Raw genomic sequence first — 52,025 nt, 5'->3', positions numbered from 1 at the left:
TCATTTTATAAAAAGCTACATTGGGGAGGAGAAGCAGAGAAGGCCTGGTTTATAAACAAGGCCTGGGGCTAGAGTTTGCCCAGTGTCTGGGGACGGCCACCAGGTAATGGGGTAACAGGCCACAGTATCTGGCCAGTGGTTATTGCAATGCCATTCCCATCAAGTTCAGCTACCTAAAATTCCCCCCAGAATTATTAAGTCAATATACACACTAGATAAAGTACAGGTCCACATTGATAGCGAGTGCTGGGTGAGATCTCCTCATACAGTGAATGAATACATTATCTGTTTCTATGCATATGTAAAGAGCTATAGTTCATTTCAATATGTGTATGTAGACATTTCACTGTTAGTCCACACCTGTTGTTAACGAAGCATGTGACGAATAACATTTGATTGATATGAAGTGAAACATTACGACACTGAGCAGAAATCCCTTTGATTAGAAAAGGGCATTTTTCCGATATTGGCCTAGCACAGTTGGATGACCTGTTTATATTTGTATATATTAGAACAGTGTCCTGGCTATACTGACTATAATGTATTAGAACAGTATCCTGGCTATACTGACTATAATGTATTAGAACAGTATCCTGGCTATAATGACTATAATGTATAAGAACAGTAGCCTGGCCTGATGCCTGGGCACACCCTGTGTTTGTATTTTGATGAATTGTGACCTGAGAAGTTTACTGACTCACATGTTATATTTTACTAGTGAGGTTTCGCCCTCTCTCTCACTCTCTCTGACATACAGTCCAGTATAGTACAGTACAGTACAGTAAGCTGCTACAACAGATCCAAGAAAGCTTTAATCCAACCTGCTGAAGCCTTCTAACAGGCCTGATTTGTTCAGGGCTACAAGTAAACAGTACTGGTTCACTTGCAACAATGAAAAGGAGCCCTTGGAATGCAGTGAAGACAAAAGGGACAGTGATATGGTCCTTTGACCTTGTTCTGGAAGAAGAAAAGCCTTGACTTGACATGTCCCGATCCTGAATCATCAGGAATTGTTTTACAACCATGTTGTATTTACTTACATGTAGCCTACTGTGCAAAAGGCCACAAAGGAGGAGGAGGTTTTCCGTAGCCTGGTCACAGATATTTTTGTGCTGTTTTGCTAACCCTTTTGGTCAGTGTCACACCAAAAAATAGCCTAAACAGATGTGGGACTAGGCTAGGTTCTAGGCCAGGTTCCAGGAGTTCCAGGCTAGGTTTCAGGCTAGGTGTCACGAATCCCGCCGAAGATGGTGCCTCTTCCTGTTCGGGCGGCGCTCGGCGGTCGTCGTTGCCGGCCTACTGGCTGCCATCGATTCCCTTTTTTGTTTCTGTTAGTTTGGTCTGATTGGTTACACCTGTTTTGAGTTTAGTTTTGTTTGTGGGCTGTTTAAGGGCACTAGGCCCGCCGGGCTTGTTTTCTGTTCACGGTGTTGGATTATTTGTGGATTCTATTTTTCCAGACAGTTTAGTCCTGTTTGTTTGGACTGGGTATTTTATGTGCCCTTGTGTTTGGCATGTCCGTTTTCACTGTCTTTGGAATAAAGATCCACGTTCTGAACTACCTGCTCTCTGCGCCTGACTCCTCCACCCACTACTCCTAGAAGCCGTTAAACTAGATTCTAGGCCAGGTTCCAGGAGTTCCAGGCTAGGTTCCAGGAGTTCCAGGCTAGGTTCCAGGCTAGGTTACCTGTGCTTGCTGGGGGATGGTCAGGTATTGTTCTTCCATTTTGAGAGCAGCGTTTGGACAGTGAAGGAGCATGGTTTATTTAGTGTGTTGATTAGACTTAATTGACATTCATTTGACTGAGTCACTGATTGGATAAATAGAGAAATGTTGAGGATTGTGGAAAACTTTTTCTCAGATCTATGGGCCAATATAAACGTAATCCAACACTTCATACATACAAAGACATCTAAACATCTAAACATAACCTAAGCATTGTGTATTTGTTTACTTCTGTAAACATATGATCATACATTGAGAATCCCAAACAGAAGATGGCAGACTGAATGGTCTAAACTGAAATGGAAAATCAAGGTCACACAATTAGAGATTTTTTTAGAAGGCATTTCCACCATAAAAATGCAACCAACTAATCTACAATGTTTAGTTGGTCCATGTTTTCCATAACAATCATGTTGCTTGATTTTAATGCAATCCCAAAAATCAGAGAATTTGAAACAGTCCCAACATGCTTTCAGTGTATGCTTGGTCTGCAGAGAACCTTTCCTGCCAGAGCATCTCAGGGGATGGAAATGTTTACCAAATTACCGTACATAAATCCTTACATGGAAACATCCCCAGTCCCGAATGGAAAAAGATTGTCTTGTGTGTGCGTGTGCGTGCGTGTGTGTTACCTAGCAACAAGACGAACGGTACAGGCTTAAATGAGAGAAACCACTTGGTTTTGGACATTTGGTATAAAAGGTGGAAACTTAAAGGATCCCCGCAAAGGCAGTATTAGCAGGCCTATATGTAAAAAGCAGGCCTATTTGTAAAAATGCTTACTTTACTTAATTACTCACAATTACAGATTTGTTAAACGTCTTTAGTAGGCTAAACGATACTATTTTGCCTGCCTAGTTACATCTAGCTACTTCTTGCAGTGTTGAAAACTGTGTATTGTCCTTCCACTCCATTGTAAAGATAACATCCAGAACATTTTAAAAGGGCGATAAGGCATACCAGAAAGATGTGCTGAGTGTTCTCAGAATGCACTTAATAAAGATTAACAAATGAGCAAATTGGAAATGCTCCATTGCGTTGTCACTGTCATAAAGTAAATATTGTTGATCCCCTATGATTTGATCCTGCTTCTTGAGGTAGGGAGCCATCTAGTGGTGGCTATGGCCAAGAAATGAGAGAATCTGAAATCTGAATCATATTTTGAACATGCACACTCGTTTTTTTGTTGTTGAGATGTCTCGCTCATTTATAACATTTCAATATCCATTGATTGGCACAAGTTACAAAAACGCCTGTTTCAGCCTTTTGAAATTTGGTTTCTCCGGGCCACTGTATATTTTTTTTTCTCGAAACTTCCTCACGTGACATCAGTCCAAGTGAAGATGTCAACATCGACAACCGAGTACACTTGAAGTTATTTGACTGATGTTTTTGTCGTATTGCTGGAAATCGGAAGGGAATGTCGATGTTGACCACTGCTTGACTGTCACATAAGATAGTTAAGGTATGTTGTTGTCTCAATAAATAGTCTGGAATGCTATCCAAGACAAGCTACAACAGCTAGCTTGAGATAGATTTGTGTTGGCTTTGTGAGTAGCCCAGTTTAACGTTCACAAACAACTGCAGGTCCTGCATTGCAAAGTACTCTACATAGCTAACTAACAAGCTAGCTGGTATTTAACCAGTATCCTACAAGTTAGCGTCCATCATCTCTATACTGTAAGTTGAGAACGTATTTTTAATTGATCAATTTCTGCTATTGTTTGGGTTGTTTGCACGTGTCACATTTCCCCAGAATCATCTGTCTCGGTCTTCTCGTCTATTTTTATGGTGCATTGTTTACCTGCAGGATGGCTGGATGTCACAGTGGCCAATCCACCCTTGTCAACAGCTTGGCCACTCTGCTTCGGAATCATGGTGTAGTAACATCACCACCTACATATTCTAGATATAGCCCCTGTTATCCCAGACTTGCTAATCTGTTCTTTTGACGTTGTTAGAAATGATTAGGGCCTCATAGCTATACTGTAGCTACATGCTTCATATATTTTATGTTGCATTATAACTGCTGGTTTTAAGTGGTGTGTTAACATAGTCTCTCCTCTCTCCAGGTGCATCTGTACTGGACGGCAGCAGTACCCTGACTCTACAGGCAGACTCTCTGCAGCACTTAGGTCGTCTGTTTGAGCAGTACCTCCTCTCCAGGACTCACCAACATGGCTTCCTGGCTCTGCCCTCACACCCTGCTGACACCACCTCCCTACTGCAGCTCCAGTTCCTGTTCGACATGCTGCAGAAGACTGTCTCCCTCAAGGTGTGTGTGTCCTGCTCCATTTGTGAACAGTTGCTCAGCACTTCATAAACATAAATGCTCTAAGTAAAACTGAATTAAGTGGACATCTGAGGGAATTTCATTGAGCCACTAGGTGGCGCTATATCACTCTATATAATGTTCTTTGGCCTTTGGTTTTTCATTCCTAGCTCATCAATCCACCAGGGTCGAGGCTTCAGTCAGTGGTCAAGATCTTTCCTTTCAAGTCTCTCAAGTCCTTAGAGGTATGGGAGGAAAATGTGTGTGCTTCTCCTTTGTAACAAAACAGTATACATGTTGTATATAGATGAATCTGGCTTACTCTGGGCCTGTTGTTCTGTCTCCCAGTTGAAGCGTATCCCCCCTCACTGTCTGGAGGACCTGAGGGGAGTCTACTCTCAGTTAGAGGTCTTCACCTGCTCCAAGAGCCTCAGTTCCCTGGAGGTAACACACACACACTTCACTGTTTTCTCTTTCTGAATAACAGACCCCTTTGTGTTGGAGTTTGAGCCAGTGTTATTGTTACAGGAGCTACTGTCTCTGTGTGGAGGAGACCTCAGCTCTGCACTGCCCTGGCTGGAGCTGCACACCCTCAACTTCAGCTACAATGCTATAGTCTGCCTGGATGAGTCACTGGTAAGACATGCTCCTGCTCTCTGGTTTATTTATTCACTGACTTTCACATTTGTTTTTAATGTGAATATTTTTTTTGGGCCATGTTTTAATGTGAGTCACTCTGCCTTTTTTAGAGTTTACTGAATGTTCTGAAGTCTCTGGATCTTAGTCACAATAAAATCCAGGAGTGTGCTGACTTTCTCAAGGTATTTGTGGATAGGTTTTGTGTCTGTGTGTTGAGAGGGGTCAGAGTTGGAGACATGCAGTAAGTTACTGCACTGGACTATCTCCATATCTACTGTCTCTCTCCTCCTCCTCTCTCAGCCTCTGAGTGAGCTAGAGCACCTCAACCTGGGCTTTAACAATCTCCAGAGAGCACCAATGCTGGGCTTGAGCTCCAGAGCCAAACTCCTCACTCTCATCCTCAGAAACAACGAGCTGGAGACCATCAACGGTACTGTAACACCTCTGATAGCATGACCAGATGGTGTCTATAATGAATGATAGTAGTGGTGGTTTCTCTACGGAAAACGGGATATATATTTTTTTTTACCACAGCCCTAATATTGATATTATCGCTAAACGTATGCCAAAAAGCATCAATACCAAATAGTTAGCAATAGTATTCCATCTGCAAACTCCCTCAAGACTACTTGTTATGCATGACCCCTTGAACTGACCTCTATCAGTATTGGAACAGCGAGGGACTTCAGACAATCAAAGCCTTGTACAAGACAAGGACATCAGCCAATCAAAGCCTTGGATCTGTTTACAGCCTTGTGTCCACAAACAGTTGGGGGCTATAGATAAACAGGAAGCTAGGAATATATTAATATACTGGCATACTCCAGTGTTTGTTTGCCAGTACTGCCTATCTGCCCATCTCTCTCCCCCAACCGACTCCCTATTGTTCAGTGTACTCTCTAAGTCTCTGTTAGTCTTGGATGGCTGACTCTGCCCCCGTCTCGGTATGGGATGCCTAGATGTCTGATTTGTGTGTGTGACTGTGACCCTATGCAGGAGTGGAGCAGTTGTCATCCCTACAGCACCTGGACTTGGCTTACAACCTGCTACTGGATCACTCCCAGCTGGCTCCTCTGTCTATGCTTCACAGTCTCAACATGGTGAAGGAGAGAGAGAACTTAGAAGTGTGCTTATCAGTAGTTTACTGTGTGACAGCCTCAGTGTTATCCCAGACCCGCTGACCTGTAGCCTCAGTGTTATCCCAGACCCGCTGACCTGTAGCCTCAGTGTTATCCCAGACCCGCTGACCTGTAGCCTCAGTGTTATCCCAGACTCGCTGACCTGTAGCCTCAGTGTTATCCCAGACCCGCTGACCTGTAGCCTCAGTGTTATCCCAGACCCGCTGACCTGTAGCCTCAGTGTTATCCCAGACTCGCTGACCTGTAGCCTCAGTGTTATCCCAGACCCGCTGACCTGTAGCCTCAGTGTTATCCCAGACTCGCTGACCTGTAGCCTCAGTGTTATCCCAGACCCGCTGACCTGTAGCCTCAGTGTTATCCCAGACCCGCTGACCTGTAGCCTCAGTGTTATCCCAGACTCGCTGACCTGTAGCCTCAGTGTTATCCCAGACCCGCTGACCTGTAGCCTCAGTGTTATCCCAGACTCGCTGACCTGTAGCCTCAGTGTTATCCCAGACCCGCTGACATGTAGCCTCTGTCTCTTCTTAGCTGAATCTTAAGGGCAACCCACTGTTCTTCCAGAAGACTCACAGAACCCGCACTGTCTGCCACCTCTCCCCCAAGGCTGCCTACCTCAGAGTGAGTGAGAGGGGGAGGGAGTGAGGGAGAAAAATCGGAAAGCTGAATTTGGACCCAGTCATTTTTTTCATGATTCTGTCTCTTCCTCGAGTTTAATATATTGTCTCCCCCTCACTCACCTCTAGCTCAGACTGGACAGCAGCCCTCTCTCCTCCTCAGAGTTGTCAGTGAGTAGGCCACTCCTGTGGGTCAGCAGGCATATACTCAACACTTCTCTAGTCTTGTTGGGTCACTTGTTGATGTGCACTTTAAGTTCATTTGTGGGATTCGCCACTTTTGTACCAGATAGTCTTAACATGGGACCCCCCACCTTCAGGTGCTACCCAAACCGGGACAGCTGATTGGGCAGCTCCAGTCCCAGGCCTCACCCTTGATCACCAGGGCTCCAGAGCGGGGTAACCAGGAAGTAGTGTCCAGCGGGGGCGGGGAGTTGAGTGACAGCCTGTCGGTCAGCGAGGTGGGAGTGACACGACAATGCAAGAAGAAAGCTAAAGTAAGTCTGCTACATAGCTCACTGAGAGGCTGTACTCTGTGTACCTCTTAAAACCCTGACCAGCTAGAAGAAATACATGTTAATAGTTTTAACTAACCCTCTGATAGGATAAAGATCCTACGGGGTAAGGGGGCTAGGGGGTAGCTACGGGGTAAGGGGGCTAGGAGGTACCTACGGGGTAAGGGGGCTAGGAGGTACCTACGGGGTAAGGGGGCTAGGAGGTACCTACGGGGTAAGGGGGCTAGGAGGTACCTACGGGGTAAGGGGGCTAGGGGGTACCTACGGGGCTAGGGGGTACCTACGGGGTAAGGGGGCTAGGGGGTACCTACGGGGTAAGGGGGCTAGGGGGTGTCTACGGGTTAAGGGGCCTAGGGGGTGTCTACGGGGTAAGGGGGCTAGGGGCTGTCTACGGGGTAAGGGGGCTAGGGGGTACCTACGGGGCTAGGGGGTACCTATGGGGGCTAGGAGGTACCTACGGGGTAAGGGGGCTAGGGGGTGTCTACAGGGCTAGGGGGTACCTACGGGGTAAGGGGGCTAGGGGGTACCTACGGGGTAAGGGGGCTAGGGGGTGTCTACGGGGTAAGGGGGCTAGGGACTGTCTACGGGGTAAGGGGGCTAGGGGTTTCCTACGGGGCTAGGGGTACCTACGGGGTTAGGGGGTACCTACGGGGTAAGGGGGCTAGGGGGTGTCTACGGGGCTAGGGGGTGTCTACGGGGTAAGGGGGCTAGGGGTACCTACGGGGTAAGGGGGCTAGGGGGTACCTACGGGGTAAGGGGGATAGGGGGTACCTACGGGGTAAGGGGGATAGGGGGTACCTACGGGGTAAGGGGGATAGGGGGTGTCTACGGGGTAAGGGGGCTAGGTGGGTACCTACGGGGTAAGGGGGATAGGGGGTACCTACGGGGTAAGGGGGATAGGGGGTACCTACGGGGTAAGGGGGATAGGGGGTGTCTACGGGGTAAGGTCCATTTGGAATGAACAAATCAATACAGGCAGAGGAGAAGGAACATGTTTCTGGAATGTTGTGTGTATAATATATATATCCATCTGTGTTGTTTCAGAGTAAGGTGAGGGTGAGACGGGCTAGCATCTCAGAGCCCAGTGACTATGACTATGAACCCAGACCACAGTCCTCTATACAAGGTAAAAATGTACTTATATATATATGTGTGTGTGTGTGTGTGTGTGTGTGTGTGTGTGTGTGTGTGTGTGTGACCTCCTCTCTCTCCCCTCAGACATCGTTCTCCCTCACCAGAAGGAGATTGAACGCATGGACAGTTTCAGGGACCAACTGGGTGAGGATTGGCTGTGCTACCAGCATCACCTAGAGGGGGCGCCAATCACCACCCTAGACAATGCGGACAGGCCAGCTCCTCCACACCTCAACAACAGTCTCTGTGCCACCCCCTCCCCAACCAACAACAGCCCCATCCAGGCAAGCCCCGCCACCTTTAAGCCCCCTTCTCCAGAGCTGGAAGTCCCGGAGGTTCTACCCCCACCGCTGCTCTCGTCTGAGCCCAAGGAGGAGGCCTCAGACTGGGATGCAGATCTGGAGACAGAGTCCACCCTCCAGTGGCCTGACCACAGCCTCGGGCACACAGAGTCCACCCTGGAGACTACTATGGCAGAGGGACTGGTTCAGGGGTTAGAGGAGCCACCGGTGACATCCATGGACACCAGAGAAGAAGAGGAGGAGGACTTGGGAGGTAGGAGCACTTCAGAACTAGCAGTAGCACACCTGATTGAAGTAGACAACTTATCATCCAGCCTCAACTAGTCCAACCAGCTGTGCTAGAGCGGGAATACAACCAAAATGTGCAAAGACTGGGGGGTTCCAAAGAAACTGATTGGGCAACGCTGAGCCAACCTTTGACCTCTCTTTCGTCTCTCTCTAGTTGACCTGTGTCACCCCCTGCTTGTGGGAGTACTATCATCATCTGAAGAGGAGGAGGAGGAGGATGGACTGAGGACGAAGAACAGGGCCCAGTGTCCTGTGTTCCTCAGGGTCAAGCCAAGACACGTCCTGGAGGTGGACATGAGCAGGGGTCAGTTGCAGGCCCGGCTAGAGTTGGACAGTCTGGGGAGGTTCACCATGTCCCAGGTCACCTGGACTGAGAGGGTGAGGAGCGGGAGGGATGATGGGGAGGGAGGGAGGAAAGAGAGGGAGGGATGGATGGAAGGAGAGGAAAGGTGAGTAGGGATGGTGGTGGAGGGAGGCATGGTTGGGGAGGGGAATTATGCCGAGAGGAAGGGGGGTGATTTATTTATTTTATTTTTGTTGTTGCCTGAAATGATGAAAGAAGTATATGTTTTGTATTTGTTCTAAAGATAGTTCTCTCTCTAGGAGGTGGAGCGAACTCTTCCTGCTGTAGAGCTTCACTTCCGTTACATCAGCAGAGAGAGGAGGAGGAGACGCTATGTTATGCTGGATGATGACCCCCAGGAGGCACTGCAGGTAACACAATAGGGATGTGACAAATGGAAAATGTTCTTACCGGTTAAACAGACATTTTTTAAAGTCAGTTTTCCATTTTAAACTCCATCATGAATTCACAATGCAGCTACTCTGCTGCTAGCAACGCTTTGGGTCTCCCGGTACGTCCCTTTCAGATGGTTAAGCATTGCACCTGTACTATCATTACTGCACCTCAACTCCACCTCTCAAAGTCTGCATTTCCTTCTCATTTAACTTCTGAAAGTATTGCCATACAGGACTACGCTGCTGTCGCTTGTCTTTCTCTGCCATTTTGCGAAATGTTAACGATGATGACGCAGTGTTGGAGAGTGTCGACTCCAATAAAATTGATACCTCGACTCCTTGCACGTCGACTCCCGGTGTTGACTCCCATTTCTGAGTTTGAAGATTGTCTCCTAAGATTCAGTATTCTTGGAACAGGAGAGACTGATAAGTTGGCGTACTTCTGAGAACACAAACACTCACATCTTTCATAGCGAGGGACAGACGGAGAGAGAGGAGAGGGGCACAGTATTTGTAGGTCGGCCACCAGGCAGACTGAGTCAGAACCGTGCGCTAGGCCTATCTGCAATCAAAAACAGCATTCTATTGCGAGATACTGTGTCTCGCAATTACTTGGCTTGCAACTTGCATCAATGAATGGGTCAATGAATGGGTTAGGATGTTCTACTGGTTGCAGACCGGAGACTGATCACACACATCATTACCGAAGAGAAAGATCAGGGGTGTAGTAATTTGTCCAAACAGTTGTAAAACGTCCACAAGGCTGTGGTCAGTATTCCATGGACGTTGCCATCAGTCCTACAGGTCAAGCCTTGCTCATTATGCCCAATGAGATCTTTCTTGTTGTTTGTGTGTTTTTTTATGTAAGCAGCCATTGGAATGTTCTGTTTTCTGAATGTTCTGTTTTCTTGTTTGGACTTGCATGTGGGTACAATACAAATTTGAAGTAGCCTGTCATCATACAACTGTTCATTCGGAAAATACAAGGACCGTTATTAAAGTTTCAAAGAATGTCTTGGAGAATACATGATTGTAAATACGGCGGGTGTTGTTGCTAGGCACTGACAGAGGTCCTGTCGCGGGTGGTGGAGGAGAATGAGCGGCGGGTCATGGAGGGTCGTCCCAGCTGTGTCTGCCTGCAGTGTCTCCGCTGTGGGTCAGAGTTCACACAGCGGGGAGGGAAGGAGCAGGAGGACAGAGGGAGATTGAGAGGATGGACAGGACTGGAAGAGCAGGAGGAGAAGAAGAAGAACAAGTGCAGAGAAGATGGATTGGGTGAGAGAGGCACACTCGTACAGTAACACACATGCACGCATGCTAGGGACCGGCACAGTTATTTAAATATTACAATATCCAAACCGATGTCAGTTATTTATTTTATTTTACCTTTATTTAACTAGGCAAGTCAGTTAAGAACAAATTATTATGTTCAATGATGGCCTAGGAACAGTGGGTTAACTGCCTTGTTCAGGGGCAGAACGACAGATTTGTACCTTGTCTGCTCTGGGATTCGAACTTGCAACCTTTCGGTTACTAGCCCAACGCTAGGCTACCTGCTGCCCCAATGGGTTAGTATTCCATTTTTTTTCTTCTCTCTCCCTCTGTGCAAAACACACACACACAGACCAGCACATATACACACACACAGACCAACACACACAGACCATCCACACACCATCACACTCACCCCACACACAGACCATCCACACACAGACCACCCCACACACAGACCATCACACTCACACCACACACAGACCATCACATGCACACACCACACACAGACCATCACATGCCCATTATTTTGGTTACCATGGCTAGAAGAAGATATCCGAGTGACTTTGAAAGCGGTGTCTCAAAGGAGCACAGGGGGTTTAAAGGGTGGGTGTGTGTCTGTCACCAAATCTCAACCCAATTGAAAACGTACGTAGGGCAGGACGATTTATATTGAATGAATTTGATTAATTCAAATGTATGTTTTCACAGGATATTCCAAATGCCTGTATTGCAAGAATCAAGTTTTTATTTGAGTTTTTATGAGCGGTTTATGTCTGCTTGTTCTCGTGTATTTTTGGTCTTGTCTCCTTCGCTCCTCTGTGCTGTGTTCACCTTCCTATTTACACCAGAGATCTATATATCATGACAAGATGCTTATGTCTCCACCCTAACAATTCAGAGTCCTTATCCAAAATTTGGGGAGGCAGGCGACAAGCTTCAGTCCAAAATAAGGCCATGGAAACACAATTTTAGCGAGAGTGAAACCTCTGTTTACACACACCAAGCCCCTCTCCCCTCCCCCAACAACAAAGATGAGATCACTTCCTCCTCTGATAAGCAGTTACAACTCGCTATTTGCGTTTGAGGCTTAGTCTAACATAATGTGTTATGTGGAAACCGAAAACACATTGAGACATTATTTTACTGTAACAGAGAAGTTAACCTGTCTCAACTCCTCAAATTGTGTGCAGAGCAGACACTATTAAAACAAGAGTATCGATGAACATTGATTCTGGAACATGGTCAGTTTGGTACCATGTTCCGCTAGCAGCATTTTATTCAAAGATCGTTATACATGCTGTCTAGTCTGTTTTATACATGCTGTCTAGTCTGTTTTATACATGCTGTCTAGTCTGTTTTATACATGCTGTCTAGTCTTTTATAAATGAGCAATAAGCATAAAGCACAATTATTTAAGCAATTGGCAACTCGTTCTTATTCTGAGAAATAAGATGGGCCACTTGATTTCAACATCTGAACAAAGTGGACAGGCTAGCATGCTGTTCAAACAGTTGGAGATGGACAGAAGGGTGTTTTTATAACAATTCAACTGTTCTACCTTGTTGGCTAGCAAATAAACTCAGCAAAAAAAGAACCATACCTTTTTCAGGACCCTGTCTTTCAAAGATAATTTGCAAAAAAAACGAAATAGCTTCACAGATCTTCATTGTAAAGGGTTTAAACACTGTTTTTCATGCTTATGGTTCAATGAACCATAAACAATTAATGAACATGCACCTGTGGAACGGTCGTTAAGACACTAACACCTTACAGACGGTAGGCAATTAAGGTCACAGTTATGAAAACTTAGGACACTAAAGAAGCCTTTCTACTGACTCTGAAAAACACCAAAAGAAAGATGCCCAGGGTCCCTGCTCATCTGCGTGAACGTGCCTTAGGCATGCTGCAAGGAGGCATGAGAACTGCAGATGTGGCCCGGGCAATAAATTGCAATGTCTGTACTGTGAGACGCCTAAGACGGCGCTACAGGGAGACAGGACGGACAGCTGATCGTCCTCGCAGTGGCAGACCACGTGTAACAACACCTGCACAGGATCGGTACATCCGAATATCACACCTACGGGACAGGTACAGGATGGCAACAACAACTGCCGAGTTACACCAGGAACGCACAATCCCTCCATCAGTGCTCAGACTGTCCGCAATAGGTTAAGAGAGGCTGGACTGAGGGCTTGAAGGCCTGTTGTAAAGGCAGGTCATCACCAGACATCACCAGCAACTACGTCGCCTATGTGCACAAACCCACCGTCGTTGGACCAGACAGGACTGGAAAAAGGTGCTCTTCACTGACGAGTCATGGTTTTTGTCTCACCAGGGCTGATGGTCAGATTCACGTGTATCGTCGAAGGAACGAGCATTACACCGAGGCCTGTACTCTGCAGCGGGATCGTTTTGGAGGTGGAGGGTCCGTCATGGTCTGGGGCGGTGTGTCACAGCATCATCGGACTGCGCTTGTTGTCATCGCAAGCAATCAAATCAAATTGTATTTGTCACATACACATGGTTAGCAGATGTTAATGTGAGTGTAGCGAAATGCTTGTGCTTCTAGTTCCGACAATGCAGTAATAACCAACGAGTCATCTAACTAACAATTCCAAAACTACTACCTTATACACACAAGTGTAAAGGGATAAAGAATATGTACATAAAGATATATGAATGAGTGATGGTACAGAGCGGCATAGGCAAGATGCAGTAGATGGTATCGAGTACAGTATATACATATGAGTATGTAAACAAAGAGTCATAGTTTAAAGTGGCTAGTGATACATGTATTACATAAAGATGCAGTAGATGATATAGAGTACAGTATATACGTATACATATGAGATAAATAATGTAGGGTATGTAAACATTATATTAAGTAGCATTGTTTAAAGTGGCTAGTGATATATTTTTTACATCAATTCCCATTATTAAAGTGCCTGGAGTTGAGTCAGTGTGTTGGCAGCAGCCACTCAATGTTAGTGGTGGCTGTTTAACAGTCTGATGGCCTTGAGATAGAAGCTGGTTTTCAGTCTCTCGGTCCCAGCTTTGATGCACCTGTACTGACCTCGCCTTCTGGATGATAGCGGGGTGAACAGGCAGTGGCTCGGGTGGTTGATGTCCTTGATGATCTTTATGGCCTTCCTGTAACATCGGGTGGTGTAGGTGTCCTGGAGGGAAGGTAGTTTGCCCCCGGTGATGCGTTGTGCAGACCTCACTACCCTCTGGAGAGCCTTACGGTTGTGGGCGGAGCAGTTGCCGTACCAGGCGATGATACAGCCCGTCAGGATGCTCTCGATTGTGCATCTGTAGAAGTTTGTGAGTGCTTTTGGTGACAAGCCGAATTTCTTCAGCCTCCTGAGGTTGAAGAGGCGCTGCTGTGCCTTCTTCACGATGCTGTCTGTGTGGGTGGACCAATTCAGTTTCTGTGATGTGTACGCCGAGGAACTTAAAAGTTGCTACCCTCTCCACTACTGTTCCATCGATGTGGATAGGGGGGTGTTCCCTCTGCTGTTTCCTGAAGTCCACAATCATCTCCTTAGTTTTGTTGACGTTGAGTGTGAGGTTATTTTCCTGACACCACACTCCGAGGGCCCTCACCTCCTCCCTGTAGGCCGTCTCGTCGTTGTTGGTAATCAAGCCTACCACTTGTGTCCGCAAACTTGATGATTGAGTTGGAGGCGTGCGTGGCCACGCAGTCGTGGGTGAGCAGGGAGTACAGGAGAGGGCTCAGAACGCACCCTTGTGGGGCCCCAGTGTTGAGGATCAGCGGGGTGGAGATGTTGTTACCTACCCTCACCACCTGGGGGCGGCCCGTCAGGAAGTCCAGTACCCAGTTGCACAGAGCGGTGTCGAGACCCAGGGTCTCGAGCTTGATGACGAGTTTGGAGGGTACTATGGTGTTAAATGCCGAGCTGTAGTCGATGAACAGCATTCTCACATAGGTATTCCTCTTGTCCAGATGGGTTAGGGCAGTGTGCAGTGTGGTTGAGATTGCATCATCTGTGGACCTATTTGGCCGGTAAGCAAATTGGAGTGGGTCTAGGGTGTCATGTAGGGTGGAGGTGATATGGTCCTTGACTAGTCTCTCAAAGCATTTCATGATGACGGAAGTGAGTGCTACGGGGCGGTAGTCATTTAGCTCAGTTACCTTAGCTTTCTTGGGAACAGGAACAATGGTGGCCCTCTTGAAGCATGTGGGAACAGCAGACTGGGATCGGGATTGATTGAATATGTCCGTAAACACACCAGCCAGCTAGTCTGCGCATCTCAACTCTGTGCATTACAGGGAAGACATCCTCCTCCATCATGTGGTACCCTTCTTGCAGGCTCATCCTGACATGACCCTCCAGCATGATAATGCCACCACGCACAGAATGAGCAGTATGGCTGATCTCCTGCAAGACAGGAATGTCAGTGTTCTGCCATGGCCAGCGAAGAGCCCGGATCTCAATCCTATTGAGCACGTCTGGGACCTGTTGGATCGGAGAAAAATCCTTGAATGAGTAGGTGTGTCCAAACTTTTGACTGGTACTGTAAGTCTTCAGGCCCTTTACTCAGTACTTTGTTGAAGCACCTTTGGCAGAGATTACAGCATCGCGTCTTCTTAGATATGACGCTAGAAGCATGCCACACCATTCAGAGACTTGTCCCGAAGCCACTCTTGTGTTGCCTTGGCTGTGTGCTTAGGGTCATTGTCCTGTTGGAAGTTGAAACTTCGCCCCAGTCTGAGGTCGTGAATGCTCTGGAGCAGGTTTTCTTCAAGGATATCTCTGTACTTTTGCTCCGTTCATCTTTTCCTCAATCCTGACTAGTTTCCCAGTCCCTGCTGCTGAAAAACATTCCCACAGCATGATGCTGCCCACCACCATGCTTCACCATAGGGATGGTGCCAGGTTTCCTCCAGATGTGACGCTTGGCATTCCCGGCCAAAGAGTTCACTCTTGGTTTCATCAGACCAGAGAATATTGTTCTCATGGTCTGAGAGTCCTTTAGGTGCCTTTTGGTCAGCTCCAAGCGGGCTGCCTTTTACTAAGGAGTGGCTCCTGTCTGGCCACTCTACCATTAAGGCCTGATTGGTGGAGTGCTGCAGAGATGGTTGTCCACACACTGGAACTGTAACAATCGGGTTCTTGGTCACCTCCCTGACCAAGGCTCTTCTCCCCTGATTGCTCAGTTTGGCCGGGTGGCCAGCTCTAGGAAGAGTCTTGGTGGTTCCAAACTTCTTTCATTTAAGAATAATGGAGGCCACTGTGTTCTTGGGGACCTTCAATGCTACAGAAATGTTTTGGTACCCTTGCCCAGATCTGTGCCTTAACACAATCCTGTCTCGGAGCTCTACGGACAATTCCTTCGACCTCATGGCTTGGTTTTTTCTCTGACATGCACTGTCAACTGTGGGACCTTATATCAATTGAATTTACCACAGGTGGACTCCAAGTTGTAGAAACATCTCAATGATGATCAATGGAAAGAAACAAGATGCATCTGAGCTAATTTATGTTAACAAGGTATTTCTGTTTTTTAGGCACTGTATTAGACCTGTGTTCATTTTCTGTAATGCCTGCCACAAGAAGTTAGTCATTATTAGTGAATGTGCGTTATGCTTAGTTCTGGTAAACATTTTAACAAATAGGACATGATGTGGGTCTTGGTTGTGGAAGGCTTATATTTAGCCTAGGTATAATTTCACCTGAATTCATTTGATTATTACTGACTGTTTGAAATTCAGTGTATTTGACCTTTTTAATTGTACAACAAAAAAAATCTTAATTAGAGAATATCGATTAAAAAGTCAAGCTGTATATCGTTAAATCAGCCCATGAGTTTGAAAATATTGAGGTGATTCGTAGGCCATATCGCCCATCCCTACACTTATCGGAGATTCTGGACCGGCGTCTGAGACAGTGTTTTTCTACCACCATCAACAACACTAAATGATGGAATGTCTCATGGATGAATGGTGTCGCATCCCACTAATAGATTATCCCTCTAATAGACACTTGTAGAATCTATGCCCAGGCGCATTGAAGCTCTTTTTGCACATCATGGTGGCCCAACGCCATATTCAGACACTTTATGTTGGCGTGTCCTTTTATTTTGCTCATGTTCAGTCATCTCCATCTCTCTGATAGAGATCTCCAGGTCTGATCTTAAGGACAGGGCTCTACTGGCAGCGTGCAGGATCACCTTATCTTCCTGCCCTGACAGACGTCACACAGATGTGGGCGGAGGTCCGATTACAAGTCGTTCTAAAGCCTCTTGAAGTTACTATGGCAACAGACATAACGGCTATGGTCCAAGCGACCACATTTTTTCCTTATAAATTGGCTGTCAAAACTTTGTTGAAAGTGATTGTGAGGTTCTTCTATCTATCAACTATTTTAATCAACTCTCTTTCTAAAGTACTAATTTACCAGAACAAATCACTCACACGCCAAATGTAGCTTTTCATTCCTGTTTGTCATTTAACGCTTGACTGCTGATCCCACAGACGACTAACTAACCGCTTTAATTAGCGGAGACAGATCGCTTGAAGCACTTGGTATCAGCTTAGCTCTCCTCTCCTGGTCCTCAACAACCCAGACCTGAAATGACTACATGCTCTGACATGCCCAGAGCTCAGGGAGATTTCTACAGTTTTTGACAGTTGTAACTTGTAGTTGGAATGTAGTTAGTCATATTCCTTTTATATGCTGAGTACGACATCTACACCAAGGGAATGCTGAAGTATCTAGTCATTATCTCTGTTTTTAAAGAGCAGATTATGGACAGAATTTTGCCTTTTTATAACAAGTCTTTTTGTGTACAGAAATGAAACCATTACAGCATACACTAATTTACCAATACGTACGAATTCACACTTGAAACCATGTATTTATTTTCTGTTCATTGTCAATTTACACAACGTCTTCAGGAAGTACCGTCATCTGTCCTGAGTGTGGTAGTGATCATGTGGTCCAGCTGGCTGGCCAGTCAGCTCCCTCCACCAGTACGCCCGTCCATGGTTCCCCATGCCAAGACGGGACTGACCGACACTTTACCTTCAACCACAGAGATACACCTCTACCCAATCACCCTGGTAACAAGGTTTGAGATTTTATAGTCTTTATGATTTATTTAAATATGTTGTTGTATGATGAACATGTTTTTAAAGTCTAGGGTAGTGGTTCCCAAACGTTTTATAGTCCCGTACTACTTCAAACATTCAACCTCCAGCTGCGTACCCCCTCTAGCACCAGGGTCAGTGCACTCTCAAATATTTTTTTTTTTTGCAATCATTGTAAGCCTGCAACACACACGCTATACGATACATTTAGAAAACATAAGAATGAGTGAGTTTTTGTTACAACCCGGCTCGTGGGAAGTGAAAAGAGCTCTTATAGGACCAGGATGATGATGATGATAATAAAAAGTAATTTTGCTCTTTATTTAGCCATCTTACATAACCTTATTTGTTTATTGAAAATTGTGAAGAACTCACCACAGGTTAATGAGAAGGGTGTGCTTGACAGGATGCACACAACTCTGCTATTTTGGGTTGTATTGAAGAGAGTCTTGTCTTAAATCATTTTCCACACACAGTCTATGCCTGTGTAGTTTTCATGTTTGTGGGGGCTGAGAATCCACTCTCGCATAGGTACTTCGTTGCAAAGGGCATCGGTGTCTTAACAGTGCGATTTGCCAAGGCAGGATACTCTGAGCGCAGCCCAATCCAGAAATCTGGCTAAATTACATTTTCACAGAACCGCTTGTTGCAATTTTGACGAGGCTCTCTTGTTCAGATATCGGTAAGTGGACTGGAGGCAGGGCATGAAAAGGATAATGAATCCAGTTGTTTGTGTCATCTGTTTCAGGAAAGTACCTGCATAATTGCGCACCCAACTTGCTTAGGTGCTTCACAATATCACATTTGACATTGTCCGTAAGCTTGAGTTCATTTGCACGTAAAAAATCATACAATGGTGGAAAGACCTGTGTGTTGTCCTTGTTAATGCAGACAGAGAAGAGCTCCAACTTCTTAATCATAGCCACAATTATGTCATTGAATATAGTTGTGGAGAGTCCCTGTAATCCCAGATTCAGATCATTCATGCGAGAAAAAACATCACCCAGATAGGCCAGTCGTGTGAGAAACTCCTCATCATGCAAGTGGTCAGACAAGTGAAAATTATGGTCAGTAAAGAACTTTAAGCTGGTCTCTCAATTATTATTATTTTTTTTTAAACGTGTCAATACTTTGCCCCATGATAACCAGCACACCAGTATGTTGTAAAAGCGGTACAAGGTCACTGCCCATATCATTGCATAATGCAGAAAATATTCCCTTGGCAGCAAGAGCCTCTCGGTGGATGCTGCAGTGTACCCAAGTAGCATCGGAAGCTGCAGTGTACCCAAGTAGCATCGGAAGCTGCAGTGTACCCAAGTAGCATCGGAAGCAACTGCTTGCACGTGCATGTCTTCCTTAATTGACCCCCCACAAACGTAACAGGTCGGAGAAGCTGTGCCAGGTCCGCCACGTCTGTTGACTCATCCAGCTGTAATGCATAGAATTCACTGGCTTGTTTGTGAAGCAGTAATTGTTTCACAACATCTCCTACCATGTCACTGATGTATCGTGAAACAGTGTTGTTTGATGAAGACATTGGCTCTAGTTTTTTGGGACTTTTCCCCCAGCAATATCCGCGGCAGCAGGAAGAATTAAGTCCTCCACAATAATATGGGTCTTGCCTGTCCTAGTCACTCGGTAGCTCAGCATATAAGACGCTTCTAGCCCCTTCTTATTAATGGTATCTGTTGCTTTTACTAATCATACGTCTTAATTCTCGCTCAAACTCCTGTGGCTTATTTTTCAAATAGGCATGTTCTGTTTCTAAATGTCTGCGTGAGATTGACGGTTTCATCGAGTTGTGAGATAGTACTTTTGCACATATAATACACTGTGGCTGAGGAAAGGCACTACTCCCAATACAAGTGAACCCCAAATCAATGTAGTTCATTATATTTGCGCCTCTTCGATGGTCCAACATCCCTGTTTGTTGTTCGGTGCTTTCCCGAGTAAGGGGTCAGTAGCTCTTCGGCTGCATCAGATTCACAACTGTCAGTATCCATGCTACCTGGGCTAACAACAAATGTAGAATTACTGATTCCAGCATTGGATGTGCTCGTGGAAGCAGAACAACTTGTCGTCGACTGGTGCAGGTGTAGTACTGGTGGTAGTAGCCGTACTACCAGTGGAGCTGATATGTGTCTCTATGGACGCGGGCCTTACTTTTTTTAACCACCACCAGCAAACGGAATGAGCAGCAGCTACGTTTTGGCTACATACGGACCGTTAGTGGAATTCCCGTGAGAGAGTAACTGTGATTGGATGTTAATTATTTGACTAGGCTACCTGTATTTGACGATTTGTTATCTCGCTGAACATGAGATCGTTACATTTTTTGGCAGTGAAACGAGGCTACTCGGGCGAGGGGGGGAACTCACCCAAATGTATAGCCCTGTTGAAAAATCTAAATGGACTGTTTGAAAATGTTTTTAAAAATGTGAATCACATTTTTATTTGGCGTACCCCTGACGGCATTGCGCGTACCCCAGTTTGATTACCCTAGACCAAGTATTCCCAGTCAGTTTGATTACCCTGGACCAAGTATTCCCAGTCAGTTTGATTACCCTGGACCAAGTATTCCCAGTCAGTTTGATTACCCTGGACCAAGTATTCCCAGTCAGTTTGATTACCCTAGACCAAGTATTCCCAGACAGTTTGATTACCCTGGACCAAGTATTCCCAGTCAGTTTGATTACCCTGGACCAAGTATTCCCAGTCAGTTTGATTACCCTGGACCAAGTATTCCCAGTCAGTTTGATTACCCTGGACCAAGTATTCCCAGTCAGTTTGATTACCCTGGACCAAGTATTCCCAGTCAGTTTGATTACCCTGGACCAAGTATTCCCAGTCAGTTTGATTACCCTGGACCAAGTATTCCCAGTCAGTTTGATTACCCTAGACCAAGTATTCCCAGTCAGTTTGATTACCCTGGACCAAGTATTCCCAGTCAGTTTGATTACCCTGGACCAAGTATTCCCAGTCAGTTTGATTACCCTGGACCAAGTATTCCCAGTCAGTTTGATTACCCTGGACCAAGTATTCCCAGTCAGTTTGATTACCCTAGACCAAGTATTCCCAGTCAGTTTGATTACCCTGGACCAAGTATTCCCAGTCAGTTTGATTACCCTGGACCAAGTATTCCCAGTCAGTTTGATTACCCTAGACCAAGTATTCCCAGTCAGTTTGATTACCCTAGACCAAGTATTCCCAGTCAGTTTGATTACCCTGGACCAAGTATTCCCAGTCAGTTTGCTTACCCTGGACCAAGTATTCCCAGTCAGCTTTCAGGCCCTGCCGTAGTGTCAATAAATCTCCAATATTCCCCCTCCCTCTGTTTTTAGGACCCCACCATGGAAGGTCCTTCCTCTGCCAGGGTCAGCCACTTCGGCAGCCCTGCCATGAAGGCCTCACCCCAGGACACTATCCGCACCAGCATCTCCATGGAGGACCCCACCTCCTTCTTCTCAGCCAAGGGAAGCTCCTTCTCCTTGGGGGAGACCTGGGAGGACCAGAGCTGTGACCGGAGCCTGTCCCAACCTGCCAGCTTCTACAGTACAGAGGGCCAGAGTAAAGGAGGTATAGCAGGGAGCTACAGCTATACTGTTAGTGCTACCTCACCTGGACCCCAGGATCAGCATGCAGAACAAGCCAGTCCAGGTGGTCATAATATATAATTTTGAATACTTCTGCAATAACCAATGTTATTGCTAAGATATAACATCTGTGTATTGTGATGGGGAAAGGCATGAACAAAATAACATTGTTTGATTGGGTCCTTTGGTTTTTATCAGCCATCAGATGTAATCATAAAATGGATATTATCCTTAAATAAAAGTGATGACATGACCTGGATTTGATCCTTTTATTTAAAGATTTTTCATCAAATGGCCCCCTTTTTTCCCTTTATGTTAGTCGGTCCAGCACCATCCTCAGACAATTGCTTTCATTTTTGGTGTAATTCACATTTCTGGAAAAGGTTTAAAATAAAGGTTCAAATCCAGGTCATGGTAGATGATAGTCCAAAACACAGGTTATAGGAGACAAGGAGGAAATGCATATTTAGATTTTGCAAGAACGAGTATAACACAACAATCCATAGGAGGTTATTTGACATTGGTGACAGTCTTCCAGGCTGGCCCCTTGGGTCTCTGTCTGTGGGTCTTACAGTAAGATCTCATATGGTTTAGTAAGACCGTTACTATTAGAACTGATGGGAGAGGAAGGAATGCTTTAGCCTCCACAGAGAAGACAATGGAATGGAGAGAGGAGAGGGGGTATAAATGCTGTATATACACAGTATAATAGACCTTTATATTTCCCTCTGGTATACTGTAACAGACAGATGCTGAATGACTGACAACATGGAATCCTTGTTTAAAAACCACACGCCACTGCAGAGACCCATCCCAAAGCACTTCATCAGCCGCTGAGCTGACGCTAATTTGAGACAACTTCTGAGAGGATGAAGACGCATCTATTTTGTTGAACAAGTCCTTTAGTCTAACACCAGTTTACTACATATCGATGAAAAACAACTCTGATCTGATTTCCATGTATTTGGGACACATTGATCTGAATATCGCTCATCAAAAAGGAAATGTTAGATGCGTTGAGATGAACTGAGTGGAAAGACTCAGGTGTAAATGCAACATTTGAATACTCTTGTTTTAGCTATAGACACTTCCGCTCAGTGATATATGTAGCATTGGACCAGATTCAGAGAGGCCTAGTGAATGATGGCCACAAAGTCAATAGGCCAGTTTCCTGGCAGTTAGTTACTATCTATGCTAAGCTAACTGCTTTACCTTTTGTGTCGGTTATGCTTAGCTAACTGCTGTCACTGTGTGTTGGTTCTGATAAGCTAACTGGTGTCCCTGTGTGTTGGTTATGATAAGCTAACTGCTGTCCCAGTGTGTTGGTTATAAATGTTACCCTAACACTATTCTGACCTGTGTCTGTAGGCCAGTTGGACCTTCTCTCAGAGGACTATGAGGCGGTGGACCATCGGCTGAAGCTCTTCCTAGATGTGGAGGTGTTTGAAGAGGAAGAGGAGCTCCACTCCTTTCTCAAGGTTAGCAGAACCAATGTTCTGACAACGGTTAACAGTTCAGTGACCTGGCTGATTCCGGTCACAGCAGTTCTGCTCAGAAGTTCCATGAACTGCTAACCCAGCCAAAACCGGTCGACTCCAGCTCTTGTGATCTGCTCCTGGCTGCTTTTGTGCCCCTAGCTGTTCTCTGGCTGTCCTGTTCACCCCCCCTCCCCCCTATCTCTTCATCGCCACCCCCACCCACCACACCATGACCTTGGATGAGCTCCTCCATGTGTAATGCATGCTGGGAGCCCTGTGGAGCGGAGGGGTATTGGTTTACTGCTCAGGACACCTGGACAAGGAGCCAAGAGGACACAAGCAACCCCAGCAGGAGACAGAGGATCCAGCTCATAACATGCTCATTCATCTGATGTTTATTTATCTTGTCACTTGTGCTTCTCTCCCTTCTGGCTCTCTTTCAACAGCTCAACTGTTTTATTTTTGGGCCTACACAGTATTCAATGAAGATTGATGTGACTTTGTTGCTAGACCTTACACTTTGGGTGTTTTTTAAACAGGAACTGATCTGTTCTTATACAGTCTGTTTAAGAAGAGCTCTGAATGCAGTCATCATTTTCCTCAGGGAAAGTTATTTGCAGCAGTAAAGTGTTGTGGAATCTTTAACGTGTGTACATCTTATCTTTGTTGTAGGTGTCGACCGTGAAGTTTGGTGATCCGGTGGAGTTCCCCTCATTCCTGGTGGTGTCTGATCAACGCATCTACTTCCTGGAAGTGACATCCGACATGGAGTAAGTTAACCACCTGACCTGTCACACTGAAGAGCATCACACAAGAGAAGGCTGGAATGAAAATAAACATTCAAGTACCCATTCTGTGGTCACAGTGCTTGTCATAAAGGTATTGTCTGTAGAGGCATTTGGTCTGTAGACTACAGTTTATTCTATAAAGCTATATATGACATTTATGGGGACAGAAGCAACAGGTGTGGTAGGGAGCAGACCAACCCTATAGGATCACCACAGCTTTATGTAACCCACCACATCCCAATACTAACAGACTTTCTGGGCCACATCTTCAAACCCATTACAGCCTTGGTGTAGGGCCACCACAAAGACATCTTCCCAGCCACTGCTCCCATGTCCTATATCAGTGGCTCCACGGTCCCTCTGATATAGTGCGAACACTATATGAAGGACTTTGTAAGCCCTGTATCAATGGCTTTTTTTTTCTCATCAAAAGCATGTTGGCTTGCCTCCACTTCCTCCCAGGAGTGTGAGCAGTACGGTGTTGGACAGGCCTGAGTCTCATGCTGCGACGGTCCCTATAAAGTTACTGGGATTCTGACCCCAGAAGGCCACACCCCCGCTATCCTGAGCACGCCCTGGAAGTTGTGTAACGGCCAAGTTTGGTTGCGCAACAGTGATATTCTTATGATGACCTTTCGTGACTTGGTTGTCTGTGGCTGTCTGACAAATTGCAGAAACAAACAATGCTCAAACAAAAACATATACACCTTAAATGTGAGTAGACTCAAGGAAACAAAGGTAATAGGCTGGGATAACAGGCTGGGATACATGCAGGTAAAATAATACTTTCACACTTTCCCATCTTCATTTTTCTTTTCCTTGCAGAGGGCAGCCTTGTGATTGGCTGCAGAAGAGGGACAGCCGTGGAATCACAGAACTGAGTTACCTGGAGGTGGGACTGGGCTCCCAGAGTATCCACATGGAGTTTGAGGACGGGCCTGTGGCCTACACCCTGCTAGTACGGGACAGCGTGCGTTGCAAACGCTTCTTCAGTCTCTTCACAGGCAAGACACAGCCCCCCCCCCACACACACACACACACACACACACACACACTGCACATGTGTTGCATGCATCTGTATCTCATGAATTAAGGGCCTTCCTCCTGGGGATATTAGAGTGGAGCGTACTCGTTCTTAGGACAATATGTCCCTCTCTTGCTCTCTCTCCCTCTCTCGCTCTCTCCATCCGCTCTCATCCTCTCTCTCTCTCGTCCCTCTCAGTATGTTGATCACATGCTCCTCTGCTCACAGTGACTACACCCTGCCTAGCCTGTCAGCAAGGCAAGACCAGAGGCAGAGAGAGAGGAAAGCTGAGTTTTATTAGATCAACACTCCCCTCTCTGACTCTCACAACTACTCCTCACTACTTCACTAGAGCACTCTTTTAATGGAGTCCCTTTGGTAGCAAGGGGAAGCACCATGGCCAAACGGTCTTCAGCTAAGGCTCTGTGGACCTGAGTCTGTCCTGTCTTATCTATGGGGACTCCATGTTTTCATTCAGTCGTATCAATAATCCAGTCATTATTTGACCGTTTTCCAGATCGGCTCTTTAGCTAATCTGGTACGGTCCAGATGTTGTCAGATTTTTATTTGGAATTCCCTCTGCCGCTGAAAGTGATGGTATGGTCCAGATGTCCTCATATTCTTATTCGGAATTCCCTCTGCCTTTGAAAGTGAGGGTCCAGAATCGAAGATTCATTTCTGGCCTCAAAGGGGTTCATATTGTCAGTGAGTCTATGTTGTGTAGAGTCATTGTACATCCTAGAGCATAATAGACTTCATTAGAGTTCTCTTCTTCTCTTCCAAGTCTATGCTCTAGGTTGCCTAGAGGTGGTCCTTTTCTTGTACTGTGAGGCCTGTTGGAAAAATTGTTTCGGAGGTTATGTCCTTGTCTGGATTCGTCAAAGATGATTTTTCTCCTTCCTCTCAATGACTGAGGATGGGTCCAGCTTTTCAGTCACTGGGACCACATAGCCGGCTAGGCCAGTCCAATTCTGGGCTTGGACTCTGTATTGCAAAGCTGAACGGCCCCATAGAGAGAGGCTGTCACAGGGCTCTGCTATAGCCTGCCAGTTGGATCATCTCCTATACGTCTTAAAATATCCTCTGTTGTGTTCCTGAGGAAGGAGGATGAGGAACAGGAGAGTTGAGCCTGGTTGTAGGCCTGGTTCTGAGGTATGTGCTACAGACAGACATGGCTGGTCCTGTCCAGTTGGCAGAGGGAGAGAGTGGGTGGGAGATAAATAACTAGGTGCCTTTTCAGTGCTCCACTCATTGGTATGAGGCTTTGGCACAATCCTTCCTCTCTGGCCTTCACTCCTATTCTGCCCCGCTCTTCCTCCCCTTGAGGAAACTGGAACTATTTATTATGTGCCTGAAAACTCGGTCCAGAGCTCTGATATTGCCCCCATAACAGCTGTTACAATATTTGTCTCAGGGAAAGGACCAAAGGATACCTTTACTATAACAAAAGCAGTTTTCAGACGGGGCTGGCATTCCCAGAACAGATGTGGTCATGCCTGGCTTGGTCGTTGGTGAGGGCTACAAACATGGAGAAGGATAGGGTCTGGAACTATGAGGAAACTCTCATGTGGTTTTACTACCCCAAGGAGAAGAAGCTAGTAGGGACAGATCTGTCCACTGCTCACTGGGTTTGAAAATGTTTTATTGAAATTAGGAAGAAGTCTTAACTTGATATTCCGGAGGAGTCAGTACAGGTCACCAAGTCAATCAAAGACTTGTCTGAACAATGTCTCGACCTTTGCTAATTGAAATGCCCTTATTGCCCCGTACAGACCTACAGTGGGTAAGAATATGTGGTCGGTCTGGTAAGTAGTTTGGTGAGGTTTGCGATGCTCGTAAATGGTCATGGAAGGAGTGTTTTGGTTTGGTTGTGTGGGTTGGATCCAGACACTGCATTCCTGGTAACGGAAAACTGTTCCTGTCTCCTTCACTAACTATCAAGTTAAGGGGTAGTGCTCTCAAATTACAAACGGACCTCATCTATGGATACCAGGGAACATAATCAACATTTTATGATTTGTTTTCTTATCAGCAACAGCAATTAGCATCTTGAGTGATATCTTGAGTGATATACAGAAATCTCATAATTAAAATTCCTCAAACATACATGTATATTATACTGTTTTAAAGGTAATCATCTTGTTAATCCCACCACAGTGTCCGATTTTCAAATAGGCTTTACAGCGAAAGCACCACAAACGATTATGTTTGGTCACCACCAAGCCACAGAAAAACACAGCAATTTTTCCAGCCAGAAAGAGGAGTCACAAAAGGCACAAATAGAGAGAAAATGAATCACTAATCTTCCAGTGATTTTGCATAGCCACATCTATTCCACAGAAATACTCATCATAAATGTTGATGATAATGCCTCCCAGAGTTGTGTCAAGTTGGCTGGATGTCCGTTGAGCGTGAAAAACCCTGCAGCATTGCAGTTATTGACACACTCAAACCGGTCCTCCAGGCACCTACTACCATCCCTGTTCAAAGACACTTCAATCTTTTGTCTTGCCCGTTCACCCTCTGAATGGCACACAGACACAATCCATGTATCAAGCCTTCTTTAACATGTCTCCTCCCCTTCATCTACACTGATTTGAAGTGAATTTAACAAGTGACATCAGTAAGGGATCATAGCTTTCGCCTGGATTCACCTGGTCAGTCTAGGACATGGAAAGAGCAGGTGTTCCTAATGTTTTGTACACTCAGTGTACACCGTCAGGAGAATGCACAAGGGTATGTTTAGACTAAGAGGGCGATGTTTTGACTCCTGCACGTGCAGCTTAAAGATGGCAGAAGTAGGTATTGCTCACAAGATATTATTCTCTGGGACAATAAAACAAAATAGGACCTAACTTGCCCTGTTCTGTCCCACCTTGTCCTGTCCTGTCCCACCTTGCCCTGTCCTGCAAGCTCCACCTTGTCCTCTGCTCCAAAAGGAATTTAGTGTTATTGAGTTGAGGCTAAATCTCTGCATTGCTTCACCTTGAATAATGTCCTGAATAGAGGTGTGTGTGTGTGTGGTCTCCTATTGGTTCACTAGAACCCACCAGAAGATAAGCGGTTAAAGGGGAGCTCAAAGAGAGACAACAATACCTTCCCTTTAATGGTTGTCCTTTTTAATCCAGCACCATGCTTCGTCCCGTAGGCTTCACTTTAGATGTTCGTCCTGGTCTGGAATGGTAGTGTGGCAGATCAGTTTCCTCCGGAAAGAAACAATGGCAAAAGAATTGAGGTTGGATCTTATACAGGCATTGGGTGCCAGAATAGGCCACTGGTGCCACGCAATGTATTTATTTCTCATCCCTGTTGTTGTTGAACTTGGACATGGATAGGGGCAGGGTGTTCCTACTCTGTTTTTCTTCATATTTGTTATTTCACTCTTTTCAGTGTGTCTCCCTTTTAAACTCAACTTCCCTTTAAATTCCACCTATTTAACCTTGGCATTTGCCTGTGGCCCTGTGTTCCCCTATTGTTAACACCCCTCAGGGAAGTATTTTGTCGCTGTGAGTGTGACCTAGCACATTGTACTACTGTACCTTTTCCAACCTGTGTTTTTCACCTGCTGCCATGGAGATGTAATTCTAGATCTGAAATCAGAGACCTATCAGCTTTCTAGTATTAACCCACCACAGACTGTAATAGTCTAACATTAGCTCTGTCTATTGTTCCTAGGGCTGCAAAGCTACAGGTAGCTTACCAAAGTTACCGGAATCTTCAGTAATTTTGGTAATTTAACAGAATCTATGGCAATCTTTCATAACCTTGGTAATTTATACTAGAATAAATTTTTTTTAATAAATAATGTTTTAATAGTATTCATTTTTTATATAAAAAAAACAGTTTATATTAGATAGACTATATGGTTCAAGAGAAAATAGCCTAATTAATGAAAAAAGCATCTGATCAACAATGCCATTATTTTCAGTTAACTCTTCCAACTATTGACTTTTTTCACAGCTGCCACCAGTTTGACGCTGAGATATTGGCAACAAATACATAGTCAAATAAGTGTGTAAAAAATGTCAAATAATATATCAAATATATTTCATGCTGAAATCCTCATATTAAACAATGGTATTCACTAAGTTTATGGTTATATTTAAGATAATGTTTTCAGCTTTGTCATTCAATTATTTTTGTGAAAATCATCTTATTAAATGAGTTCATATATTTTACATGTGACAAGGCCACACAGAGGGCCAGTGATGATTAGACACCTGTCACATCTGAAGTACCCAAAAGGACCACGAGATGTATTGTGATAGAGTACATAAAATCCTTGAAAGATACCAAAATTCTTTCCAAGTTTCCAGTAAGATACCCTCCCTTTGCAACCCGAATTGTCTCTAGTCCTCATCTGATCTCCTTGGGTGTGACTCTCTTACTCTCTGGCTGTATTTATGTAACAGTATAACCCTGTTACATTTACACAGGCAGCCAATTCTGATCTCTCTTTCATTTTTTTCAACATTTTTTATATTTCACCTTTTATTTAACCAGATAGGCCAGTTGAGAACAAGTTCTCATTTACAACCGCGACCTGGCCAAGATAGAGCAGTGTGACAAAACAACATCACAGAGTTACACATGGGATAAACAAACGTACAGTCAATAACACAATAGAAAAATCTGTATACAGTGTGTGCAAATGAAGTAAGGCAATAAATAGGCCAATAATGGCGAAGTAATTACAATGTAGCAATTTACACTGGAGTGATATGTGCAGATGTGCAAGTAGAAAAACTGGTGTGTAAAAGAGCAGAAAAACAAAAACAAATATGGGATGAGGTAGGTAGTTGGTTGGATGGGCTATTTACAGATGGGCTGTGTACAGCTGCAGTGATCGGTAAGCTGCTCTGACAGCTGACACTGAAAATTAGTGACGGAGATATAAATCTCCAACTTTAGTGGGTGTTGGCTTTGGGGATGAACAGTGAAATATACCTGCTGGAGCGCGTGCTACGGGTGGGTGTTGCTATGGTGACCAGTGAGCTGAGATAAGGCGGAGCTTTGCTAGGTAAAGACTTATAGATGACCAGGAGCCAGTGGGTTTAGCGGCAAATATGTAGCGAGGACCAGCCAATGAGAGCATAGAGGTCACAGAGGAGGGTAGTATATGGGGCATTGGTGACAAAGCAGATGGCACTGTGATAGACGACATCCAGTTTGCTGAGTAGAGTGTTGGAGGCTATTTTGTAAATGCCATCGCCGAAGTCAATGATCGGTAGGATAGTCAGTTTTACGAGGGTATGTTTGGCAGCATGAGTGAAGGAGGCGTTGTTGCGAAATAGGAAGCCAATTCTAGATTTAACTTTGGATTGGAGATGCTTAATGTGAGTCTGGAAGGAGAGTTCACTGTCTAACCAAACACCTAGGTATTTGTAGTTGTTTGTAGTTGTCCACATATTGTCCACAAGTCAGAGTAGTGATGCTAGTCGGACAGGCGGGCGGGTGCGGGCAGCGATCGTTTGAAGAGCATGCATTTCGTTTTACGAGTATTTAAGAGCAGTTGGAGGCCACAGAAGGAGTGTTGTATGTCATCGAAGCTCATTTGGAGGTCAGTTAACACAGTGTCAAAAGAAGGGCCAGATGCATTTATTTTAATTGTATTTTATTTCACCTTTATGTAACCAGGTAGGCAAGTTGAGAACAAGTTCTCATTTACAATTGCGACCTGGCCAAGATAAAGCAAAGCAGTTCGACAGATACAACGACACAGAGTTACACATGGAGTAAAACAAACATACAGTCAATAATACAGTATAAACAAGTCTATATACAATGTGAGCAAATGAGGTGAGAAGGGAGGTAAAGGCAAAAAAGGCCATGGTGGCAAAGTAAATACAATATAGCAAGTAAAACACTGGAATGGTAGTTTTGCAATGGAAGAATGTACAAAATAGAAATAAAAAATAATGGGGTGCAAAGGAGCAAAATAAATCAATTAATTAAATACAGTTGGGAAAGAGGTAGTTGTTTGGGCTAAATTATAGGTGGGCTATGTACAGGTGCAGTAATCTGTGAGCTGCTCTGACAGTTGGTGCTTAAAGCTAGTGAGGGAGATAAGTGTTTCCAGTTTCAGAGATTTTTGTAGTTCGTTCCAGTCATTGGCAGCAGAGAACTGGAAGGAGAGGCGGCCAAAGAAAGAATTGGTTTTGGGGGTGACTAGAGAGATATATATAGATATATATATATATATGCCTGCTGGAGCGCGTGCCACAGGTGGGAGATGCTATGGTGACCAGCGAGCTGAGATAAGGGGGGACTTTACCTAGCAGGGTCTTGTAGATGACATGGAGCCAGTGGGTTTGGCGACGAGTATGAAGCGAGGGCCAGCCAACGAGAGCGTACAGGTCGCAAGGGTGGGTAGTATATGGGGCTTTGGTAACAAAACGGATTGCACTGTGATAGACTGCATCCAATTTGTTGAGTAGGGTATTGGAGGCTATTTTGTAAATGACATCGCCAAAGTCGAGGATTGGTAGGATGGTCAGTTTTACAAGGGTATGTTTGGCAGCATGAGTGAAGGATGCTTTGTTGCGAAATAGGAACCCAATTCTAGATTTAACTTTGGATTGGATATGTTTGATATGGGTCTGGAAGGAGAGTTTACAGTCTAACCAGACACCTAAGTATTTGTAGTTGTCCACATATTCTAAGTCAGAGCCGTCCAGAGTAGTGATGTTGGACAGGCGGGTAGGTGCAGGTAGCGATCGGTTGAAGAGCATGCATTTAGTTTTACTTGTATTTAAGAGCAATTGGAGGCCACGGAAGGAGAGTTGTATGGCATTGAAGCTTGCCTGGAGGGTTGTTAACACAGTGTCCAAAGAAGGGCCAGAAGAATACAGAATGGTGTCGTCTGCGTAGAGGTGGATCAGAGACTCACCAGCAGCAAGAGCGACCTCATTGAGAGAAGAGAGTCGGTCCAAGAATTGAACCCTGTGGCACCCCCATAGAGACTGCCAGAGGTCCGGACAGCAGACCCTCCGATTTGACACACTGAACTCTATCAGAGAAGTAGTTGGTGAACCAGGCGAGGCAATAATTTGAGAAACCAAGGCTGTCGAGTCTGCCGATGAGGATGTGGTGATTGACAGAGTCGAAAGCCTTGGCCAGATCAATGAATATGGCTGCACAGTAATGTTTCTTATCGATGGCGGTTAAGATATCGTTTAGGACCTTGAGCGTGGCTGAGGTGCACCCATGACCAGCTCTGAAACCAGATTGCATAGCAGAGAAGGTATGGTGAGATTCGAAATGGTCGGTAATCTGTTTGTTGACTTGGCTTTCGAAGACCTTAGAAAGGCATGGCAGGATAGATATAGGTCTGTAGCAGTTTGGGTCAAGAGTGTCCCCCCCTTTGAAGAGGGGGATGACCGCAGCTGCTTTCCAATCTTTGAGAATCTCAGACGACACGAAAGAGAGGTTGAACAGGCTAGTAATAGGGGTGGCAACAATTTCGGCAGATCATTTTAGAAAGAAAGGGTCCAGATTGTCTAGCCCGGATGATTTATAGGGGTCCAGATTTTGCAGCTCTTTCAGAACATCAGCTGAACGGATTTGGGAGAAGGAGAAATGGGGAAGGCTTGGGCAAGTTGTTGTTGGGGGTGCAGTGCTGTTGACCGGGGTAGGAGTAGCCAGGTGGAAAGCATGGCCAGCCGTAGAAAAATGTTTATTGAAATTCTCAATTATGGTGGATTTATCAGTGGTGACAGTGTTTCCTATCTTCAGTGCAGTGGGCAGCTGGGAGGCGGTGTTCTTATTCTCCATGGACTTTACAGTCTCCCAGAACCTTTTTGAGTTAGTGTTGCAGGAAGCAAATTTCTGCTTGAAAAAGCTAGCCTAGGCTTCTCTAACTGCCTGTGTATAATGGTTTCTAGCTTCCCTGAACAGCTGCATATCACGGGGGCTGTTCGATGCTAATGCAGAACGCCATAGGATGTTTTTGTGTTGGTTAAGGGCAGTCAGGTCTGGGGAGAACCAAGGGCTATATCTGTTCCTGCATACAGAATGGTGTCGTCTGCATAGAGGTGGATCAAAGCGACATCATTGATATATACAGAGGAAAGAGTCGGCCCCAGAGTTGAACCCTGTGGCACCCCCATAGAGACTGCCAGAGGTCCGGACAACAGGTCCTCAGATTTGACACACTGAACTCTATCTGAGAAGTAGTTAGTGAACCAGGCGAGGCAGTCATTATAGAAACCAAGGCTGTTGAGTCTGCCGATAAGAATACGGTGATTGACTGAGTCAAAAGCCTTGGCCAGGTGGATGAAGACGGCTGCACAATTGTTCTTTTGACCAATCACATCAGAGCATTTTCAGAGCTGATCTGATTGGTCAAAATACCAATTAGTGGAAAAAAATATCAGAATTGGGCTGCAGGTGTAAACCCAGCCCATGTCCTGTGTGATTTCCAGTAGGTTACATACAGTTACATACAGTGTAGAGTTCGAAGTGAGGTGTTCTGTCTGTGTAAGCTCTGATTTTACTTTCAATCAATCAATCAACATATTTATCGTCCCAGTTCATTGAAATTTAATTGTGCTGATGTTCCAATACACTGCATGGAAAAACCATAAAACATTAATTAACTCTATTTAAAGGGATACTTTGGATTTTTGGCAACTTCTCCAGAGTCAGATGAACTTGTCTATACCATTTTTATGTCTCTGTGTCCAGTATGAAGGAAGTTAGTTAGTTTCAACAGCATATGCTAAGTAACGTTAGCGCAATGACTGGAAGTCTATGGATATCTGCTAGCATGTTACCTCCAGTCATTCTGCTAACGCTAGTTAGCAACTTCCTTCAAACTGCACACAGAGACATAAAAATGCTATCCACGAGTTCATCTGACTTCATTACTAAAATCTCAAAGTATCACTTTAAAAATAGTTGAGAGAACCATTGATTGCGACGCATCATTAAACTTAATTTGTATCTCCTATTCTTTTTCCCCTTGCTCCACTCTCTCTCTCCCTCAGGAGTGGTGCGTGAGTTGGCTACCAAGTCAGACAGCAAGCTTAAGTCTATCTCCACCACCAGGCTCAACCCACAGCATCATCTCTGGTACGAACTGCCCAGATTTATGTTATAATTGCCCTGAATGACTTGCATGTGTCCTGGATATGTTGTCATATCCTCACCATCTCCACTCGATGGTATTGAGCCAAGCCATAGGCCCATCTGTCTCTTACCCCCACTGTGACAGTGACAAGGCTGTGGTAACTTCTGTCTGGTGTTACTAAACCTCCACATTGTCGAAAATTGGGCTCTAAATTAGTGGCTAAGCCACATTCTAATGTCTTACATGTGTTTGCCTCAAGATGCTAAGAAAGCGCTAACGATGCATTACCTTTTAACAAGAGAGCTGATCCTGCAGTGCCATGTCCTTAGGGGCTTCATCCCAATACTGTGAAGTGGCTTCCTCCCCTATGATTTTCTTGTGTCCTTGCTCACCTGAAAGGAGCCTTCCCTTGTTTCTGTGGTAATGATGGAACACGCTGTACATTCACTGAGATAATTCATGGCTCAGTTATTATACTGCCTTTTTTTTGTGTAGCTGAAAACCACAACTACTCAGGGAACAGACTCACTGTTAGAACAGGACCGTAGGATGACTCAGGACTGTTTAATTGTTTATCATGCCTACCATTTCTGTGTAGCTTTTATAATCACACTATCGTGGATATAGTTGGAATAGCTATTAAAACATGGTCATTTTAAAGTCAACAACAGACTTAGAAACCACAAAATACTACACAGAATTAGTATTACCTCTGTCTGCTCATTTTCGAAAACAAATTCACCCAGGGGGCTATTTTGAAACCATAGACCAAAGTCGTCTTTATGTGTCTGTGATACAGATATGTCTATTTTTCCTGATTCATATCTCCACACTTTTGAGATCTGCCCCGTCTCAAAAGCACTTAGATTCAGAGTCTGATGTGGTGTATGGGCCTGATGTACAATGTGACGTTGTGAATATTAACCTGGTTGTCTCTTATGTAAGCCTTTCCTCTGTCTCCCCAGGCCCCTTGTGTGTGAAGACATGCAGACTGATGTGGAGGATGGCCAGCTACAGTTCTTCTACCTCCTGTCCTTTCTACATCAAGGTACATTAGAAGTGTGTGTATGTATACTGAACAAAAATATAAGCACAACATGTAAAATGTTGGTCCCATGTTTCATAAGATGAAAAAAAAGAACCCAGACATTTTCGATATGCACAAAAAGCTTATTTCTCTCATTTTGTGCACAAATGTTTTTGCATCCCTGTTAGTGAGCATTAATTTGCCAAGATAATCCATCTACCTGATAGGTGTGGCATATCAAGAAGCTGATTAATTAAAACTTCTTAGGGCTAGGCCCCTTTTTCTCCACTTCCTGTCTAAATGACGTGCCCAAAGTAAACTGCCTGTTGCTCAGGCCATGAAGCCAGGATATGCATATGATTGGTACCATTGGAAAGAAACGTTGAAGTTTGTAGAAATGTTAAAATAATGTAGGAGAATATAACACAATAGATATGGTACAAGAAAATACAAAAAAAACAACCAGATTTTTTTTTTTATATAGACTATGCTCTTACAATGGCAAGTATAAGGGTATACTCAATTCTAGTCTATGTTCAAGGTTTCAGGCTTGTAACTTCCAAAACGAATAAGAAATATTAGTTTTAGTATAGGGACACAGTCTTGGAAATTCGTGTTTGCGGGTGCCGTGAAGATGAGACGCACCTGCTAAAATTGGTTTCCTATTGAACATACTTCTTTCCTTAAGAAATATTATAGTTTGATTATATTTTAGGGTATCTGAGGAGTAAATAGAAACTAATTTAGAGATTTTCGGATTCCTTTCTCTGCATGTTGAACGAGTGGATTACTCAAATCGATGGCGCCAACTAAACAGACTTTTTGGGATATAAAGAAGGATTTTATCTAACAAAACAACACTACATGTTATAGCTGGGTATGACAAATCAGAGGAACATTTTCAAAAAGTAAGTGAATATTTCATCGCTATTTGTGAATTTATGAAACCTGTGCTTCAAACAATTGCATGGCATGCTTTCGCCGTAATAGCTACTGTAAATCGGACTTGTGCAGTTTTATCACACAACACAATCCCACAGGAATTCATGCTTTCGAACCAATATATTTATTTTTATTTTACCTTTATTTAACCAGGCAAGTCAGTTAAGAACAAATTCTTATTTTCAATGACGGCCTAGGAACAGTGGGTTAACTGCCTGTTCAGGGGCAGAACGACAGATTTGTACCTTGTCAGCTCGGGGGTTTGAACTTGCAACCTTCCGGTTACTAGTCTAATGCTCTAACCACTAGGCTACCCTGCCGCCCCAATATAAGACACTTGTATGTACCTAAATGTTTAATATCCATAATTTGTATGATATTTATTTGAATTACGCGCCCTCCAGTTTCACCGGAAGTTGTCCAGCTAGCGGGATGCGTAGCCCTAAGAAGTAGCGTGCTCACTACACATGTGCAACTTGTGCTGGGGACAATTAAAGGTCACTTCTAAAAATGTGCAGTTTTATCACACAACACAATCCCATAGATGTCTCATGTTTTGAGGGAGCGTGCAATTGGCATGCTGGCTGCAGGAATGGCCACCAGAGCTGTTGCAGGAGAATTTAATGGTCATTTTTGTACCATAAACTGCCTCCAACGTCATTTTAGAGAATTTGTCAGTACGTCCAACCGGCCTCATAACGGCAGACCACGTGTAACCATGCCAGCCCAGGACCTCCACATCTGGCTTCTTCGCCTGGTGATCGTCTGAGACCAGCCACCCGGACAGCTGATGAAACTGAGGAGTATTTCTGTCTGTAATAAAGCCCCCAGTGGGTGGGCCTGGCTCCCCAGTGGGTGGGTCTAAGCCCTCCCAGGCCCACACATGGCTGCGCCCCTGCTCAGTCATGTAAAATCCATAGATTAGGGCCTAATTTATTTATTTCAATTGACTGATTCTGTTTTTGAACTGTAACCCAGTAAAATCATTAAAATTGTTTTAATTTTGCGTTTATATTTTTATCTAGTGTATGTATGCATGTGCGTGCAATGCATAATTCTTAATGTTTCTCTGTGTAATTGAGTGTCTCTCCCTGCCTGTGGGTGCAGACTTTGCATCTGTAGCCAAGCATGGCTGCAGGCTATGGGCTGTGCAGGTGGAAAGAATGTTAACTACTGTAATTGTAACATGCACTGACCTGCCTCTGCTGAAGTTTTAAACTGGGTTTAAACTTCAGGAGGATGGAGGATTCGTTTTAAACGGGGTTTAAACATCAGGAAGATGAGGAATCGAATTGGAAATATATCCATTGACATAGGAAAGTGTCCACCCATTTGTGTCCAGCTACTTTATATCCCTGGACTTCAGTGGACTGGTGTGGGGAGAATGAGGGAGGACTATTACGTATATCACTTCCTACCCAGTCCTCCCACTGTCTCTCCCTGTTGGAGATCATGGTAGTCTAGTCAGACCCAGTGTTGCATGACTCTCTCTCCCTGTAGGAGATCACTGTAGTCTAGTCAGACCCAGTGTTGCATGACTCTCTCTCCCTGTAGGAGATCACTGTAGTCTAGTCAGACCCAGTGTTGCATGACTCTCTCTCCCTGTAGGAGATCACTGTAGTCTAGTCAGACCCAGTGTTGCATGACTCTCTCTCCCTGTAGGAGATCACTGTAGTCTAGTCAGACCCAGTGTTGCATGACTCTCTCTCCCTGTAGGAGATCACTGTAGTCTAGTCAGACCCAGTGTTGCATGACTCTCTCTCCCTGTAGTGTTGCAGATCACTGTTGCAGTTTAGTCAGACCCAGTGTTGCATGACTCTCTCTCCCTGTAGGAGATCACTGTAGTTTAGTCAGACCCAGTGTTGCATGACTCTCTCTCCCTGTAGGAGATCACTGTAGTCTAGTCAGACCCAGTGTTGCATGACTCTCTCTCCCTGTAGGAGATCACTGTAGTTTAGTCAGACCCAGTGTTGCATGACTCTCTCTCCCTGTAGGAGATCACTGTAGTTTAGTCAGACCCAGTGTTGCATGACTCTCTCTCCCTGTAGGAGATCACTGTAGTTTAGTCAGACCCAGTGTTGCATGACTCTCTCTCCCTGTAGGAGATCACTGTAGTCTAGCCAGACCCAGTGTTGCATGACTCTCTCTCCCTGTAGGAGATCACTGTAGTTTAGTCAGACCCAGTGTTGCATGACTCTCTCTCCCTGTAGGAGATCACTGTAGTCAGACCCAGTGTTGCAGTCAGACCCAGTGTTGCATGACTCTCTCTCCCTGTAGGAGATCACTGTAGTTTAGTCAGACCCAGTGTTGCAGGAGATCACTGTAGTCTAGTCAGACTGTTGCATGACTCTCTCCCTGTAGGAGATCACTGTAGTCTAGTCAGACCCAGTGTTGCATGACTCTCTCTCCCTGTAGGAGATCACTGTAGTCTAGTCAGACCCAGTGTTGCATGACTTTCTCTCCCTGTAGGAGATCACTGTAGTCTAGTCAGACCCAGTGTTGCATGACTCTCTCTCCCTGTAGGAGATCACTGTAGTCTAGTCAGACCCAGTGTTGCATGACTCTCTCTCCCTGTAGGAGATCACTGTAGTCTAGTCAGACCCAGTGTTGCATGACTCTCTCTCTCTCTCTCCCTGTAGTCTAACTTTAAGCGTCAGCTGTCAGAGAAGCTTACCGATCGCTGCAGCTGTACACAGCCCATCTGTAAATAGCCCATCCAACCAACTACCTACCTCATCCCCATATTTATTTTTGTTTTTCTGCTCTTTTGCACACCAGTTTTTCTACTTGCACATCCTCATCTGCACATATCACTCCAGTGTAAATCACTACATTGTAATTACTTCGCCAATATTGGCCTATTTATTGCCTTACTTCATTTGCACACACTGTATACAGATTTTTCTATTGTGTTATTGACTGTACAATTGTTTATCCCATGTGTAACTCTGTGTTGTTTTTGTCGCACTGCTTTACTTTATCTTGGCCAGGTCCCAGTTGTAAATGAGAACCTGTTCTCAACTGGCCTACCTGGTGAAAAAATAATAATATATCAAATCTAGTCAGATCCAGTTTTGCAGGACTCTTATTTATCCCCCTATATCCCTGGTGATTGACTGTCGACTGATCAAAGCTGGACAGTTCCTTCCTGGTTTAATGGAGTAGATCAACACTGAGAGGAGGAGATGAAGAAGAGGAGAGGGGGAGAGAGAGGCAGCTGTTTCCCGGTGGGGGTGCTAAGGAGATGAGAGCTTTGTCTTATCTCACCACAGTACCGGCGTCCCACTGATATGGCTCTTCCCGTGACTTCTTTGGAACTGGGGGGCAGTGTTGAGTAGCTTGGATGAATAAGGTGCCCAGAGTAAACTGCCTGCTACTCAGGCCCAGTTGCTAATATATGCATATCATCAGTGGATTTGGATAGAAAACTCTCTGAAGTTTCTAAAACTATTTGAATGATGTCTGTGAGTATAACATAACTCATATGGCAGGCAAAAGCCTGAGAAAAAAATCCAACCAGGAATTTGGAAATCTGAGGTTTGTAGTTTTTCAAGTCATTGCCTATCGAATATACGGTGTCTATGGGGTCATATTGCACTTCCTAAGGCTTCCAATAGATGTCAACCTTGTTTGATGCGTCTACTGTGAAGGAGGGGGGAATGGGAGCTGAATGAGTCAGAGGTCTGCCAGCGTGTCATGAGCTGACCACGCGCGTTCACGTGAGAGTTAGCTTGCCGTTCCAATGTATTTCTACAGACAAAGGAATTTTCCAGTTGAAACATTATTGAAGATTTATGATAAAACAAACATCCTAAAGATTGATTCTATACTTCGTTTGACATGTGTCTATGGACTGTAACGGAACTTTTTTACCTTTCGCCTGAATTTGGATTACTGTGCCAAACGCGTGAACAAAAAGGTATTTGGACATAAACTTTATCGAACACATCAAACATTTATTGTGGAACTGGGATTCCTGGGAGTGCATTCTGATGAAGATCATCAAAGGTATGTGAATATTTATAATGCTATTTCTGACTTTGTTGACTCCACAACATGGCGGATATCTGTATGGCTTGTTTTGGCCTCTGAGCGCTGTACTCAGATTATTGCATGGTGTGCTTTTTCGGTAATGTTTATTTGAAATCTGACACAGCAGTTGCATTAAGGAGAAGTGGATCTAAAATTCCATGCAATACACTTATCTTTTAACAATGTTTATTATGAGTATTTCTGTAAATTGATGTGGCTCTCTGCAAAATCACCGGATGTTTTGGAGCTACTGAACGTAACGCGCCAATGTAAACTGAGATTTTTGGATATAAATATGAACTTTATCAAACAAAACATACATGTATTGTGTAACATGAAGTCCTATGAGTGCCATCTGATGAAGATCATCAAAGGTTAGTGATTAATTTTAGCTCTTTCTGCTTTTTGTGGCTCCTCTCTTTGGCTGGAAAAATGTCTGGGTTTTTCTGTGACTAGGTGCTGACCTACAATAATCGTTCGGTGTGCTTTCGTCGTAAAGTATTTTTGAAATCAGACACTGTGGCTGGATTTACAACAAGTTTATATTTAAAATGGCGTGAAATACTTGTATATCTGAGGAATTTTAATTATGGGATATCTGTTGTTTTGAATTTGGCGCCCTGCACTTGTTGAGGTGGGACGCTACCTTCCCAAATATCCCAGAGAGGTTAACCAGACGGTAAAACACTTTGAGACCTGCCATAAGACCCCCTGTTAGATACATACAATACAAGCGAAACTATTTAGATGCAAGTATATGATTATAATCTGTACGGGGGGGGGGTTAAACATTTATCCAAATGCATATTTTCTGTGTGTTATATTCGTTCTCTCTGCCAGAAGACTGTGTGACCCCTCTGACAGTGCTGGCCACCCGGGAAACCCTGTACCTGCTCAACGAAGACCACCAATGGAGCAAGAGCTTGCCCCACCCATCAGCCAATGAGAACGGGGAACCCTGCAGTGGGCGGGTCACTGTTCAGGAGACCCAGCCAATCAGCTGTGTCAGCTCTGTCCATCTATGGTCGTCTGACCCGTGCAGAATGGACATCAAGCTTTACGATGAGGTGAGACTGAGGGAGGAAAGAGACATGTGATTGGTCTTAAATTAGGAAGGACTTCTTCTAAGTTCTCAAGGGTAAGCTGGACAAGCTAAATGCTATCATGAGCAAAGCTGGGCACACATTTGTATGTTTATTAGACATTTTTCAGGATGAAATCTCTTGAAATGCACCATCTTGTTTTCAAGAGTGTGCAGATGAAAACAACTAACAAACGAACAATACTTAGTAAGAAGAAGAATGTGGCAACTACTGTCTAACAATGAAATCTAATTTTATTTGTCATGTGCCAAGTCCAACTGTGAAATGCTTACTTATGTAGCTCTCTTCAGTAACCACGAGCACAACCGTTCCTTGATTTTAACTGGCGGCTTTATTCTGTAGTTTTAGTCAGAATTATCACCTTCCGTGAGAACTATAAAGTAAATGAAAAATACAGTTAAGCACACTCTTACAACCTTATCTTAAGAGTGACTTATTAGCTTGGTGTAACTCTGAAGTGCTTACATGCATAACAGTTTAACCGGCGTTATAACAGGTTCAGATTAAACACACGAATAAAGGAAAAATACCTCATTGGCTGCTTATTACAGAAGGGAGGAAATCAAACTTCACACTTATTATTCCTGGCATGAATTCACACTTCATCCTAACATACATGCTTCAACCTTTATGAACTACACCCTATGACATGAAAACTTAGCTAACACAGCGCGGGATTGCCTTCCCTCCAAAAGTGTGTTGCAACAATAAGGATCCCCGTTACAACAATATTAGCTACGTAGTTCCGCTTGTATTATTTCCCCCGCACAGCGGACACGTAAACAATTCAAACAAAAGACAACATAACCTCTAAGTCTAACTGTCAGTTACAACTTACAAGCCCTTAACCAACAAGGCAGTTATAAGAAAAATAAGAGTTAAGAAAATATTTACCCAGATAAACTAAAGTAAAAAAAGAAAATGTATAACACAATAAAATAATAATAACAAGACTATATACAGGGGGTTTCGGTACCGTGTCAATGTGCGGGGGTACAAGTTAGTCGAGGTAATATGTACAGTTGTCACGCCTTGGTCTTAGTATTTTGTGTTTTCCTTATTTATTTGGTCAGGCCAGGGTGTGACATGGGTTATTGTGGTGTGTTTTTTGTCTTGGGGTTTTGTGGGGTGTCTAATTAGTCTGTGGCTGCCTGAGGCGGTTCTCAATCAGAGTCAGGTGATTATCGTTGTCTCTGATTGGGAGCCATATTTAGGCAGCCATATTCTGTGAGTGTTTTCATGGGTGATTGTTCCTGTCTTTGTGTTTGCACCAGATAGGGCTGTTTCGGTTTTCACTTTTCATTATTTTGTAGTTTCCGCTTGTATTGTTTTTTCCTTCATTAAAATTATATCATGAATCATCATCACGCTGCATTTTGGTCCAATCCTTGTTCTACCTCTTCATCAGTGGACGAGATAGAAGAACGCCGTTAGAGAATCACCCACCACACCCGGACCGAGCGGCGTGGTAACAGGCAACAGCGACAGCAGAAGCAGCGAAAGGAGGAACGGACATGGGAGGATGAAATGTTTGGGGAAGGACCCTGGGATCAGCCTGGAGAATATCGCCGCCCCAAAAAAGAACTGGAGGCGGCGAGAGCTGAGAGGCGCTGGTACGAAGAGAAGCAACAGCGGCAGCAGGAGCAACAATATCGGGACTACACTACTTGGGAGGAAATAGACAGGTGGGCAGTCGACCCAGAGAGAGTGCCGGAGCCCGCCTGGGATTCGCTGGAGTAGTGCGAAGAGGGCTATAGGAGAATGGAGTTGGAGAAACAAGCACGACGGCGCAGAAGAAAGACCGAGAGTCAGCCCCAAAAATGTATTGGAGGGGGGGGACTCAGGGAGAGTGTGGTAGAGTCAGGAGTCAGACCTGAGCCAACTCTCCCTGTTTATCGTGAGGAGCCAAGGAGACCGGAACCAGAGCCGGTGTTAGAGGTGAGCGAAGCAGAGACTGTGAAGGAGTTAATGGGGAAAGTGGAGGAGAGAGTAATGAGGGAGTTGCTAGTATGGTGCTTTAGGTACGATATTCGTCCGACGGAGCGTGTCGGGGATTTGATGGCACCTGGGTCAGCGCTCCATACTCGTCCTGAGGTGCGTGTTAGTCGGCTGGTGAAAATTGTGCCAGCCTCACGCACTAGGCATCCTGTGTACCTACCTAGCCTTGCACGTCCTGTGCCAGCCCTGCTCTCAGGCTCTCCAGTACACCTTCACGGTCCGGTCCATCCTGTGCCACCTTCACACACCAGTCCTCCGGTGGCAGCTCCCCGCACCAGGCTTCCTGTGCGTGTCCTCGGTCCAGTACCACCAGTTCCAGCACCACGCACCAGGCCTTCAGTGCGCCTCGCCTGTTCAGCGCAGCCAGCGCTTTCCTCCTCTCCTGTGCTGCCGGAGTCTCCCGCCTGTTTAGCGCAGCCAGAGCTTTCCTCCTCTCCTGTGCTGCCGGAGTCTCCCGCCTGTTTAGCGCAGCCAGAGCTTTCCTCCTCTCCTGCGCTGCCGGAGTCTCCCGCATGTTCAGCGCAGCCAGAGCTGCCAGCCTGCATGGAGCAGCCTGAGCTGCCAGCCTGCATGGAGCAGCCAGAGCTGTCAGTCTGCAGGGAGCAGCCAGAGCTGCCAGTCTGCATGGAGCAGCCAGAGCTGTCAGTCTGCATGGAGCAGCGTATAGCTGTCAGTCTGCATGGAGCAGCCAGAGCTGTCAGTCTGCATGGAACAGCCAGAGCTGCCAGTCTGCAGGGAGCAGCCAGAGCTGCCAGTCTGCATAGAGCAGCCAGAGCTGTCAGTCTGCATGGAGCAGCCAGAGCTGTCAGTCTGCATGGAGCAGCCAGAGCTGCCAGTCTGCATGGAGCTGCCAGAGCTGCCAGTCTGCATGGAGCTGCCAGAGCTGCCAGTCTGCATGGAGCTGCCAGAGCTGCCAGTCTGCATGGAGCTGCCAGAGCTGCCAGTCTGCATGGAGCAGCCAGAGCTGCCAGTCTGCATGGAGCAGCCAGAGCTGCCAGTCTGCATGGAGCAGCCAGAGCTGCCAGTCTGCATGGAGCAGCCAGAGCTGCCAGTCTGCATGGAGCAGCCAGAGCTGCCAGTCTGCATGGAGCAGCCAGAGCAGCTAGATCCGCCAGTCAGCCAGACTCTTCCAGATCTGCCAGTCAGCCAGATTCTTCCAGTCAACCAGACTCTTCCAGATCTGCCAGTCAACCAGACTCTTCCAGATCTGCCAGTCAACCAGACTCTTCCAGATCTGCCAGTCAACCAGACTCTTCCAGATCTGCCAGTCAACCAGACTCTTCCAGATCTGCCAGTCAACCAGACTCTTCCAGATCTGCCAGTCAACCAGACTCTTCCAGATCTGCCAGTCAGACCAGACTCTTCCAGATCTGCCACTCTTCCAGATCTGCCAGTCAACCAGACTCTTCCAGATCTGCCAGTCAACCAGACTCTTCCAGATCTGCCAGTCAACCAGACTCTTCCAGATCTGCCAGTCAACCAGACTCTTCCAGATCTGCCAGTCAACCAGACTCTTCCAGATCTGCCAGTCAACCAGACTCTTCCAGATCCGCCAGCCAGCCAGGATCTGCTGAGCTTCCTACCTGCCTGAGCTTCCTCTCAGTGCTGAGCTTCCTCTCAGTGCCGTGCTTCCCTCAGTGCCGGGCTTCCCCTCAGTGCCGGGCTTTCCCTCAGTGCCGGGCTTCCCCTCAGTGCCGGGCTTTCCCTCAGTCCCGAGCTGCCCCTCAGTCCCGAGCTGCCCCCCCTCAGTCCCCCTCAGCTGCCCCTCAGTCATGAGCTGCCCCTCAGTCCAGTGGGGTTCTGGGTGAGGACTATTAGGCCATGGTCGGTGGCGAGGGTGGATTATCCCAGGACGCGAGGGGGAGGAACTATGACATTAATGGAGTGGGGTCCACGTCCCGAGCCGGAGCCGCCACCATGGACAGACGCCCACCCAGACCCTCCCTATGGTTTTGAGGTGCGTCCGGGAGTCCGCACCTTAGGGTGGGGGTGGTTCTGTCACGCCTTGGTCTTAGTATTTTGTGTTTTCCTTATTTATTTGGTCAGGCCGGGGTGTGACATGGGTTATTGTGGTGTGTTTTTTGTCTTGGGGTTTTGTGGGGTGTCTAATTAGTCTATGGCTGCCTGAGGCGGTTCTCAATCAGAGTCAGGTGATTATCGTTGTCTCTGATTGGGAGCCATATTTAGGCAGCCATATTCTGTGAGTGTTTTCGTGGGTGATTGTTCCTGTCTTTGTGTTTGCACCAGATAGGGCTGTTTCGGTTTTCACTTTTCATTATTTTGTAGTTTCCGCTTGTATTGTTTTTTCCTTCATTAAAATTATATCATGAATCATCATCACGCTGCATTTTGGTCCGATCCTTGTTCTACCTCTTCATCAGAGGAGGAGATAGAAGAACGCCGTAACAACAGTACCAGTCAAAAGTTTGGACACCTACTCATTCAAGGGTTTCTTTATTTTTACTATTTTCTACATTTTACTTCAAAATCTATGAATAACACATATGGAATCATGTATTAACCAAAAAAGTGTTAAACAAATCTAAATCTATTTCATATTTGTGATTCTTCAAAGTAGCTACCCATTGCCTTTATGACAGCTTTGCACACTCTTGGCATTCTCTCAACCAGCTTCACCTGGAATGCTTTTCCAACAGTCTTGAAGGAGTTCCCACATATGCTGAGCACTAGTTGGCTGCTTTTCCTTCGCTCTGCAGTCCAACTCATCCCAAACCATCTCAATTGGGTTGTTGTGGAGGCCAGGTCATCTGATGCAGATCTCCATCACTCTCCTTCTTATTCAAATAGCCCGTACACAGCCTGGAGGTGTGTTGTGTCATTGTCCTGTTGAAAAACAAATGATAGTCCCACTAAGCTCAAACCAGATGGGATGGCGTATCGCTGTGCTAGCCATGCTGGTTAAATGTGCCTTGCATTCTAAAATCACCAACAGTATCACCTGCAAAGCACCGTCAAACCTCCTCCATGCTTCACGGTGGGAACCACACATGCCGAGATCATCCGTTCACCTACTCTGCGTCTCAAAGACATGGCGGCTGGAACCAAAAATCTTAAATTTGGGCTCATCAGACCGGAGGAAAGATTTCCACTTGTCTAATGTCCATTGCTCGTGTTTCTTATTATTGCTGTCCTTTAATGGTGGCTTCTTTGCAGCGAATCGACCATGAAGGCCTGATTCACGCAAAGGGTGGCTACTTTAAAGAAACTCCAATGTAAAATACACACTGCTCAAAAACATAAAGGGAACACTAAAATAACACATCCTAGATCTGAATGAATGAAATATTCTTATTAAATACCTTTTCTTTACATAGTTGAATGTGCTGACAACAAAATCACACAATTATCAATGGAAGTCAAATTACCAACCCATGGAGGTCTGGATTTGGAGTCACACTCAAAATTAAAGTGGAAAACCACACGACAGGCTGATCCAACTTTGATGTAATGTCCTTAAAACAAGTCAAAATGAGGCTCAGTAGTGTGTGTGGCCTCCACGTGCCTGTATGACCTCCCTACAACACCTGGGCATGCTCCTCATGAGGTGCCGGATGGTCTCCTGAGGGATCTCCTCCCAGACCTGGACTAAAGCATCCGCCAACTCCTGGACAGCCTGTGGTGCAACGAGCGAGACATGATGTCCCAGATGTGCTCAATTGGATTCAGGTCTGGGGAACGGGCGGGCCAGTCCATAGCATCAATGCCTTCCTCTTGCAGGAACTGCTGACACACTCCAGCCACATGAGGTCTAGCATTGTCTTGCATTAGGAGGAACCCAGGGCCAACCGCACCAGCATATGGTTTTACAAGGGGTTTCAGTATCTCATCTCGGTACCTAATGGCAGTCAGGCTACCTCTGACGAGCACATGGAGGGCTGTGCGGCCCCCCCAAAGAAATGCCACCCCACACCATGACTGACCAGCCGCCAAACCGGTCATGCTGGAGGATGTTGCAGGCAGCAGAACGTTCTCCACAGTGTCTCCAGACTCTGTCACGTCTGTCACGTGCTCAGTGTGAACCTGCTTTCATCTGTGAAGAGCAAAGGGCACCAGTGGCGAATTTGCCAATCTTGGTGTTCTCTGGCAAATGCCAAACGTCCTGCACGGTGTTGGGCTGTAAGCACAACCCCCACTTGTGGACGTCGGGCCCTCATACCACCCTCATGGAGTCTGTTTCTGACCGTTTGAGCAGACACATGCACATTTGTGGCCTGCTGGATGTCCTTTTGCAGGGCTCTGGCAGTGCTCCTCCTGCTCCTCCTTGCACAAAGGCGGAGGTAGCGGTCCTGCTGCTGGGTTGTTGCCCTCCTACGGCCTCCTCCACGTCTCCTGATGTACTGGCCTGTCTCCTGGTAGTGCCTCCATGCTCTGGACACTACGCTGACAGACACAGCAAACCTTCCTGCCACAGCTCGCATTGATGTGCCATCCTGGATGAGCTGCACTACCTGAGCCACTTGTGTGGGTTGTAAAGACTCCGTCTCATGCTACCACTAGAGTGAAAGCACCGCCAGCATTCAGAAGTGACCAAAACATCAGCCAGGAAGCATAGGAACTGAGAAGTGGTCTGTGGTCACCACCTGCAGAACCACTCCTTTATTGGGGGTGTCTTGCGAATTGCCTATCATTTCCACCTGTTGTCTATTCCATTTGCACAACAGCATGTGACATTTTATTGTCAATCAGTGTTGCTTCCTAAGTGGACAGTTTGATTTCACAGAAGTGTGATTGACTTGGAGTTCCATTGTGTTGTTTAAGTGTTCCCTTTATGTTTTTGAGCAGTGAATTTAGATTTGTTTAACACTTTTTTGGTTACTACATGATTCCATATGTGTTATTTCATAATTTTGACTCTTCACTATTTTTCTACAATTTAGAAAATAGTAAAAATAAAGAAAAACCCTTGAATGAGTAGGTGATTTAAATTTAGACCGGTAGTGTAGATATTTACAAATGTCGTCACATGGTGATGTTTCTATTAGTTAAGAAAACAGTTTGATCTTATCATTTGAAAAAGGGCTTTCTTAAATTCAATGTGTGATTTTAATGTCCTGATTTCTATAGGTAAATGATTTGTCAATTGGGTTTTCCTTTTAATAAATATACACAGCACGACAAAACATGTTTTAAGTTGATCCATTTAAAAAGAAATTGGTTCTAACGCAGTTGTCTTCTGTTTGAGAGTGGCAGTCCATTTAGTGATTCAGACATTGTGCAATGATGTCTTATAATAGCATACAAGAATGAATCTGCAAAGATTATGACATCGAGTTCTCAAAGTAAGGTCTTGGTTGTGATTTGAAAGATGTCACTATAGTCTAGGATAGGAAGCAGCAGATGGTTTACTACGGTCTTTCTAATGGATACAGTAAAACAACTCTGTATTGTAACCCAGGCTTATAGTTTGTTGTTTTTCTAAAAATCTATATGCTCTTCAAAAAATCATTCAGAATCTATTCTCAAACCCAGATATTTCAAACAATCAACACTTCCAAGCATTGTTCCATCACTTCCCCAAAAAATTAAATTGCCAGTATTGTCAGCAACTCATTCTTTGCCGTGTACCAAAGCGCATGATATAGGTGTGTGTATGCATTGGTGTCCACATCACCAATGAACTATCATGGTCCAAACATACCAAGACAGTCGTGAGGAGGGCATGACACAACCTTTTTCCCCTCAAGAGACTGTTTTGGCATGGGTCCTGAGATCCTCAAAAGGTTCTACAGCTGCACTATTGAGAGCATCCTGACCGGTTGCATCACCACCTGGTATGGCAACTGCTCGGGCATCTGACCGTAAGGTGATACAGAGGGTATTGCGAACAGCCCAGAACATCACTGGGGCCAAGCTTCCTGCCATCCAGGACCTATATAATAGGTGGTGTCAGAGGAAAGCCCAGAAAATTGTCAGACTCCAGTCACCCAAGTTATTGACTGTTTTCTCTGCTACCGCATGGCAAGCGGTACTGGAGCGCCAAGTCTTGGACCAAAAGGCTGCTCAACAGCTTCTACCCCCAAGCCATTATGAATTGTTCAGCAGTCTAAAAATCGCCACCGGACAATTTACATTGACCCCCAACCTCCTGTACACTGCTGCAACTCGCTGTTTATTTGTTACCTATGCATAGTCACTTCGCCCCCACCTACATGTACAGATTACCTCAATTAGCCTGTACCCCCGCGCACTGACTCAGTACCAGTGCCACCTGTATATAGCCTTGTTATTGTAATTCTTATTGTGTTACTTTTTATTTTAGTCTACTTGGTAAATATTTTCTTCTTCTTGATTAAGGGCTTGAAGTAAGCATTTCACGGTGAAGTCTACACTTGTTGTATTTGGCGCATGTGGCAAATAAAGTTTGATTTGATTTGAGCATGTGAGTGTCTGTATGTGTTTCCTGTGCAGATAGTGAAGGAGGAGAAGACGTGGTCGTTGCACTCTGACAGTGCAGAGCTGGTGCAGGGCCTGCTGGTCTGGGTCAGAACACAATGGGAGAACATGTTCGGAGTCAAACTCGCCATCACCAACCTCACCCTACCAGCCTGAGGGAAAACACCCACCCTTCCAACTGTGTGTGGGTCTGTCTGTCTTCACTGTCAGACTTGACCCTCAAAAGGACAGTATGTTTACCTGGTTTGAAGCCAACTATGATTTCCTCATGTTTGTTCACTTTTACAAAAGCACTGATCTGTTAACGCCTCATCTGAATCCCGTCCATTTTCTAACCCTGCCAGTATAGCCAGCCAGGGAGAGTGCCTTGTGGTGTTGCCAGTCCTGCTACGTTCTAATGCACCTTGAATATGTGAAAGGGGTGAGGGGGAATCGTGTGTTTCTTTCAGGGGGGTGAGGACAGGATAAGGAGGGAGAAAGGGGTAAGCAAAAATGTGAGTTGGGGGGTAATTGTGTGTGTGTGTTATGAAGGAGGTTAGTCCATTCCTCTGAAGCTCAGTGGACTGTGACTTCATCAGGAGTCCCGGGACTGGAACAGTGAGTTGTGACATCACACGCTCGGCACAAGGCTCTCTAGCCGTCCCGTGAGGCTCCGCTCCGGACACCTCTGACGTGACACCTCTTGGTTATTTTCAATCAGGGACTTTTGATGTCTCTATGCACTGTGATTATGTAAAGGAAAAGGGCAACCCAAGTGAAGAGTTGCAGCCAAGGCAATGAACCGGGACAGTATCTGTGTTCTGTATCCTTGGGAAAAGTGCAGAATACACATGATAGGGAATGTGAAAGGGAAGGGTTCTGACTGACCTGTTTTAAAGTGGGAGATGTTAGTTGGTTTGTGGCTGTCTGTTAAAATGTGTAGTCTTATGCTAATATCTCTAGTGCAGTTTAACTATATTGTGAATGTAAAGTGAATACTATTTTTGACAGATGAAGACAGATGAAAAGATGTGTAGAAGTGGACGACAAACAGATGTGTGTAACTTAATTTATTTACCGTCAGCAAATCAATGACAAAAAAACTATAGCTTTTTGTACATGAAGTAAAAATGCATATCTGTGGTACAATACATCCTGTACAATACACTGTATTTCCACATGTTTGTCCAACTCTTTTCATTTTCACAGTGAGAAAGTTCCAATAGCTACTTTTCCCTCTGTAATCATGTAGTTCCAGAGGGTTTTTTCATTGTTCTCACACAGTCAGCCCAATGTCAACCACAACCGCAGCAATGCACCCCTGTCGTCACGTTAATCCTCCAGGCATCCACGTGACCACACACACAACTACCAATAATCATCACTTTCTGCCCCATCAGACCCCCTTGCGGTTGGTTCTTCAATGAAACATTTTGACAATTCCTAAGATTTTATTGTGTAATACAAGAACATTTCCACACCAAGTGACATTTTTCATAGGAGGAATACAAATTCTGAAAAGTTACACAAAGCTTTGAAATAGATTAATGTGTACTATAGGCTTAACCTTCACACTGATAGTCTGTCTATCCATTCCTGTCATGTCAGGGCTCACAAGAAAGGAAGGAAGCACTTTAAAACCCTCTAGATGTTAAATGATTTCCTTTCAGGGAGAGATTGGTCAGGACCAAATCTCCAAAGAGAAAGCAGCACAACGTCCAGGAAAACTCCCTAGAAGGCAGCAACCTAGGAAGAAACCTGGAGAGGAATCGTGCTCAAAGGGGACGGCACTTCTCTTCAGGCTGGGCCGAGTGGGGAGTTAAGAGTACATGTGGCCATTCATTCCAGAAGTTCAAACGTTCATAGATCACCAGCAGGGTCATATAATAACCATGGTGGCTATAGAGAGGGCAACAGTTCAACAACTGGGGGAGTCAATGTCAGTTGGCTTTTCACGACCAGGTGTTCTGAGATGAGAGAGTGAATCAGGGTCGCAAGACACTGACCCTGTACAATGTTACACCTGGACGGAGGCAATCAGGCAAGATATAACCCCACCCACTTTGCCAAAGCACAGCCCCCACACCCCTGTACACACATATTCAACGTTTTCAAGTAGTTCTTGTTTTCTCAGTTAGTAGAGCATGGTGCTTGCAATGCCAGGGTTGTGGGTTCAATTCCCATGGGGGACCAGTACGAAAAAAAGTCTGAAAACGGATGCACTTGGTACTATAAATCAGTCTGGACAAGTGTCTGCTAAATGACTAAAATGTGAAATAAAACATCTGCGATGCACAACTCTACTAATCAACCCACCACATGGCTAATGAAGAACTTTTATTTGATGTCCTCCCCCCTCCAGTGGTTCCAAATGGTAGGGAACACAGGAGAACACAACACCAGATGAGTAAAACATCAGATCTATCTGGCAGGCACATATGTCAAAATGTTAAGGCTTAATTTGTACTGATCAACAGTTGCCCAACGGAGACACTAATTAAACTCTGCCTAAAAGACCCAGAGGTGATAGACTAACATTCACGTAGAGATGAAGATGTGGGGACATTTTCTCTGCTTGCGTGAGAAGGATTGGGATAGTAGTGTTAAATATCACAACATATACACTTCCTGCAACATTCTTGGGGCCCTTGACACTGCTCTGGCAATGCTACTCAAGCGTTGCCCACCCCTGGGAGAAGACAGCAGTGTCCCAGTCCTGCTGTCACTGCCCCATGCAGGGAGGGGACTTTCTTCTGTTTGTTTTTCCAGAGTAAAGACCAACAGTTCCTTATTGAGCACTGTGAATGACACCAGAGAGAGT

At 45.2% G+C, this 52,025-nt stretch overlaps 1 protein-coding gene and 1 long non-coding RNA gene across 8 annotated transcripts; one reads left to right on the top strand and one right to left on the bottom strand.

Annotated features, from left to right (window-relative positions):
• The first annotated feature begins 2,290 nt into the window (after positions 1 to 2,290).
• LOC118370015 (serine/threonine-protein kinase 11-interacting protein) lies at positions 2,291 to 50,355 on the top strand. 4 transcript variants are annotated; one of them, XM_052514639.1, is made up of 26 exons: positions 2,676 to 3,191; positions 3,537 to 3,604; positions 3,799 to 4,001; positions 4,169 to 4,243; positions 4,347 to 4,442; positions 4,527 to 4,634; positions 4,748 to 4,819; positions 4,938 to 5,067; positions 5,634 to 5,737; positions 6,305 to 6,394; positions 6,520 to 6,561; positions 6,711 to 6,887; positions 7,950 to 8,031; positions 8,124 to 8,594; positions 8,784 to 9,007; positions 9,233 to 9,343; positions 10,426 to 10,642; positions 17,565 to 17,737; positions 21,098 to 21,332; positions 22,718 to 22,827; positions 23,500 to 23,597; positions 24,441 to 24,619; positions 33,627 to 33,711; positions 34,675 to 34,757; positions 40,551 to 40,777; positions 49,241 to 50,355. In XM_052514639.1, exons 2-26 carry the CDS (start codon positions 3,538 to 3,540, stop codon positions 49,379 to 49,381), a joined length of 3,600 nt encoding a protein of 1,199 aa, XP_052370599.1. In that variant the 5' UTR covers positions 2,676 to 3,191; position 3,537; the 3' UTR covers positions 49,382 to 50,355. The 4 variants fall into 4 exon arrangements, with proteins under 4 accessions (XP_052370600.1, XP_052370599.1, XP_052370598.1 ...); XM_052514638.1 differs by having other exon boundaries at positions 2,677 to 3,406; positions 21,098 to 21,413; XM_052514636.1 differs by having other exon boundaries at positions 2,678 to 3,191; positions 21,098 to 21,413.
• Positions 5,748 to 6,310, bottom strand: LOC127927867 (uncharacterized). 4 transcript variants are annotated; one of them, XR_008129362.1, is made up of 4 exons: positions 6,183 to 6,310; positions 6,018 to 6,149; positions 5,919 to 5,984; positions 5,748 to 5,885 (listed from the first exon to the last, which is right to left on the bottom strand). It is a non-coding gene; the product is annotated as an uncharacterized LOC127927867 (long non-coding RNA). The 4 variants fall into 4 exon arrangements; XR_008129364.1 differs by having other exon boundaries at positions 5,919 to 6,050; positions 6,084 to 6,149; XR_008129365.1 differs by lacking the exon at positions 5,919 to 5,984.
• Positions 50,356 to 52,025: the final 1,670 nt, after the last annotated feature.

Source organism: Oncorhynchus keta, unplaced genomic scaffold (genome assembly GCF_023373465.1).
Source record: "Oncorhynchus keta strain PuntledgeMale-10-30-2019 unplaced genomic scaffold, Oket_V2 Un_scaffold_18122_pilon_pilon, whole genome shotgun sequence".
In the NCBI taxonomy this organism is placed as follows: Eukaryota; Metazoa; Chordata; class Actinopteri; order Salmoniformes; family Salmonidae; genus Oncorhynchus; species Oncorhynchus keta.
Note: the sequence above shows the minus strand (reverse complement) of the source record. Positions and strands in the feature narration are given on the sequence as shown.

Bases quoted from the DNA above. Each gene is read 5' to 3' on its own strand.
- LOC118370015 (XM_052514638.1), top strand. From the start codon at position 3,538: ATGGCTGGATGTCACAGTGGCCAATCCACCCTTGTCAACAGCTTGGCC. The intron at 4,820-4,937 runs GTATTTGTGGAT...CTCCTCTCTCAG, and splicing joins AGTGTGCTGACTTTCTCAAG to CCTCTGAGTGAGCTAGAGCA. The intron at 23,598-24,440 runs GTAAGTTAACCA...TTTTCCTTGCAG, and splicing joins GAAGTGACATCCGACATGGA to AGGGCAGCCTTGTGATTGGC.